At 32.8% G+C, this 70,950-nt stretch overlaps 7 protein-coding genes and 1 pseudogene across 9 annotated transcripts in view; 5 read left to right on the top strand and 3 right to left on the bottom strand.

The window, feature by feature from the left end:
- Positions 1-91, top strand: part of LOC7489424 (uncharacterized) — a 725-nt gene extending 634 nt beyond the window's left edge. The window contains exon 2 of the mRNA XM_002325081.1: positions 1-91. This exon is cut by the window's left edge and continues 440 nt beyond it. Coding sequence (XP_002325117.1) covers positions 1-91 — 91 coding nt within the window.
- A 2,158-nt stretch (positions 92-2,249) lies between these two features.
- On the bottom strand, positions 2,250-5,719 carry LOC7489423 (uncharacterized). 2 transcript variants are annotated; one of them, XM_002324483.4, is made up of 6 exons: positions 5,401-5,719; positions 4,888-5,172; positions 4,611-4,784; positions 4,408-4,514; positions 3,682-4,016; positions 2,250-3,192 (listed from the first exon to the last, which is right to left on the bottom strand). In XM_002324483.4, exons 1-6 carry the CDS (start codon positions 5,566-5,568, stop codon positions 2,576-2,578), a joined length of 1,686 nt encoding a protein of 561 aa, XP_002324519.4. In that variant the 5' UTR covers positions 5,569-5,719; the 3' UTR covers positions 2,250-2,575. The 2 variants fall into 2 exon arrangements, with proteins under 2 accessions (XP_002324519.4, XP_024446206.2); XM_024590438.2 differs by having other exon boundaries at positions 4,888-5,150; positions 5,401-5,548.
- A 5,694-nt stretch (positions 5,720-11,413) lies between these two features.
- Positions 11,414-14,846, bottom strand: LOC7493377 (50S ribosomal protein L35, chloroplastic). The gene is made up of 3 exons (XM_002324482.4): positions 14,472-14,846; positions 14,153-14,269; positions 11,414-11,734 (listed from the first exon to the last, which is right to left on the bottom strand). Exons 1-3 carry the CDS (start codon positions 14,727-14,729, stop codon positions 11,657-11,659), a joined length of 453 nt encoding a protein of 150 aa, XP_002324518.3. The 5' UTR covers positions 14,730-14,846; the 3' UTR covers positions 11,414-11,656.
- Positions 14,847-25,616: 10,770 nt separating this feature from the next.
- On the top strand, positions 25,617-42,608 carry LOC7489422 (protein REDUCED CHLOROPLAST COVERAGE 2). The gene is made up of 23 exons (XM_002325076.4): positions 25,617-26,318; positions 26,762-26,823; positions 27,224-27,316; positions 32,271-32,343; positions 32,481-32,801; positions 32,903-32,967; positions 33,062-33,193; positions 33,291-33,332; positions 33,424-33,948; positions 34,034-34,191; positions 34,472-34,994; positions 35,197-35,259; positions 35,349-35,450; positions 35,596-35,916; positions 36,008-36,100; positions 36,175-36,276; positions 36,369-36,473; positions 37,672-37,805; positions 38,402-38,585; positions 39,375-39,506; positions 39,595-39,707; positions 39,849-39,927; positions 40,029-42,608. Exons 1-23 carry the CDS (start codon positions 26,249-26,251, stop codon positions 42,156-42,158), a joined length of 5,622 nt encoding a protein of 1,873 aa, XP_002325112.4. The 5' UTR covers positions 25,617-26,248; the 3' UTR covers positions 42,159-42,608.
- A 2,137-nt stretch (positions 42,609-44,745) lies between these two features.
- On the bottom strand, positions 44,746-47,337 carry LOC7493372 (heptahelical transmembrane protein 2). The gene is made up of 4 exons (XM_024589630.2): positions 46,951-47,337; positions 46,748-46,846; positions 46,558-46,642; positions 44,746-45,553 (listed from the first exon to the last, which is right to left on the bottom strand). Exons 1-4 carry the CDS (start codon positions 47,196-47,198, stop codon positions 44,876-44,878), a joined length of 1,110 nt encoding a protein of 369 aa, XP_024445398.1. The 5' UTR covers positions 47,199-47,337; the 3' UTR covers positions 44,746-44,875.
- Positions 47,338-48,891: 1,554 nt separating this feature from the next.
- Positions 48,892-50,108, top strand: LOC127904722 (L10-interacting MYB domain-containing protein-like; annotated as a pseudogene).
- An 11,082-nt stretch (positions 50,109-61,190) lies between these two features.
- Positions 61,191-63,779, top strand: LOC7493371 (AP2-like ethylene-responsive transcription factor At1g16060). Its single transcript, XM_024589623.2, has 8 exons — positions 61,191-61,509; positions 61,637-61,719; positions 61,869-61,877; positions 62,012-62,100; positions 62,200-62,273; positions 62,395-62,445; positions 62,665-62,741; positions 63,125-63,779. The coding sequence occupies exons 1-8, from the start codon at positions 61,361-61,363 to the stop codon at positions 63,661-63,663; spliced, it is 1,071 nt and encodes a 356-aa protein (XP_024445391.2). The 5' UTR covers positions 61,191-61,360; the 3' UTR covers positions 63,664-63,779.
- A 4,486-nt stretch (positions 63,780-68,265) lies between these two features.
- Positions 68,266-70,950, top strand: part of LOC7489421 (histone-lysine N-methyltransferase ASHR3) — a 10,286-nt gene continuing 7,601 nt past the window's right edge. Inside the window, exons 1-3 of one of the 2 annotated variants that reach the window (XM_024589971.2) lie at positions 68,266-68,786; positions 70,365-70,511; positions 70,841-70,950. The exon at positions 70,841-70,950 is cut by the window's right edge and continues 55 nt beyond it. In XM_024589971.2, coding sequence (XP_024445739.1) covers positions 68,370-68,786; positions 70,365-70,511; positions 70,841-70,950 — 674 coding nt within the window. In that variant the 5' untranslated portion in view covers positions 68,266-68,369. The remainder of the gene's footprint in view (positions 68,787-70,364; positions 70,512-70,840) is intronic. The other variant, XM_002325074.4, reaches the window with a different exon arrangement.

Here is a 70,950-nt window from a genome sequence, read left to right as displayed (position 1 = left end):
CTATGGACTTGTGAGGCTTGAAGAGGACGGGTATAAAGCTGAAGGACACATTACTTTGTCAATGAAATTGATCAAGATAGATCAAAGTTAGCTAGGGAAAATTACGTGATGGAGGTTTCTATGATGAATTTTTTTTCAAGGATCTTTTTCATTATTACAAGACTAAATTTGATGAGTTGAATCAATTTTAGATCTAATTTCTAATATAGAATTATATAGTTTTGCAGCATGCATGGTATTAATTTGTTAATTTATTTATTGTTACTTAATGCATGTATTTTGTTTTTTTCTCTTGTCTAATCAAAGACAAATCTACATGTTTAAGATGAAAAATTTTATAGTAATCTAACTATTATTTTTTTGGCAACCCTCTCAATAACTCAGATATCCATTCGAAGAACATGGAGAATAGTTGAAGTAATGAGCCCCTCAATCTTAGGAGACTCTCTATATCAATTATTCAATAATATTGCATTCATAAAATTTTATATCTTATTAATGATCTATTCCTATAAATAAAATAAATAAAAACTTGATAAAGGAGTATACTTCCTTAATCAATTTTCAAAATTCTCAAGTAATAGAAAAATATAGAAATTCATAAATAAAATAATTGAGGTATTATGATTTTCGTGGGGATCAAGTTATCGTGTGTAGGGAGAAAAAACAAGAGGGCGTAAAAAATAACTGGTAATGGAGATCAAAGGGAAATATTCATCATCTCTTCAAGGAACCATGTGAAAGATACTAAATCACAGGAATTGCAACTAATTGCATTGAAGTTTGACTTAAAATAAATCTCTGCCAACCTGTGGTCAACTCAATTTTGTTATCAATAGATATTGTTTTTTAATTTTTTTTTAAATAATATTCTTAATCAGACAGCTAGCATGTTCTGCGTCGACGAAGCAACCAAAATAATAACTCCTCTCAGCATTGTTTCCCTCATTGTTGCAGCCATTTGTCTTCTTAATTGACTGTGCTGCTGGAATAATCCTAGCAATCTCTCTTTCCAACAGAAATTGTGCGAACGATGTAATGGCACTGCTCTTTACCAAAAATAAATAAGATTAGGCCTGATCATCTTCCCGTGCAGCCCTTCAGTTAGAGCATATTTGAAATTGTAGTAGTATTAACGGTTCAAAATGTTTTTATTTTTGTTTAGAAATGTATTAAAATATTTTTTTTTTATTTTTTAAAACATCAATACGGTTTGCACCACGTTCCAAATACACCCTTAATACAGTAATAATATTACATCTTTTAGGACTGTTCCCCCATTTTTTTTCAAGTCATCATGGTCTCGTGTAAGGAGTTTTTAACTGGGAGCAGGGCTGGTGATTCCCTTAACTAGCCTACTGATGTTTCCACTAATTGACACGGGCTGTGTATTCCTAGGAATTTGGATAAATACTATTGTTTGATTGGGAAGTAGTTTTTTTTAGGAAAAAAAATGGTGAAAAGTAATTTTATTTTGAAATGTAATTTTTTATGAAAAGTGAATTAATTTGTAATCCAATCACAGGTATATCTAATCCGAGAAGAGTTGTCAACGTTAGGGATGATAATAGTAACTTGTCGGTTGATTTTTTAATATTTATATTTTATTTATTATTTATTGAGTAAAAAATTTAGATATTCATAAATTATTGGTTGGGTTATATTATTATTTATTAATTAATAAAAAATAAAATAATTAATATATATTTGAAGTATCTAAATAAATGTATTAATAATTAGGTGAAGAAAAGGACATCCACGTTGTCTTCAAGAACACGTTCATCTCGTGCCAAACGGCGGCGCCATCGCCAAAGAAGTTTCTCTCTGGAACATCATATCAAGTGGGAATGGTCTGTCCGAAGGATTTCTTTTGGTTTTTTTCACTTGTTGTTTTGGAAACGTACTATGCTGAAAACATCAGTTATTTCCACACTTGTGACCTTGTAGATTATTCTTTTAGCCTTTAATGCAGACAATTCTCCAAATAGAATTAAGCGTCTAATAATGGGTCCATTATATACAGGCAAGATTCCTTGGAGGGGTGCATAGCAGTGATTTGGTGTAGTATTTTGTATGGAGAACTCTTGAGAAAAGATCTTTCTAGACCAGCACATGCAACAAAACAATAAACGGGTGTCAAAGCTCTAGTAGCAGACGCAATGGCATGAAAATCAGCTAGATTCCTACCCTAGAAATAAATTTACCAGATATAAGGGCTAACAGCTCTTGCAGTTCGAGGGGATGAAAAATAGGGGAGAAGATCAACGTTATAATAATGTGATTCAAGGGAAATGAATGGTTACAGATAACGATTATTATGTAATTCATGGGAAATGAATGGCGATCAATACAGCTACAACTACGTAAGATTTGTACATGGGCTTTTATCATGATTCTTCATCAAACCAGGTTCCGGAATCTCAGTTCTTTCCCAAGATTCAAACTAATGGTAGCATCTGCTTGGACGCATTAGATTAATATTAAACAACGCAACAAATCTCCATTCACAAGTTGAGACAGATCAACTATCTAGCTTGATTTTTACCATCTTCTGATTATTAAACAACACAATTCACTATCTATCTTGACTGTAACCATCTTCTTCAGAAATATTGAATAAGAACTTTGGAAGAGATGCTATTCGAGGGAGATGAAGTAGCAGGTCCCCGAACGAGTCTTTCCTTGACATTCCTGGTGCCGGCTTGCTGCCAGAAATATCCTTGCTACTGCTACCTTCAGAGCCTCTGATATCACCTCTAACTTTATTCTCATGAAATGATTCATTGGTGTGGTTTAGCAGAACGCCCTTCCCATTGTTAGGCTCTTCAAAGAAACTTTCCCCGTTACCCTGCAAGTTCTGGGTTGAAGCAGGGTCCTTCTGCAGAAGGCAACAGAGAGAGTTGACCCTTGCCATGATCCCTTTCTCATCAGAGGATGTTGTTTGTTGGGTGTCGCTAAGAAGGTACTGTGCGATGTCCTCTAGTATGTCCTGGCATTCTGACCCATCAGCAGAAAAGGGTTGATTTCCAGAGGTCATCTGTTCTGAAATACAGTTCCCAATGTGGTTCATAAGATCAGTCATCGACATAGAAGGGCGCAACCCTGGAACTTTAATCTGATCCCAGTTCCTTGGTGCTTTAGAATCAACAGCTTCACAAATCCCCCTCCCTTCAATTGCACGACTGTCCATCACTGGTACAAGATGATCAATCAGTGATAGTTTAGATTAGGGGGTAGATATGCACCCGTAATACTCGTAAGCTTTAGAAACAGATCCGAAAACATTCACAAGGCTTTGAACATCATTTTAAAGGAAAAGGAATAATGCTAGGATCCTAGCTGCTATAGAAAAGAAAAACAAAAATTGATAGAAACAACAATACACATAGGATCGAAGGTGATGTGACTGGAGACAAAACATCATGCACCAAGGTTTTTGACTCTTAAGAGGAGATAGTGCGAAAAACTCCAAACATATGAACTACATGACATCAAGCAAGAAGAGATTATGGAAAAAGTTCCAAACCTCTGAATCTTATGTGAAGTTCATTGCAGAATGCACTTTTGCAACACTAGCACTTGGATATGGCCAGAATTTTTAAAAGCACTACGTTTAAAAAACTACCATAAATGACATCTTTCTTAAAACATATTGAAAGCGATGTCAAGACTTCATCATACCTGAGCTGGGAGAAGGAGCTTCTCGGGACATAGGGTCTGATGTCGAAGCAGTGGGATCCCCCTTCTCAATCTCTAAGGAAGATGATTGAGCTGCAGATGGTGATGCTAGATCCTGGAAGCCAGAAACAACAGATACCTTAGCCGACTCCACTTGATTAAAATCTTGACTTTTTGAATCATCCAGATCCTCAAAAACAGATGGTCTCTGTTCAAAATATGGTGAATCCAAAATTATCTCTGGCTGTTGACTTAAGAAGTTCAAACGCATGTCACACTGGATCAACTTTTCAAAATGTTTATTTAACAGCCCTTCTGGACATTGCAGAAAATGTTGCCTACAAAACCACATCAACAAAAATTTGAGTATCAATGCCTCGTGGATAAGAAAATCTCAAAATAAGTGCATCCTCCATGATTATATTATTTAAGAGTGATGTATTCAGAAGATTTGTACTCAATGTATGACATGTTAGCCTCAGTTTTCTGTTTGAATAACTACAAAAATGAAATATGAGGTGAAGAATGAGAATAGATTAGTAACATTATTTTCTTCCAAATCAATTTACACAGTATGACTTTCTAAATGTGCAATGCAGAAGATTGGGCATTTTCAAAATACCTAAAACAAAAACTGGATAAAAATGGAACAAAGAAAATCCATCACATGCAGGACACACCTACCAGTCAAAGAGTGAAAAACAGAGTAATATGGTGCAACTATCTTACTTGTGTATGCTAGCCTGTCCATCAGTAAAATCTGCCGTTGCCTGCCACAAGGTATGTTTTCGGGGCTGTGGATTAGTTTCCCTGAAGAAGAGGGGCTGTCTGGCAAGCTGCATCATACAAAAAAAAAAAAGTCCAGATTAGTACAGCCCTAGCCATAAAAACACCCATCGTTAAAAAAACAAACGAAAAGGTCAATACATTACCACAACATTCAATGTCGCAGGTTCATTATCAGGACAGTTTGCCTTGAGAGCCATAATATCAGACCACTGGATTTCAATCTTACTCTTAAGACCACCTTCAAGAACTTCCCAAACCAGCTTATGCTTTGCAAAGTAACACTTGGCCACTAAATCACCTTCATATCTCGATTTATACTGCCAAATTCAAATAAAAAAAAAAAAATCCTCAGCAACCTCTATACAATTAATTCACCACCAAAACAACAACACATACCAACAACAGAAAACCATTCATTACCTCCCAGCTCCCAATCCTCAAAATGGAGGCAGGGAAATTTGAAGCCTTAAGCTTGTCCATGGAGCCAGAAGCAGGTGCACTCTTACTCTCCTTCTTAACACCTAGATTCTGCTTCTCCGTCTCTTGAGTTCCGAGCGCGGAAGCATTATTCCCTTGAGTAAGCCTCATTTGAATCAAATCCAACAATGATGGGCTCTTCCTCAACTGCAATCCAAGCGGACTAGGCTCGTCTAACGGATTATATTCCGCAGCAGAAACCGGTACTGCATTAGCACCCGCACCCCACTGATCATCAAATTACAAACTAAACGCAATTAATAGCAATACAATCTCTATAACCATGGAAAATTAACCCTAATTAAAACCCAAACAAAAAAAAAAACCCTCTAATTTCCTGAAGTCTTTATAAGTTGACCCCAAAAATTAAAAAATTCCATTTTCCCTTGTTTTCTTGATTTTCTCAGAAATCAAAAACGAAAAAATAACATGTTCAAAAAAAAATCTAAAAATTACCTGCTGAATGGTTTGTGAAGCTTTGGATCGCTTGTGAAGAGGTCCATATTTTTCCTCTAATGGATCCTCTACGATCTCTAGCTTCACAGCTGCTCTTTTGCCCCGCGACGACGACGACGACGAACTCGACGTCGTTTCACGTTGTCCCTTCAAGTCCCCTGAATTCATCAACCACAAATCTTCCCCGGAGATTTCAAAGAAAAATAAAAATGATTTATTTTCTTCTCTCTCTCTTTTTTTTTTTTTTGTTGAAGATTCACACGCAGGAAATATCGGAGAGATGATTTATAAGTGAAAACCCTAGGCCTAGAGGGAGACTTTAACGGTGTTTTTTTTTACGGCTAGCACCTGTGAGAACCCGTGTGTCACCTGCTTGTCTAGTGAAATTACGGGAGTAGGCTTGGGTTAGGAGAGCGAGAGGAGTTTGAAAGTGGAGGGTGGTTTGGGATTTTAATGTGGATTTAATACGCGCGTTGTAGCCGACACGTATGAGTAATTGGATAAATTGTGGGGCCTGGTGATTCCTTAAAATGACGGCGGTTGTTGGTTTGGTCGGAAACGTGTCAATTGATCTGTAGGTTGCTTCTGAAGAATGTGCTCCTGGAGTTTACACGTAGACTGGTGTGATGATGACAGGGGAGAAGTTAGGGTATGGAAGGCTGTACAAGGTAGCTAGCTACATCTGCTCTTTCTAATTATTGTTAAGAGTGTTTAAATTAGTTGATTAAGGCTTGGAGTGTCAAAATTAGTAACCCCAGGATAATGGGATTAAGTGTCAGAATCTATAGGAAGAGTTTGACAGCAAAGATTGAGTTTTAATGCTCTAATTTAATTAACAATATAAATATATTTAGTACCTTGCAAAGAATATTCTTTATTTATCAACCTAATACTTAATATAAATAATAATAAATCAGAGTGAAGTTATTCATCGTAGTTGGTTTAAGTGATTCAATGTTTATTTTTCTTAAGCAAAGTCTTAAATTTGAGTTTTGTGACTAGATTATATTATTACCAGAAGAGTTTTATTTTTTAATGGTTTGACCCGACTCGACCGGATTAATCGAAATTCAATGGTTTTCTAGATACTGATATTTAGATCAAAACAATAAAAGAATAAAGTGATGTTGTAAAGAACTTCAAGTCTCTCATATTGTTATTTAGAAAAAATTATTAATTCTTTTTAACACATTAAACCTATAAAAAGTAATAGATCTTGATTGATGTATAACCTAGTGGAAATTATGATGATTGAGGGCGATTAGGTTCGCAAAACTAATAATATTAAATTTGTAGTGCGGCATAACAATTATATGTTTAAAATAATGCAATAATCTCAAGTCAGGATCCCTAGAACACAGAAAGCAGGAGGGCTGGTTGGAGATGCTTTTCGGATACCCATGGAGAATTTGTTTTTCCTTAATTCTGTAAGTGGATAAGGTTCGAGTGTTCTGTTTGGAGAATGGAAAAGGTGGAGAAAAGCAGGCAAGTGAAGGATAATCGCTTGCATGCATGGGAATGGAAATGGGATGGCCGTGTCCAATTATACTACACAAGTGCGAGCGAGCGAGAGAGCATCACCAAGTCATTTGCCAGCCGAAAACGACTTAAAAGGTCATGAAATGGAATCCAAACCTCCTCAGTTGCCTATAAAGTACTCTCTCTCACTTGCACTTGTACTACCATTTGTAAGATTCAATCATATCTCTCATTCTTGCCTAGGCTCCACCACGACTCTTTGGGTTTTTGAGGTGTTGAATTGCCCAATTTCGATTTTTCTTTTTCAATATATATATAAAAAATCTTAAGGGAAAGGGAAAATTATTGTACATGGAAACTCGGAATTACTATTTTCATCATATTTGTGTAATTACTATTTTTCCCTTCCTAAAAAATCAATGTCATTAGTTTCAGGGATATTTTGATCTTTTTTATAAGGTTTATTAATCATTACTCGATATGTTTTTTTACTATTTTCAAGCATAGTGAATTACTCATTTTTCTTTTTCACTCTATCACCCTTAAAATAAAATAAAATAATCTTGCATACAAGGGTTTTTAGTTTTTTTGTTATTTATGAAGTTTATTATGGACAATTTAGTCTTTTAATGAATACAAATTAATATTTTAATAAAAAAGTTGTTGATGTGTGCAGCGCCTTCCACCATACAAAAACTCCCTCCTATCGGGTCGTTGAAATCTTCGCAGCATCCTCCTCCTATTGGGGAAGCGCATGGCAACGGAGGTGGCACGACTTGTTATCGGTGATGCTTTTTTTCTCTTTCATTGAAAATCATGTTGTCTATTCAAATTTTTAAAGTTGTCCTCTTAATTATTGGTATTTCAATTTTGATCCTCATTCTTTTAAATTTTTAATTTTTATTCTTGGCCTTTTTGTATAATTTTTATTTATTTTCAATTTCATCATTCAATTCTAATTTGTTATGTATTGTTGTTTCTAATTTGGTTCTTATTCTTTTGATTTTTAATTTTTTTTCTTGACCCTGTTTTGTAAATTTTATTTGTCTTCAATTTTATCCTTCAATTCAAATTTATGATATATTATTTTTTTCAATTTAGTTCTTATTCTTTTGATTTCTAATTTTTTTCTTTGTCTTTTGTAAAAAAATTATTTATTTTTAATTTTATCATTCAATCTCAATTTATAATCTGTTAATTTTTCAATTTGGTCTTTATTCTTTTGATTTTTTTATCCTTTTGTTAAATTGATTTTTCTTTTCAATTTCACCTTTTAATAAAAAAATTTATAGATATCCTCCAATTTATTTTTTATTTTAGTTTTGATTTTCATTCTTTTAATTACTATTTTTTTATTTTAAATCATTTTGTATAATTTTTTTATTTCATCTTTTAATATTTAATTGATTGGGGATTGGATTTCATGGTTTTCTCTAGATATGGTGCTTCCAGTCTAATAACCCAGGTCTTAAGGTTTGAAAAGTTGTTGCGAGCTGACATCTTTTTTTTTTTAAATGAGTTTTTTTTTCTGATTCATCATTAACATTGTTTTTTTTTTTTTAAAAAAAGGCTTTTGTGATTTCCTTTGTTTTCTTTTCCATCAAGTTATCTCAGTCTTATTACATGGGTCGCAGGTTTAGTAGGTTAAGCCAGGTTGGCTTGCCCTTTATTACGCAAGTTATCGGTTTGTTATGCTAATTCGGTTTGACTCGAGCTGGTTTTTTTGCCCAATTTCTTCTATTCATATTTAATTGGCTAATTCGCAATGTATTTCTACTTTTTTTGTCAGATTAATTTTTTCAAATTTGATTTTTAAAAAATGACTACGATCTCATAATCTAGGTTATGGGTGTAGCCAATTACTTGGGTTGGCCCAAGCCTCTTTATCATGTCACCATGTCAAAAAAAAAAAAGAGTTATTTTACATATTTATTTTTTCCTTTAATTTTTTTTTCAGTTTCATCCTTTAGATTTTTTAAAATGATTTTTTCATATAATTAGTTAAAAAAATAAATTAAAAATATAAACTCATTGGGTTCCATGACTCAAATCGCAGACTCGATAAATTAGGCTACAAAACTTGGGTTGATAAAATATATTGTCGTCTCAATTTTTCTTATAAAAAAAATATGATATTGAAATTTTTTTAAGTATTTGATTTATTTTGAATTGATCTTCATCATATATTTTGTTTTGGTTTTTATTAAATTATTTGGTTTTAATTTACTTTTATATAGTTTTTTATGATTTTGATTTTTTTAAAAATCCAAACCATATTATTATTGGTCTTCTAGCTTGTTAGGTTCAATAACACTACATAAAAACACTCTCCCAAACTTAATATTTTATTTATAATTTTAAAAAATAATTTACCTGCAGCAAAAAACGACTCAACAAGTAGTGATTCTTGAAAAGAGAACTTACCATGATTAAAAAAGTCTACAGCGAAAAAAATAGATTAAAAAAAGTCTTACCGTGTCAAATTTTATGTCAAAGGATTCATTTGTCGCGAAACTATTTGGGCCCCTAAAAGAAATTGTTTTCAATCGGGTCCCTTATCTATTGAGCATTACGCAATTATTCCTCACCTTACAGTTTTTTACCTTGAAATCATAAGAGATGTGGACTTGTGTTGCATTAAAGAGATGCCGTTAAAGCCGTTATTCGAATGACAAGGGCTATTTTGGACAGTGCGTGATAGGTGGGAAATTGGGAATCCAATTGGATTTTTTTTTCTCGGGGATAGAATTGAGAATGAAGTGATAGTCAGGGGACCAAAAATGCCATTTTTCCAATAATATATTTACAATAGAACAAGCTTCATCGGTCAAAAACTTTTTCCCAGGAGATGAATTTGGCGTTGCAATACAAGTGCCGAGAAGAATTCAATAGCTAGTTTTTCTCGAAAATAAAAATAAAAAATCATCAACTTGATGCTTTGTACGAAAATTCCATCCACAATAAAAGGCTGAATCCGGCAGCCCACGATGCAGTTGCAATTCCATTGATCAAGTCATAATTGGTGGTTTTTGATTGAGATCGAGACCTAGAAAAGTAAAAGTTCGAGCATCGAATCCTCCACCCTCGAATAAGAAAGGGAATCTTTTTATTTTTTTATTTATAAAATAGATTTGGAATTGTGATAATAGTTGTAGTTTAAAAAGTTTTTTATTTAAAAATAAATTATATATATATATATATATATTATTTTTTAAAATTATTTTTGACATTAATATATCAAAACAATCTAAAAATATAAAAAAAAATTATTTTTTTTAAAAAACACGGTATTAACAACATTATGAAGAATAAAAACCCTATTAATTTTACTAGTTTGTTTCCAATACATGCATTTATTTATTTGCTGATTTAGTCCCACCAGTAGATTGCATTGGTTTCCATTACATCATTATTTTTGCTATCAATCTGTTGCACACAATGAAAGATTCTTCTCGTAACACAAGGCTTCCAAGTTTACAGAGTTCAGAAATGGGAATTTATTTACATAGCTCATAATTCAATTCTTTCCAAATTAAAAAAAACAGTTATATCAAGAATCATGCTTGTTAAACTCGACCTGACCTATGAATTAACGAGAAAAATCCATGATCTTAAGTCTTATTTGAGTTTAATTTTATATTGAATTAAAAAAGATATTGACTTAGTAAAATCTAATTGACTTGACTAGGTTTTTATTGGTCTAATTAAGTTGGCCAAATTCTATCCAAACTTGATTGGTCAACTCTAAAGAATTTATTTAAAAAAAAATGACATTGTTTTATTGAAAATAATTTATATAAATTGACTCAATAACTCAATAAATTAGATTCTTTTTCAAAAAGCCAGGTAAGGCATGTTTTTTTTTCAAAACAAATGGAAAATCCCATAGGAAGTAGAAAAAAAAAAAAGCAAGAAAACCAATTATTAACGGAAAAACAAGAAAAATACACAAATACCCATACATACCAGTGTTTTTTTTGGATGATAGGGGTAATTTGGATAATTTACTATACAATTAAACTCAAAAAGATTAAAACACGAGTGAAAGATACATGCCACCTTGCTTTTAAGAGTAAAACAATGATTATATTGTGCAAAAACATATAGCCCCTAATTAATTCAGCAATGCTTGGTAAACTCTAAAAAAGATTAAAAAAAAAAACCCTGAAAACAACCCTCGTCAGCTTAATTAAGAAAGATAAAGAAGTCAAAACACTGTTTCAATCCAAAAATTTTTAAATCTATATTAAGTATCATTTTTTTTCTTTGCATTTCAACACGAACACTTTTAGGTTTGAAGGCTAAAGATGTATTATTTCATTTAGTGTGTAATTTCCGTGATTTCAAGGCTAATTAGATGCGTGCATTCAACTTCTCTGTTGACATTTTTGGTGGTGTCATAGGCTCATGGCCAGGGGTCAGGCCACCTATGCATGGCGAGAAAAAGGAAGCCCAAACGTTGGCTCCCATGGTTCTATAGTTCTACTGACGATCATTCTACCTGGCAAAAAGCTCAGGATCCTCAAGCTCCACCTGTGAACCGCTCCAATGTCTGGAGCCACTTTATCCTAAGCAAGAACAGTGTAATCTTCTGCATGATACAGAATTATGTTTAAAGAAATAGGCATGTAAAGCTAATTTCAATTACAATGCCTTAACTGAATTAACTGGATTGGGTGAACATGGGAATCAAGAGTACTTGTCTGCTGCATAAATGCAAGAAGGAAACCAAAACCGAACCGCTGGGGAATTTCCCATAGAACATGGAGATCATCACTTATGTTGCTTTTCTGTTTACTTTAAGATACGGCAAGGCGCCAATCACATTGTCATAGTCACTCCTACTAACAGGGTGCTGCACATAAATACACCAATGTGAGTGAAAGGATTTTATATTGAAGCCCAAACAGCAATCCAGAAACAAGTACACAAATAAACCTCGACTCATTGAACTATGATAATATGTTATATGTGCCAAAGCATCATAGACTCTGTGAAATTGAATCAATGTTCATGCTAGCAACTATAAGCAAGTCTTTTCTGTTTCCTAGAAACACCCAGCTGACTAAAATCCTGGCATGTCTTAGGTAAGCTTACTGTAAAATTCTGATAATGGCTATATTTTAGGCATTTTATTTAACTACTTTAGTAAATATAATGATGTCTCCATGAAAAACCAACTCACACATTCAAGAACTGCAGTAAGCAATTACACATAAAGCAGACATGCCCGCACTCAGAAACACACAAATCCCTCACTTATTGCTAGCAGTACTATACTATTATTGTTGAAAAGCTTTAGAAAAAGAAGGGGAGCAAAAGGGTCATGGCTTTTTGAGTCTTGACAAATTAAGAATCCAAGTATGAAAGTTCTCCCTTAATGGTAAGTATGATGCCCCAACTCCTCAAATACTATTTTGAAGGTTTCTTTTTAAGAGGATTAGAAGAGTAGAAACCACATGATTCAACAGTAATAAAATAGCATTAGTAAGGGAAATGCTACAACACTAGAGGGAAGGCATAAATGGGTCACTCAGGAGTATTAAGCTGCAAATTAGGATTTATATGCCCTTTGATTGAATTAATGCCTAAATAGAGGACCTTGCTCTCTAATTTCCAGGAGCATGCAAAGAAGGATGTTAACAAGGAATGAACTTCCTGAATCCCACAGAAGGACAGCTAAAAACCATAGAGAATTGGCAAGCAGCTCAGCAAAACCCCTTTTATATCTGCTCTCCATTCTCACATAGCCTCCTTGACTGATCCTTTTTAATCACTACCCATTTCAATTCTCTAGAATCTAACTACATGGAACTCTTTTAAAAACCATAAAAATGTATCTCTTGTAAAAACCAGATACATAAGGAGAATATCTTCAAGACCAAATACTTAAGACATACCAACTCTCAAAGTGGTCACCCATCTATCATTCACAGAAGTTATTGATGCTTTCTATGCAAAAAGAAAAGGTGGGGAACACCAATGAAATTCCATGCCAGAGGTAACAAGAGACTGGAAGTGAAAACTAGATTATGGTTAAATAGTTACAGTATTCTTCACAATACCCTATCTGGCAGCTAGACCAAGACGACAATTTCTATGTGGAGCCTGAATCCTCCTTACTTGAAACTCAAACCTTCAAGCTGGGCCACAAATAATGCCTTCTAAAACCACCATCTTGTCATAAGCTTTATACCCTCATAAGAACTTGAAAGGGGCTAAGGGAGAGTAGATTCAGAACATCAAAAGAATCAGGATAATATATTTCTCCAATTTCTTTAAGACCTGGACTTCCAGGAAAGAAGAGCCTAGTCCTAAGGTACATAATAAGACACCAAAACTTATTATCTAACAAGAAGCAAATAAAGAAGGAAGGACGTCCTCAAGATACCCTCAGATGTAGCATTCTAAATCATGGTTTCTTCCCCAGTACACTTCTGTAACCTAAAGAACTTAATAAATCCATATTCATTTTCTCCAGATTTGTTTCGTCTATGTAACGAGCCTTTAGCTCACATTTTCAGTCTCCCACCAATCATGTTTAAATTAACAAAAAAACCTGCAGTAGTTTACTCTCCAAAATTTTTTGGAAAGAAGAATCCCTAATAGCATTCTGAAATGAGATAATTCAAAGTTTTTTTGAAAGCTTGTTCTTTCTTCTTACAAGCCCCCTGCCTTCCCTCCAAGTTTCCTTCTTGACACACAAGTGATCCAATGTTATAACAAATTTGACACCATAACAACTTCTGATATAAACATATGCATTTAATCTTCATCTTCATAATGATGACTTTGACATGAAAGATCGTTTTTTTTATTAATGTATCCAGTTAACCAGCCAAAATTCTCTCATTTAACTGTATTTTGTAACAATAAGTCATTTTGATAGCTGAATGACTTTCTAACATAAAATTGAGCAGCATGTCCATAATTCCCATCACTTAACTAAAACAAGACAATTATGGATAAAATGTAAACACAGTAATAAAAAACCCAAATTGACATTTAGAAAGAAAACTAATTTCAGGTGGAACACGATCCTATACGAAGCCAATGACAAAAACCTATAGGCTAAAACAATTTGAAAGAAAGAGAAAGAAAACAAGAATTCTCTCTCTCACGCACACACACACACACACACAAAAAAAAAGTAAAAAATAAACACTAATGCATTGCAAGAACGAAAGCTAAATTGAACTAGATTAATTATATTTTATCTATTTACACTAGCTACCGAGGTAAAGCATGAAATAGAATGTTGAAAGAGACAAACCATTTTGGAGAGTCTTAATTTCCTCTTAGTATTCTTCTTTGCTAGTAAATGCTGCTTCCCAGCTCTCCTCCTTACTATTTTCCCTTTACCAGTCACTCTGAATCTCTTTGCCGATGCCTATGAACAACAAAAACCACACAAAGTTCAAGACTTTCAAATAAGAAAATCAATTTAGCTAATCATTGCTAGACTTGAAGCATTCCAATTCTTTTCTTTTGGGCCACAAAGTTCGAAAATTTGACTTAAAAAGCAACAGACTTTGAACAACAAAGAATTAAAACCACAATTCCAATCCACAGACAGATGAGGAGCGACTGACCTTGTGGGTTTTCATTTTATAGCCTTTAGCAGCGAAAACGGTGAGAGACTGGAACCTTTGAGTGAGTGAGGTGATAGAACATGGCTTTAGAGGAGAAAGTGAGCGAGACCCAGAAATGTTACGACACGAACTGAGTCTCAACGAGCTGTTAACCTTGTTGAGGGGAGCGAGTTGAGCGGACCCATAAGAGACTCGGGTTGAGAAAGAGTGTAAAGGGCATGACTTCAAATTGAAAGACAGCACCGTTAAAGAAGCCATTGTTGTTGTTGTTGTTTCTTTGTTTCTGCTAACGTTTTGAAGGAAGAATAAGAAGGAGGAAAGCGTGGCGTGATATTGTGTGGATAACAGAAGGACTGAATCGGAGTCCTCAATCTTTTGTTCTATTTACTGCTGAGGACAGTGCCTCAACATGGACTTTGATAGACTTGCATTTGCATACCCATTTTTCTTCACGATTTTTATTTTTATTTTCTTTAAAAAGGGCAGAAATAATATAGAAGGATTGATGGTGATTATGATTTACTTAGAGGGGAATTTATTTTAATAAATTAAAAGGTAAATTTTTTATTTGATTTGCAAATACTATTCAAAATGGTGAGAGCACACAAATATAACAATAAATAAAATAAATAATGAAAATCATTAACATATTATAATTTTTATGTTTGAAATAAAATAATTGAATTCAATTATACTATTTAAAATTAATATGGAAATTAATTGGATTAAAAATCCGGACTATTTCACCCTTAAATCATTTTTATTGTTACAAAAAACCTCTTTTTTTTTTGTTATAAGGACTTTTATATTTATCATATTTTAGCTATTATCCTTGTTGATGATGTTCTAAAATCAAAGATATGTAAATAAAAGATTATTTAGTATTTAAAATAGTGGTTAATCAATATATTCAAGTGCTTAGATTTTTCTTCTTAATTTAAAGAGGTTTAGACTTATGATATAAGTTTGAGTACTTACAAAAACAATCACAATCGGGGAACATAAAGACTCTCCAATGATAAATTTAGTATATTTATGGAAAAGATATTGAATGACTTATGACAATAAATGACTTAAAAGAGTCTTAAATTCAATGAACAAAAATGTTTGTTCTTGAGTTTTAAGTTGGTTAATGCTTTAAAATCTATATATATCTTTATCTTAAGAGATGAAAAGTTCCAACTTTTTACCTAAATGGTTCAAGGGGTATTTATACCTTTGAACCTTGTCGTTTTTAGAGAAAGGAAAGACTACAAAGTCCTCTGTATTCAGCGACATTAATGGAAGACAAATATTTTTATATGCTTTTGTTTATATCGATTTAGGCTTGATTATTTTTTGTGTGATTATCTTTAATTAGAAGCAACATCATCCATAGTTAGGCTAAAGGGAATATATTATCACTCTAAAACATCATATCCGAGGTAAGTTGTATTTTTTATTGTTGTCTTTTATTGCTAAAAGTTTGTTGTACCTATTGTCTATTTACCAAGTAACAACGGGTTAACTCTGACGGGTTAAACCTTGGGTTGAAAGTTGAACCTAGCAATTCTATGATCTGATATTTTTGCTATTTTTAGTTACCATCTTTGAATAATATTGGAGAATAGACAATTCTTTGATCACAACATATGATTATTTATCGATCAAGATATGTCAGTAAGTGACCAAAGTCACTCCTAATCATAACTTGTGACTTTTTATTGATCAAGTTATATTAGTAAATTGAATAATTTGATCACTCTTGTTTATAACCTATGGCTTATTATCGATCAAGTCATGTTAGTGAGTTGAATCATCAAACTAATAACGGGTTTATTAAAAAAAATTTAAAAAATAAAAGCATGTTTTTCTAACCAGTCGAGACAAGCATTAAACCCTTATAAATGATGAAAATGAGCTTTGGCTTAACAGAAATGATAAAAATAAACATTGGATCCACATAAATGTCAAAAATGGGTTTTGACCATTTTATTCAAAACTCTTGTTATTTTCAACACTATTTATTTAAAAGAAATGATTTTTGATTTTTTGGTATGTAGCCCCAAAGATCATTTTGTTTGGGTTAAGTTTTTAATGGGCCTAGTGAACTTGTTATCTAGCCCAAAAATACATGCAATAAAAATACATTTTTTTATAGAAATGCCAAAAACACAAATGATTTTTTTTTGCTAAATATAGTATTTAACAAAAAATTAAATTATTCAAAAGATATATTTTTTATGATTATTTTTTTTTTAAGAAAAGCTTAATTATGATGCAAATTTTCTAAGAAAACAAATTTTTAGGGTACTTTTTATTTGTTTTTTATATTATTTGTTCTAACACATGCTAAATTCCAACTCTCACACACATTACCTTCCACTAATTACTCACAAACTCTACAATCACATTGTCACATGTAATCATAACACATTAAGTCATCCAAGATTTGTAGGAGACCTTTCAAAAAAGGTTGGACAAGATTTGGATAGTAAGGAAAACTGCTAGAATACATTGGATGTGAGGGAACAGTAGTTGCTACTTTTGAAGGTTGGAATCTAGTAGATTTGAAACTCCTCTGTCTCCTTTTCAATTCTCCATTGATGGTACAGTAAATAGACACATGTGAAGGGAGCTCTGCTTTGTTGAAGTTTTAATATTTTTTCTGTTTTTCAGTTGAAGTCTGCTCTTTCTTTCACTGATAAGTGTTATTGCCGGTGGTGATGTGTAAACCTCCCACTAGGTCTGAAACTATTACATTCCATCTTTGATTCTCCACTGGTAGAGCAGTAAACAAACCCCTATAGAGGGAGTTTTGCTGCATTGAAGTTTGATGTTTGCATTTTTTTTTTCTTCATAGCTGGTTGCTATTGCCACTGCTTATAGGGGCTGTTTTGTTATGATTTAAGGGTTGTATTGTGGTGACTTAGAACTGGATTTTTCTGGTATAGAAAGTGGTTGTTTAGAAGGTGTTTTAGAAGGTGTTTGTTTACGCGGTAGCTTTAGCTTTTAAAGCCAATCGCGTAAACATCATGTTTGGTAACGAAAAAAAGCACTTGACTATTTAAATGAGACCCATGAATTTTGGGTTGAAACCGCCGGTTTCACACAGCAGCTGAGAGCTGCTTCTCGCGTCTGCCAGGTGAATAATTCACCTGGGCACTGTTCAAGAAGTGAACAGTGCGCAGGTGAATTAATTCATCTAGGCACTGTTCACGTGAACATTGCCATGATTCTAACTACATGGCAGTGTTCACGTGAACAGTGTCTCAACTATTCATTGGACCGCGTCCGACTAGGTAAAAAAAATTATTTTTTTAAAATTATATTTTACTCGAAAAACTAGTGTTTAATATTATTTGATAACACTACATAAATTAGAAGAACATCGCATGATGACATAACATTTGTGGAATTTGATCGCAATTCCAATTTTGTTTCTGATGATATTTTACCTGATTTTGTTGCACGCTCAAAAAATCATGAAAACTATAGTCCTTATCAGATGAATTTCATACGTGATGAAATTGTAGATAAGTTAGTGGAATAATACAAAATATTTGATATAAAGTATTATTTATTTAATGATGTAATAATGGTAGTTAAATCTACAATATTTAAATTAAAAATCATTAATATTAATATATATCTTTTTTAATTACTTTATAACCTCAATTTGAAAAATAAATTTAACCAAATACATTAAACTACTTTTTATTCAACCTCAATTTCAACCACAGTTTTAACCGAATATATATAAATATCAAACCAACCTTAACCAAAAGTACTTTTTATAAAACAACTTTTTTCAAACCACAACCACAAAAGCTACCACAGTACCAAACACATCATAGCTGAAGCGTTTCTGGTTTGGGGGGGCTGTTTTAGGTGTTGTGGTTGGAGTTTTCATGGTTGTTCGGAGGTGGTTTTGTGGGCTGTTTCTGTGCTGATTTCGGGGTTGTTACAAGTATGTTGTGAGGCTGTTTTGTGGAGGTTTGAGGGCTGTCGTGTGGTGGCTGTCACGGGTGGAAGATGGAGCTGCTGAAAATGGTGGAGGATCAAGGAGTTGCCGAGAGGAAGAAAAGGAGTTGAAGTGTTGAAAAAAAGGGGAAAGACCCTGCGTGAGGGAGCTGAGAGGAGCAGCCCTCTTTTTTCCTCTTTTCCCAGGGGTTAGTCAGAAACATATTTTATTGCCCCTCTTCTCTCGTGCTTTCCTTCCTTTTAAAATTGAATGGATCGGATGGCTGGTCAATTTTCTCCACAATTATTGCGCAAGTTCCCCACCATTGTTTTTCGTCTTCTCATTATTGCTCTCCTTCGTCCCCATTTCGCTTGGACTCTTAATTTTTCTTCTGCTTTTTTCACATCAATTTGTCCGTTCCTTCATAATCCTACACCTGCCCCCTATACTTTTTTCTTTTTGTCTTTAGCCAAGCACAACACTCAAAAATCTAAGTGGTAGGGTGTATTTGGCATGGCAAGCTCACTTTCAATTCCTGTTTTTTTTTCTTTGGATTTTTTTATCTACTTTTTAGGAAACTTTTTAAGTACAAAAACAAAAGGGCAAAAAGGTTAAAAATTATGAAATAACTGGAAATCGACAAAATCACTTTTATATTTTTTTCAACTTTTTATATTTTATAAAAAAAAAATATTTAGAAAAACAAAGGTATACGACATAACTCATCCAAATTATATAAGTTAGTTATACATGACTCAATGAACGTATTTCAATTAACGATAATCTTAAATAGCTCAACAAGTTATCTATGCATAAAATTTTAGTTTTATACATATAAATTGGATGTCAACAAATCATCTTCTTAACATATACTTAATATATTAATGAGAGATTTATTATTTTAATTAAATTTTATTTCATGGTATTAGTGATATATCATACATAACAATTATATATAAACATACACCCGTAGCATGTGAATTTTAATTGGATGATTATGGACATATATACACTAATTCTCTTGAGTCATTGAAGGGAATCGAGTGGTCAAAACATAGGAAGTCGCTGCAAATCTTCATAAGTTCTTTGCAAGTACCATGGTTGTAACCTTTTCGCATCGTTCACTATTTGTCTAGGATTACAAAATATATTTTCTTATCTAAATCTTTATATTCTTAAATTACATAACATTTATATAATTATATAAAAAAAACATTGAGATACATTTGAGAGGAGTTAGATAAGAAAAAAAAATTACAACCTAAAAAAAAAAAAAAAAGAGGACACGCAAACCTTATTTAATATTACAATCATTCAACCATTAAAAACATAATCACATGGATCTTTAAATATCCATAACCTTCAATCATGCATAATAACATATTAATATGCATAAATAAATATATTGCATGCTTCAATTCTAATTATTAGCTTTATGTTCAATTTTAAAATAATATTTATAACACTTATAAATATTAAATAAAATCCAATTTGATAATTTTCCAAACATAATAAATTTTATTTAATACAATTTTTTTTGAAATTTTTTTTTCAAGATTTAATAAAAAAAATTAATCATTAAAATTCTTATTAACATCCTCAACTATTTTATGATCAATTACATAAAATTTCTTAGCTTAAAAACTCCTTTTATTTTAGAAAAAAAATATTTTTCTAAATATTATTTAATTAAACATTTTAGTTAAATTCTAGTCCTGGAAAAAAACTCAAAAAGATTTAATTAAAAATTTTATTTCAATCCTAATCCTCCTAGAAAAACCAATTCCATAATTAATTTAATTTAAGGTTTTAATTTTAATATAAAATCAATATTTTATATGTCTAGGGATAAAATTGTAATTATGCCTAAAATACCCTATTGTAATAAGGTATAAATTACTAGGTAAATTTGTAATTTAAACCCTAAAAACCCAAAAATTAGATTAGGGACATAATCATAATTCTGCCTCTCTCCTTCTTTCTTCTCCATGCTGCCAGCAGTGGCTAGCAATTGTTAGCATAGGCTGCCCACGCCAGTGGCATCCTTCAACTGCGACACCAATGTTGTCGCTACACCACTTGCAACGCTGATGCATCTGCAGTATGAGGCAGCCGCTGCATAACACTGCCCATAGCGCCATGGCTGTTGGCGCAGCCATGGTAAGTTGTTACTGCTTGCCAACGTTGAGGTGACCACAACCAGGAAAACTAGCAGTGCTGGTGACGTCGTTTATTGAGTTGCAACCATTAAATAGATTATTTTTTTTTATTTCAAAGGTGGATTATGACTAGATCTGAAAAATCCAACCAAATTTAACCGGAACAGTAACTAGAGATACTTATTTAAAAGAAATCTTGAGAGAAATTTTAGGAAAATAACTTTGTGCATGAATTTAAATCGTAATTAACATCAATAATAACTAAAACATGCAATAAACAACTATAATTGTTTAACAATGACTTTAAAATCATTATTGGGTTTCTTAAAACACATACATGCAGCGGAAACAATAAATTAATTTTTTTTTAGAGTCTCAAGATCATGTTAGACTAATTTAGAGTTGTTTAAAGTTTATACGAAGATTACCTGAAAATCATATGTTTATTTTGGCTTTGAATAATTGTTTCAAGACTAGGTTGTCGCAAATCACAAGTCGTTCAAGTGTCTGAATAATGTGTTTTTTACCAACAGAATTACCGATGTATAGTTAAATATTTATTAGTTTTTGAAGATTGTTTGTAATTTTATCGATAATTAAAACTGAAATTTTTTTAGAACTCCTAAAATTTTCCAAAACTCCACTAAATCTATCTAACAAAATTTCATTTTATTAGTAATTTTATTTGTAATTATCAGTGGCAAGGAGCTATAACTTTTTTCCAACTCTCTAGAATATTTTGAGGGGCTTAGTCTATCAATAATTTAATCTGTAATTTTCAGTGGCAAAGTCCTATAATATTTTTCTAACTTTCTAAGTGACTTAGTTTGTTGATAATTCTATCTTTAATTTTCAGTGGAAAAGTCCTATAATTCTTTTTCAACTCTCTAAAAAAATTTTAGGGACTTAATCCATTGGTAATTCTATAGATATTTTATATTTTATCTGTATTTTCATTGGTATAAAACAATAACTTTTTCCCCAATATTTTTGTATTCAATATCTATAAAACTTGTAAATACAATAAAATCACAACACGGTAAAACCAATTATGTTCAATAACATAATAATAAAATCACAACAATAAACGTTCCAAATGTGTTAATAATAGTTCATTGTAAAGCAACAACATATGTAAAAATTACATTAAAGTCAATTTCACTACACATTAATATTTTACAAATAAAATTAGCTTGAAATACTTTTCACCAGAATTATCCTCTTCTTCTTTAATTTCATCATCATCATGTCTATTATAATCTTCTTCAATGAATTGAAGCTCGTCGATCTTATCATCTTCATCGACTTTTATATGTCTATTGGTTCTTAATATATCATTTAACTCCTTAGCATTAACATCAATAGAAATATCCTTAGCTACATGAAAAATAGATTTTCTTCTAAATCGGTAAATAGAACAGCTTAATATGGATCAACTAACTCATCTAGCTGAAAAACATCATCTCTCGCGGTTACTTCATCGTTACCATCTTGAACAACTTGGATACACCTCTAGGTTTGGTTTTCACAACGGATAACCAATCAACCTTAGAGCAATCCTTTCTGAAGGAAGAAGTGTATGTGTAATAAACTTGTTGGCATTGCTTGATAAAAACAAAGACATCATTGTGTTGTGAAGTCTAACCTTTGTATTAATTTCTACCAAACTATGGTGAAGATTTACTATGATTCCTCTATCAATGGTATCAAATCAATATCATTTGAATAAAAAGACTTATTATGCTTGTTATGATATTGCGATTCAATCACCTCTTTTAACTTTCCATAATAAACAACTTCAAACTCAATAAAAGTTGATCTCTTAACACAAATTTTATTATTATAGGTTTTTCTACCCTAACCACACTCTTCAATATAAAAGACATTCATTATGAAATACCTGTTATAGCACTTGATCTTTATTTCACGACCCAAACATGGTAAATTTAAACTATTACTAGCATTCCTTTCTATTTGATAAAATTGTTACAAGATTACAACCATCAACAGTTAAAGAGAAAGGTGTAAAGAGAAAGGTGTAATGAAATTGAGTATTATGAGAGTTAAGAATTATTAAGTACTGCTTACATGTGTTTTGAACCATGTGGAAAATTATTCATCTTGTAATTGGAAAATTTAAGATTCAGTCAGATGTGAATTTTGAGAAAGTAAAAATTAACAATGTTGCCTTGATGAATTATTCAATCTATTAGTTTATCAGCGTTTGAGAGAAGTTATTTAAAAATAACAACATGTTAATATTGTACTAACTGAATAAAAGGTCTTAATTCATTGCAATTAAATAGCACATAATTATAAGTATATCTAAATTTGATTTTTGTCAAGTGTCTTCTCGTCATTGCAATTTTTGATAAAGGTCATCCAAGATAGGAAAATATTGACAAATTCTCACTCGAATACACTTTCCTAACATTATCATGTCTTGAAATGCGGTTGATTCTTGTTCTCAAGTGAGGCCCAAAATGCTATTAGATAAATGTTGAGATCTCTTCAACAATATAAGTATCGCATATCGAAGCCTCAACATACACCTTGTTTTTAACTTTTTTCTTAAGGTTGAACAAGTATCTATCTGGAATTAAATAAATGTTTTAAATTAAATAAAAAAAGAGAAATTTAATTAGGATGCATGCGTAATCATTAACCTCTCAAATGGATACATTCATCTATATTGGATAAGGCCTCCAAATGTTTCCTTAAACGATAAATATATGGGTAGATACTTCATTGAGTTGAAGAATGATAGAGGGAATATCATCTTAAGTTTGCAGATTGTCTGTATGATATTGATTCTAAGCTTCTCTATGTGTTAAGTATGTAACTTATTATAGCATATATCTCTAAAAAAGTGATTGATCTCCATGAGTATCTCATATCCTTTTTGGTAATAAATCCTGGTAAGCAAGTGGAATGAGTATTTTTATAAACATGTGGCAGTCATGACTCTTCATTTCAGAAAATCTGTCATCCTTCAAATTCATCAATCTAGATATGTTTAAAGCATATCCATCAGGAAAACACAGACTCTTAAGTCATTGGTAGACTAGTAATTATGCATTCTTATCTAAGGCAAAGCAGATTTTAGGCTTTGTGACCCACATATCCCATCATAAATCAACTTCATATTCTTACGATGACAAAACAAAGGTATATCAATTCTAGCCTTCATGTTGTCCTTTGTCTTCCCCTTAATGTTTTTCACCCTATTAATTTTTTTTTTCAAACATGTTCTTTTCAATATGCATGACATTTAGATTATAGTGGAGAAAATTAATCTTTCAATAAAGAATCTCCTAAAAAATACTTTGTTTTACCTAATTTTGGATCACACTAAAACCAAGAAACTTCTGCTTATTGGATTGAAAACCAAACAAAATGCCCTTATATTGCGAAACCACATCATATAATTCTTCACCCAACAGCACCAACGATGCAACATTCTTTTTCAACTCTACTTACAAAGAAATCATTTCTATTCTTTCTATAAAAGTGATCGGTTGGCAAGAACCTACAGTGACAATCAAAAAAGGAAAGAACAATTGTTTTTTTCATAAAGAAAATAATATAATCTCAACAACTTTAATTAATAACCAATCTTAATAGAGTATTGACTATGAACATTTAGAAACAATGTTTTGATGCAATATAAATCTCATAATTATAACAACTCTATAATTTCTCTTGCAAAATATTTTTATCTTAAAGACTTTATATTTACTTTAGATTCATTAATCAAATATTTAATGAATATTAAAGATAAATAAAGCTTTTATTAAAATTAAATATGTTTACACGAATAAAGTCAATGTCACGTGTAACCAACCGATTAGTTACAGGATAATATCTATACTAACAACTCAAACATAAAAAATCAACCAAACCACTAAATTTAGCCATCACTAGGTAAATTTATTATTTACCTAGTGACTAAAGATATTTATGAACTTTGTTCATATCAAAGTTGTATGAAAATTGATTGTTAAAAATGGTTGATGTCTATCATTCGTTGTAATGTCTGGTATTATCATTGGTGAAGTGGTTAGAAATAACCAATAGTTGAGAAAGGAGGCTCAAATTATTGGCTAGGAATGTGGTGCCAACCCTAGATATAAGTGTACTGTGCTTGCAGAGAATCTGTCAATAAAACATTTAAAATTTTACGAGCATGGGCGGTGCACAACACCATGTTTTGACTTCTTAGAACTCAAAAACGTATCTAGGTGTGTGCTGCACGAGTTGGATAGCCCACTACAATGGTAAGAATATAGTTGTTTGTACCATGACCCATACAACAACGTACAAAGCAAAAGGTGTGTTATCGTTTGTTCAAAAACCGAAATTACCATAATTCTTTTTTTTTATAAAAGAACCATCAACTTATTAGTGAGATTTACATCGGAAAGTCTTGTTAAGTTTCTCTATGTAAGGATTTGTAAACGTATTAATTGATATTAATTCAAACCCAAGTTACTATATTAGAGATCTGTCATCATAAATAAATTTCTTTTTTTTCTGTTTTAACATCGTATACAAATAATTAATTATCACTTGTCATTTCCAGCTGTATGTGACAATACAGTCATCATATGACCAACACACACACAAAAAATTCATGGTAAAACATCTAATGCCTTTAATTTCACTAGCTAGAATATATACGTCCCCTTTCACCTTATCTCCTGCTTGGTCGTGGACAGCTTCAACATGTAGCATACAGTGGTTCTTAATTATACACATGAAATACGTACAGCCAATATCGTGCCAGCATGTGAAATCTAGTGCTTAGAATATGACGACAACCCTACAAATTGGTATTTTGTTTCAAACTTTACAGTGACAAACTTGCACATCTAGAAAGATGTAAGAAGGGTAGTGATGATAGAGGCAGTAAGGGATAGAGGGAAAGGGAAGCGATGAGGGGAGTAAAAAGGAAAGAGAAAAATGAGAGGCCTCAAATTATTTGCCTTGTGTTCTTATGTGCTTGTGTACAAGAAAGGGCTTGGCTTACCTTATCCTATCCGCCTCTCAAACACACTTCCACACCGTCTCTCTCTCTCTCTCTCTTTCAATATCCTCTTCCAAAAGCAGTCTCTCTCTTTCTCTCTTTCCCTCATATTCTCCTTAACTCTTGTCTCAAGTTTTCTTTCACTTACCACTATATATTATTATGCTCAACAACAATATCACTACACAAACTTCAATTCACGAATTCCCTCCCTTTTAGCCACTCTGTCCTCACCCTTTTCCTTGCCATGTAAAGGCTGTTTCTTTCTTGTACAGTTAACTGGTTACGCATACTACTCGTTATACGAGTCTTTTCTCTCTTTATCCCTCTATTAATTCCAAAAAAAAAAAACAAAAAACACTTCAAATGACCTAAAAGTATTTTCATTTTTATATCAAAGATTCTTGCACTGTTGCATTATTATTTTGTTTTCTTCGTGCTTCCTGTGTCTTTGCTCCGCATATATATTTGTTTCTTGCTTGGTTTTGTTTATAGCAATTCCACGAAAGATTCTGTAAACTTATTCTACATGCAGAGAAAATTAGTCGATAAATTCAATTTGGGATATAGTTTTTATCGTTAATTGAAGGACTAGTTCTTGCAAACCAATATTCGCAACAGAGTTCTTATCTTTTATTTATTCACAACAATGGCTCCCAGAACTGGAAAGGCCAAGCCTCATAAAGCAAAAGGAGAGAAGAAGAAGAAGGAAGAAAAAGGTCATTTAATTTCTCTCATATTCATTGCATCAATCATTATATTATTTTCTTCTCCTTTTCTATAGTTTCCTTTATATATATAATATTACATATTCTTTTTTTTTTATTCTTAAAAGTGAAAACACAACTATTGTTTGGTTGTCTTTATCTGATTATTGAGTTATTATTAGACCATACAAAAGATCGAAATGTACGGTTCAAAAAATTTCTCTTCCATTTTCTCACCACCCCTGCACCCAATTGGACCCTTCAGTTTGTTTAGGTACAACGTACGTACACATACTTTTTTGGGGGGAAAAAATTATACATACAGATGTAATAAGGGCGGGCCTCTGTCTATCTGTGTGTGTGTTCATATGATATGAATGCAAGTAGTGAATTGGTGTAATTTTTTTGCAAGAATGCTGAATTTGGGTCTTGTTGATTTTGTATGAAACGTATAGTGTTGCCTACAGTCATTGAAGCCACCGTTGAAACGCCAGACGACTCTCAAGTGACTCTCAAGGTAATGTAATAAGTTAGTGTTTAGCATTTGTGGTAATATATGTTGTTTGTATTTGAAAATGTATAAAAATAAAAAAAAAATCAAATTTATTTTTAATATCATTATATTTCAAACAAAAAAAAGTTTGTTTTTTTTATAAATATAATCACGCCGACAAACGGGATCTAATTTTCCTGAATAGCATAATTAGTAGTCCCTCCGTGTCAGTAACCATTCTTAACATAGGCATAAATTTAACGTTGTTGGTAGGTACTTATTTCTTTACTCCTGCGTTATATTTTCCTTTTCTTTTTTCTTCGGGCAAGGAAACTCTACTGTCAGATGATGAGCTGCATTTTTATTGGCTTATGTGTGGTGTGCTTGATTTATTTTTTTATTTTTTTGTTGCATGTATTTGTAGGGCATCTCTACGGACAGGATCTTAGATGTAAGAAAGCTTCTTGGGGTGCATGTCGAGACGTGCCATTTGACCAATTTCTCCTTATCTCACGAGGTAACTTAACTGGTCCTTTTTGAACTACTTTTTTAGGAGTTATCAATGGGTCTCTTTAATTTTCCGCACTGGGAGCAACACAGTGTGTGTTCTGGGCGTGGTCCATTGTACTCGGTTCAAGTTCATTTAAGAGCCTAACGCATGGGAGGTGGGGTTGATAGCTTGGGGGTATGGACCGGTTTGATTTTTAATTTTCGGAATTACAAATAAAATAACTTTTTTTCTGTAAGAAATCACTTTCAAAGTACGTCTAAGAAGATAAAGATATTAAAAACATTTTACTAGCTTTGTTTTTATAGTTTTGACAAAAAAAATCCTGAGAAAAAAAATACCAGAAAAAGAGAAGAAAATGTAAAGAAATTAAAGCCCCCCACCTTGGTATTTTTGAGTGAGGTGGGTCATGCATGTAATTGCGCTCTTTAATTACATGTTCAAAATTTAACGTTTGCATTCATTCAGAAATTGTTTCGTATCGTGAGGGTAAATCCAATTATATTGTGCATTTTCTGGACAAGAAAAAATCACTTATTGTCTTCTGATCTGTTGCTTTGCCAGGAACACAAATGAATTCATTTGTTTTTATATTTTAAAAGTATTTTTTATAAATATTTTTAAATAAAAATACTTTAAAAAATAATTATTATAGCATCTTAAATGCAACGACCTTAGCTTAGACGGCCGAATATTTGAGCACAAGCAGCAACATAAGAACTTCAGTCATCATTTATTCAACACAGTGTGCTAGTTTCATCATAAGATATTGCCAGATTGGTAGGCACTGCCTACCTGAAGTACTGTTTAACCTAACGCCCACCCAACTTGCAGCTTATCATAGTTAGAAACAAAGAGGGCGAAGAACAAAGAACAAAGTACTTCGAACTGTCCCATTTTTCCTTTCTCAATCTGATAGGATGGCAACTCTTCCTTTCCTTGTTGTTTTTTGTTTTTGTTTTTGATAGGGTATGATCATTCATTTCTTTCTTTATGAATTTTGCAAGGATACTTTCCGTGAGAAAGAATGGGAAAGTCATCAATTAATTAACCTTTTGTTTTGCTTATGAATTATACAATTAATTAATTAATTAATTAATTAGTTGTTGTTTCTATTAATATCACACCACCACAAATTCACTCATCTATACTTATAATTAGAATTATATATTGTTTTAGAGATAAAAGATATAGTTAATTAGAACAGTACTTGCATGACAACTAAATCTTAATTATTTTTAAATATATGGTCACTACTCACTAGTGCTTTATTTTTCTCATGCACGCCTTCACGACGAAGGCTGCACACCCGCATACATAGGCTGCTAGCTCGATGCACACTGATCTAGACTTCCTTTTACTAGCTAGTAACTAAATAAGTTGACACAACGTACAGTGATAGAATTCTTTTATTTTTTAAGTTTTACAGCTTTAAATTTATATATATATATATATATATATATATATATATATATATATATAAGTCTAAATTACAGTCTGAAACTATGAAAAAAATCTGAGTTCTTAGTCCTGAAAAAAACTTGTGAAACCAATATTATTATTTCTTAATCTTAATCTTTCTACTCAAAAAATAGTAATTATATAAAAACTTAAACTAACTCTTTCTAATCAACATATTTAAATAGAAAAAATCTAAACAGAATATACTTTGATTCCTAAAAAAATTAAAATTTTATAATTTAACTAGAAAATTCTAACTAGGAAAAAAATAAAATTGCAGACAGCTTCTACTTAATTATTTCTATCTTGATTATGGTCAATTCTGATCCAATAGTTATAATCGGTTATGATTAATGATCAAACTTATACATAACCAATTTTTTAAAAAAAATTCTTTGCATATGATCAATTTCATGATCAATTAATTTATAATTGAATCTGTTAAATGTTCACGTCATAGGTATTAACAAGATATATATTTAAAGGAAACTTTCTTAAATATTCTAAGTCATTACTTTAACTTAATATATATTCAAGTACAACCAACTAGATATAAAAAAAAATAACTAAAATGGATAGAAAGCAAATTCATCATAGCCATACATATATTTTTTTTTATTCATTACTATAGTGAAATGATGGTTTTACATTTCACCAAAAAAATCACGTCTTTGTTTTGGGGATATTTTAGTCTTTTTATATGGCTTATTGATCATTTAATAATTTAACGGGGTATTTATGTATTTTTCATAATTTTTAAATAGTTAAATTACTTAATTACTTTTAATTTTTTTAAAACAAAATGGTTGGCTAGGGGTATTTTTGCCCTTTTCTTTTTCTTTGTACAATTAAAAACAATCTTTGCCCTTGCACTCAAAGAGAGATGAACAATTGACCAAAGTGTACTTAATACTTTTCAAATAGGTTTTACGGTGAATCCTAGATCCAGGAGGTAATTTGGTTATTTTCTCTTGAAATGTTAATTTTTTTATTCAATAAGTTTATTGACACGTGATAAGTGTGTGTCGGTGTATGGCAAGTGTTGCGCCTTTTAGACGGTGTGTGCAGAGCCTCCCGATACTCGAATAAACCCTTTCTTTGTCTCATTTGATGCGGTGTTGCGTTCACTTTTACCATGTGCGGCGTGTGTGGTCATAAGTATGGTGGTTTATTGCTAGTTGACCTTTATTTTATTTTTTTCATTCTTTTCTCTCTCCTCCCAAAAAAAAATGCAAGTTTGCCCTCTTTTTGTTTGCTTTTTCAATTTCATTCCCTATTCTTTTGATTTTTAATTTTTCTTTTTAATCCTTTTATAGAAGTTTTATTTGTTTTCAATTTAGTTCTTCAATTTCAATTTGAAATATTTTATTTTTTCCCATTCGATCTTTATTATTTTGATTTATGATATTTTTTCTTGGCCCTTTTATGAAAAAAAAATTATTTTCAATTTAGTCCTCAATTCTAATTTGTCATAAATAATATTTTTCAATTTTTTTATTCTTCTTTTAATTTCTTTTTTTTTCCTTTGCTTTTTTGTCAAGATTTTAGTAGTTTTCAATTACATCCTTCAATCCAAGTTTTTTTTCCTATTTTGGTACTCATAGTTTTTTTTTTTTGGTTAAATTTTTCTTTATTTTCAATTTAACCCTTTGATCAAGGAATTGTTTATGGCTTCTAATTTAATTTTATTTTTTATTCTTACCCTCATTATTTTAATTGCTATATTTTATTTTAAATCCTTCCATTTAATTGGTTTTTTCTCCTGATTTCATCATTCAGCATTTGATTTGATAAGGGTATGACTTCTTGGTTTTCTGATGTACGGTGCTTCTGGTGTGATGACTTATGTCATAGGTTTTTAAATTTATCTATAACATAGCTTTCAAACTCAACCCGAAGGTCAACGTAGGGCAAAATACATGTCACATGTTAAGTGGGTTGACCCGAGTTAGGTTGTTTGACCCGGGTCAACTCCTTTTTTATAAGCATATAAAAATAACATCATTTAAAAAAAAAAAAGATCAAAGGGTTTTTAGTAGATTTGTCCAAGGCTAATTAGGTTGCAGGTCATCTCAATTTTTTTAACTAGATCAGATAAAGTCAATCCTCCTCTATTTTTGTTAGAACTGGTCCAGTCAAGACCCCGAATCACCTTAATCACAAGTCAAACTGTTGAGTCGGGTCAAGTTGGGTTTGAAATAGGTCATCTATCAGGTTATTTTAATCTCAATACCAGGGCTAAAGGTTTTGAAAGTTAACTCAAGTTTGCTCGGCTCTTATTACCTAACTTACATGTTTCTCACGCAGTTTCGGGATTGCTCGAGTCAGGTTTTTTTTTTTATCTAATTACATGCTTCCTGAAGTTTTTTTCTGAGGTTATTGTAGTCATTTTTTTATTAAAAAAACAAACTCATTTACCATCATTGTCAAATTTTTTTATCACTCATTAAAATAAAACCAACTTATTCAACCCGTTCAAGGCTATAATTTGGGGCTCATTATTTTTATTTCTTTTCCTTTTGTTATTTTTTTATTTTCAAGTTACCCTCCTATCAAAGAATTGTTTCCAACCTCTAATTTATTTTTTTATTTTGATTGTCACCCTCATTCTTTTAATTGCTTTTTAAAAAAACTTTCATGTTATTGGTTTTTTTTCTCCAACTTCATCCTTCAACATTTGATTTGTTGAAGAATAGACTTCTCTATTTTTTTCATGTATGATGCTTCTATTCTAATAACTCGTGTCACAAGTCTTAAAAGTTATCTATCACATACTTTTCAAGCCAAACCCAAGGATCAGCCCGTAACAAGTCCTAAGTCACGAGTTAGGTTGGTTGGCTTGGATTAACCCAGATCAACTCTTTTTTAATTTATAAAATGTAAGAATAACATTATTTTTTTTTATAAAAAATGAAAAAAAATTCATTTGGTTTTGGATAGATTTTCTCATGGCTAATTGGTTTGTTGAGACTATAATTTGGGTTATTAGATTTTTATTCTTTCTTTAAAACGTACTTGTGATGTCTAAACATCATACAAAAAAAATTAGTTTAGACTTATAACATAGCGCAAGCCCTTGTCTAGTTTCTAAAACTAGAAGACATTTTTCTTTCAACATATGATAAAATTCTATTATGTATTAGATAGTGAAATTGCTTTTGTTTTTAGATGATTTTTAAAAGTGCTTTTCTCTTTAAAAAAATATTAATTTAATATTTTTTTTAATATTTTTTAATTTTAATGTATTAATATTAAAAATATAAAAATTAATTATTTTAATATATTCTCAGATAAAAAATACTTTACCGAAATAGCTAAGACACTTTGCATGTATTAGATTCAGCCTTCATGATGTTCATCACCTACATGTAGCGATAGCATTTCTCTTTCGATCAGTTATAAAATATTACTGCCACTTTTCGAAACAGTAGAGAATAGTGTCATAAGCAATAATAGGAGTGCTAACAGCAGTTTTCCTAAACTTATCGACTCCTACTCACAGGTACGGGGACCCAGACTCAAGGATTCGGTGGACATCATCTCTCTCAAACCCTGCCACCTCACCATTATCGAAGGTAAGCCCTCAAATTAACGGTCAGAAATTCAGCATTCACTCTATCTCGCTATACACCACCAACAGAGAACCTCTACCCAAAAACCCCCCAATTTCTTATTTTGTTTTGCTTAACGAGAATTCAAATTTCTGTTGCAGAGGACTACACAGAAGATCTTTCCATAGCTCACATTCGCCGTCTCCTCGACATCGTCGCCTGCACCACCTCATTTGGGGCCTCCTCCACTTCTCCGACCAAACCAGCGGGTCGAATCGGAAATTCAAAGGAGTCCGGTTCAAAAGAGATCTCTTCCACCGAGACAAGAGGAGATAACAAGAAAAGCGTGAGCAAGAGCGGGAATGATGATTGTACGGACGCGATGGAGAAAGCCGATGCGGAGGTTTCCATGTGTCCGCCACCGCGGCTTGGCCAGTTTTATGACTTCTTTTCTTTCTCGCACCTCACGCCGCCGGTTCAATGTCAGCTTTCATTTTCATTATAATCAAAATAACTAACTATAATTATTCTGAAAAATTCCGAGTTTTTAATATCATTTTTTTAAAAAACTGTTTGCTTTCAGATATCAGGAGATCAAATCGGTCTTTCGTTGAAGATAAAACGGAAGATGATTACTTCCAGATAGACGTGAGAGTTTTTTTTTTTTTTTCATGAACAATTTTATTTTTAGTGGTTTTGGTTTCTTAATCAAGGAATATATTTGGAATTGGAAAAATTGCAGGTTAGGGTTTGCAGTGGGAAGCCAATGAAAATTGTGGCTTCGCGAAAAGGATTTTATCCAGCTGGAAAACGCCTTCTTCTTTGCCACTCTTTGGTTAGTTTGTTGCAGCAGATTAGCAGAGTTTTTGATGCTGTAAGTTTTGAATCTAAATTGACATGTCGGTTTTTTTTTTTTAACTATAAAAGTCAGTCTCTGGTGATGTTTGTAAAGCTATAATTTTTTGTTGTAGGCATACAAAGCTCTTATGAAAGCTTTCACTGAGCATAATAAAGTAAGCCTTAGCTTCTCTCTAGCCCTTGGCTGTTAGTCTACAAGAGTAGCATGATTGTTAATTGTATATTTTGTGTTCGTTACTGTTTCAGTTTGGTAATCTTCCTTATGGATTTCGAGAGAACACGTGGGTTGTTCCACCGGTTGTTGCTGATAATCCGTCTGGTTTTCCACCACTTCCTGTGGAGGATGAGAATTGGGGAGGTAATGGAGGAGGACATGGAAAAGATGGGAAACATGATTACAGGCCATGGGCGAAGCAGTTTGCGATTCTGGCAGCAATGCCTTGTAAAACATCAGAAGAGAGGCAAATCCGGGACAGGAAAGCCTTTCTACTTCATAGTTTATTTGTCGACATTTCTGTTTTCAAAGCTGTTGCAGCAATCAAGCATATCGTTGAAAGTAATCAGTGCTTTTTAAGTGATCTTGGGAAGTCGGTTTTGCACGAGGAAAGAGTTGGAGATTTAATTATTATTGTTATGAGAGATGCGTCTGATGCTAGCACCAAGTTGGATTGTAAAAATGATGGGTGTCTGGTTCTTGGAGTGTCACAGGAAGAGCTTGCTCAGAGAAATTTACTTAAGGGCATAACTGCCGATGAAAGTGCAACTGTTCATGTGAGTGAACTAATTGCTGCATTTGCTCATAATATTTGATTGAAGCAGGTGTATGAGTTGCTGAAGTGGACTTTTGATCTTGTAGGATACTCCCACTTTAGGTGTTGTGGTTGTTCAACATTGTGGCTTCACAGCTGTTGTTAAAGTTTCTTCTGAGGTGAACTGGGAGGGGAATCGTATTCCCCAGGACATTTCCATAGAGGATCAGACAGAAGGAGGCGCCAATGCCTTAAATGTTAATAGGTAAGTTCATTTTAAATGCTTTTTAGCTCATGAGCGAATATGTAGTTATCCATGAAATAGCACTAATGAACTGCTTATTTGTTGAAATCCTCTTAAATCAGATCACATATTCTCTTAACTCTTCTCCGGTTCTTAATAACACTCGCATTTCAGCATGCAATATGCTCAAACAGACACACTATTTAGAGAAATTATCGCATCGGTGGCTTATAATGTAATACGTTGCTTCATATGGGCATCCTCAGATGTTGATTGTCATTTTCTTTAAATTACTTTGCAGCTTGAGAATGCTATTGCATAATTCATCTACGCCTCAATCATCTAGTACCCCCCAACGACTACAGGGTGGAGATCATGAAAGTTTACGCTCTGCCAGGTCTTTGGTGCGGAAAATACTAGAGGATAGTTTGTTGAAGCTGCAGGAAGAATCCAGTAGATGCACGAAGTCTATCAGATGGGAGCTAGGAGCATGTTGGATTCAACACTTGCAAAATCAGGCTTCAGGGAAAGCTGAGGCTAAGAAAACTGAAGAAACTAAGCCTGAGCCTGCTGTCAAGGGGCTTGGAAAGCAAGGTGCATTACTACGGGAAATAAAGAAGAAAACAGATGTCAGAACCAGCAAAACTGAAGAGGGAAAAGATGTTTCTTCTGGTACCAACCTTGACACGAGCAAGAAATCTGATAGCACTAATCAGAAAGAATCGGAGAAAATGGATGAGAAAATGGAAGTCATGTGGAAAAAGCTGCTTCCCGAAGCAGCATATCTGCGACTTAAAGAATCAGAAACCGGTCTTCATCTGAAGGTTTGTTTGTTACTTTCAAAGAGTCTTGACCTCTCCACATTTTCTTGCTTATACTTGATGCTAAAGATTTCACATTCATTATCTATAATTAATTCCAGTGATAATTGTTTACTCTATGTTGTAGAGAAGGGAGCCCCAGTATTCTGAATTTATTATCTGTCATCTTCAGATTCATATTTGCTGTGGTTGTGTTTTTTTGCAGACACCTGATGAGTTGATTGAAATGGCACATAAATACTATGCTGACATTGCTCTTCCAAAACTGGTTAGTTTTTTTTATAATCGACATTTGTTTTTTAACCCTAAGACGTTTTGGTGTTAATACATATGGTTTGTGTGACTTCAATTTTTTAGGTGGCAGATTTTGGCTCCCTAGAACTTTCCCCAGTTGATGGAAGAACATTGACAGATTTTATGCATACTCGGGGTTTGCAGATGTGCTCTCTGGGGCGTGTGGTAATTTCTCTGTTGTGAAAGTTGTCTTTCTTGTTATTTTCCAATCCAAAAAAGAAATTTTTTTGTTAATGCTATCAGATTTAACTGGGATATATAGCTGGATTTGGAAGATTTATTTTTTTTTCCTTTCCTTCTATCACTGTAGGTTGAACTTGCAGACAAGCTCCCTCATGTCCAATCACTCTGTATACATGAAATGATTGTCCGAGCCTTCAAACACATATTACAAGCTGTTGTTGCATCAGTTAACAATGTTGCTGACTTGGCTGCTTGCATTGCATCATGTCTAAATATATTGTTAGGAACGCCTTCAACTGAAAATGAAGACTCGGATATTATAAATGATGAGAAACTAAAGTGGAAGTGGGTGGAAACCTTCCTTGCAAAGAGGTTTGGGTGGCGGTGGAAGCATGAGAACTGCCAGGATCTAAGAAAGTTTGCCATTCTTCGTGGGCTGTCCCACAAGGTCTGAAAATCTTACCCTTCTGCTACTGCTTGAGAAGCATCACCATGTGTATAATCCATCTAAGTTTACAAGTCAAGTCATCTTTTGTCAGGTTGGCCTTGAGCTTCTTCCTAGGGACTATGATATGGACAATGCATCTCCTTTCAAGAAGTCTGATATTATAAGCATGGTCCCTGTATACAAGGTAAAGATACTAGTTATTCAGTTTAGAAATTCCCAATTTTTTTTGTGATAGCTGACCATATACTTCTCCTACAGCATGTTGCATGTTCATCTGCGGATGGACGTACACTGCTAGAATCATCCAAAACTTCCTTAGATAAGGGTAAATTGGAGGATGCTGTTAACTATGGAACTAAGGTAAAATTTTACTTTTCTTGCAGAGATGACTTCTTACTTATCAATTTATAAAACCAGTAATGTTAACACATATGTCATATTGAATTTTGAAGGCACTGTTGAAACTCGTGTCAGTCTGTGGCCCTTTCCATCGAATGACTGCAGGAGCATATAGTCTTTTGGCTGTAGTGCTCTACCATACTGGGGATTTTAATCAGGTATGTGGTTTAATATGATCTAGCATTTCTATACATCTACTGCATATCGTGCAATAAGTATAGCATGTATCTAGTTGTTTGGACTTCGGAGAAACTCGAGCTAGTGGAATTTATAGTTAATTTCGTTTTTGTGTCTATTTTGAAATGATTCGAACAGCAATTTTCTCCTTTCTGAATCTTTTTGGGTTCTTTGTTTGTTGTTGTTGATATTACATGTTTAAGAATGAGCACTATTTTGCTCAAATTTGTTATATGTTGAAGATGATTATCTTGTCAGTCAGCTTTGCTGCAGGTAGCAAGGATATTTAATTTTATTTTCATAAACAAATGGATTAAGATGACAATAATAATAATAATAATAATAATAATAATAGGAGGATACCAATGAACTCCGAAAAAGAAGAATTTGTTGATAGTTAAGTTTGTTAAGAAACTAAATATATGTTTTGTTATCATAGATGCGTCACTTCGTGATGCCTGTCTTGACACAGTATTCTGAGTTCAGATTGAGAAAATGATCTGAGAGTTGCTGTGAGTCCCGAAGAGATTAGATATAAAACAGTTTGGAGTGTTTAAAGTACGTAAAAGAACTAGACTGCCATTCCATTCCTGAAGATTTGTTAGAATAATTTATGCTTTTTTGGGTTTGATGAGTTTCCTTTTTGTTATCATGAGGTTGGTTTATTTCGTTGTGCAATTACCAAAAACCAAGAACCTCTGAGTTCTGTCTCTCTGTCTTTTGGTCTGTAATTTTCTATCTATATTTATATACTGGTGTGGTTTGCCATGTTCTTTATTAGGTATTATTTGTTTTCTGTGAGAGTCGCAATTAGATTAAGGAAGAATTTATTCCCTTTCCTCTTTGCATTGATAATTCCAGCTTCTGTGGGGTGAATTCGAAACAGTAATATAAATACAGCAGACAATTTGCCTCACGTGAATAATATCCAAAAGGAGAAAACAATTCTTGTTCGAAATTCTTTTGTATCTTAAGTGCAATCTGAATCAGGTTAAGCAGCAGTTTCACATGTGAAGTAAAAGTTGTAAAGGGAGCAGTTCCATACCAAATAGAGCATGCTCTACTTATTTTGAAGGCTTACCTTCAATTTTGAGACGTACCATTATATGTATTCATGTATTTCTGCTTGATCTAATTTCTGTAGTGATTTTCAGTACTGACCTCCTCCACTTTATTTAGGCTACCATTTATCAACAAAAAGCGTTGGATATTAATGAGAGGGAGCTCGGACTTGATCATCCTGATACAATGAAAAGTTATGGGGATCTAGCTGTCTTCTACTACCGTCTTCAACACACAGAATTAGCCTTGAAGTACGTTTTCATATTTTCCTAACTAAATAATTTTCCTACATCATTCCGACCCCACAGTGGCTTCCTCTAGTTTTTTCATAGCTTTATATGGTGCTATGGACTACTTACTATATAGTGTTGTGCAATGAGTATTAACTTTTATGAGGTTCTTAGCTTGTCTAATTCAGGCGTTTCTCACTTTATTCGCTTAGAGGGCAATAGATAAAATACAAGTTAAAAGGCAAGAGCAACTTTTATCTATTTAAATCATGGAATGAAATAATTTTCGTCAATTCCTCGATTTTGTTATTTCGGGCTTCCATAGTTCCAGACTAGTTGAAATTAACCTTCTGATTGGAGGTTTCTGAAATGCTCTCATGAAAAGCTAAAACACCAACATTGAGAGTTGAGACAAAAAGCTTAAATTTTCCTGTCCCAAAGGGCGTCTTAGAAGGGAATCTTAGGAAATTTTCACAAACTGATGTGGAAAACAAAGAATCTGAAGCCACCCTTATGATAAGAAAATTACGTTGCTGGAGTGGGGCAGGCAGTTAGTCTATAAGAATCAAATACAGCTCATTCTTTCAGGAGTCATAACCAGCATTTTACTGTTCTAGGTATGTCAATCGTGCGCTGTATCTTTTGCATCTAACATGCGGGCCATCTCATCCAAATACTGCTGCCACATATATCAATGTTGCAATGATGGAAGAAGGATTAGGGAACGTGCATGTTGCTCTTAGATATCTTCATGAGGCTCTCAAGTGTAACCAGAGACTCCTTGGAGCGGATCATATACAGGTAAGTTATTTCCTTCCCCCTTCTCTCTATAAGATAACTTTCACAGTTAGGCTATTCCTACAACCTTCAATCAGAAGTACAAAATAGAAAATAGCAATTATAAACTACTAACTTAGAAATGCATAACCATCCTCTCCATTTTGATGGAGGATGTACTTTACGCACTAGTTTTTGTTGGCAAGTCAGCTAGTATTTATATTAGTTACTTCCTCATATTTGGCTGAATCCGAGTTTCATGGTTTGGTCAAGAAAATATTTGTTTTCTTTATACATCCGTAGATGCACAAGTTACTTCGCTCTTTCTTCGCAGATTCAGAGACAGCCTTCGCAATTTGAAATAATTAAAACCTAGAGAATGAGACAATGTTAAACTGATTCGGTAGTTGTGCTCAAAATGTTTTAAGGCTTTATTAGAGTTAACAATTCCAATGAAAGCTATTACCATAATTGAACTCATTATTCTCTCAGCTTTGATCTCCTTGGTTGATTTAGATATAGCTTTAGATGCAACCAAACTAAACAATAAAAAATTATAAGGTGGGACTACTGGAAGTGCTGATATTGGAGAGGCAGTAGTGGATCTATGACCAAAACTGGTGTGCTTGTTTGAAAAACCAATAAATTTCAAAAGGTAGGATTAATTTAGGCATTGAATGTACAAATTCAGAAATCCTGCTTCTTGAAGCTAACCACTCGACCTATGTGTGTCTGCATGTATGCACATGCCCACTTTTTATTGAAGGCAATAGCTTTTATCGTCATGTCCTAACACATTTATGGCTTCTCCAGACTGCTGCCAGCTACCATGCCATAGCAATCGCTCTATCATTGATGGAAGCTTACTCCTTAAGTGTTCAGCATGAGCAGACCACACTGCAAATACTGCAGGCCAAACTTGGATCTGAGGATCTACGGACACAGGTACCATGAAGTTTAATATTTCAACAGTGAAATCTCATATATTCCAGTGATTTTTGTTCCTTGGATCTGTAAACTTTGGCTTTTACAGGATGCAGCTGCGTGGCTTGAATATTTTGAGTCAAAGGCTCTGGAACAGCAAGAAGCTGCACGCAACGGTACTCCAAAGCCAGATGCCTCAATTTCCAGTAAAGGTCATTTAAGGTAACAATCAGCAGGCAGGCATTATGTGGTTTACATTGATCCATGTTAGCAAGTTTTTCTTTACCTTGACTTTGTACCTTGAATTCATTGATATCATGAGTTAACAACAACTAAATGAAATATTTTCTTGTATTGGGTCAGTGTATCAGACCTTTTGGATTATATAACACCGGATGCAGATATGAAAGCAAGAGAAGCTCAGAAGAAAGCTCGTGCAAAGGTCATAAACTCTTGTGCCTGAACGTTTTCACTTATGCTTCTGGTATTATTTTTTTTTCTCTTTGCTGAAATAATGGCTAAATTTTTCTTTTCATCATGCAGGTTAAAGGCAAACCAGGCCAGAATGAGGACACAGTCTCAGATGAATACCAAAAGGATGAAATTTTGTCACCCACTTATCCTGTTGCAGAGAACTCAAGTGATAAAGAAAACAAATCTGAAACACAATTCGTAGAGCCTAGGAATGATAAATCTGATTTAGGTCTTCCAGATGAATCATTATTGAAGAATGATGATATGACACTAGAGGACAACTCAGAAGAGGGATGGCAAGAAGCTGTTCCTAAAGGCCGTTCACCTACAAGTCGCAAATCTTCTGGTTCAAGGAGGCCAAGCCTAGCAAAATTAAATACTAACTTTATGAATGTACCTCAGTCATCAAGATTCCGAGGAAAACCTAGCAATTTTGCATCCCCTAAAACATCGCCAAATGATCCTGCTGCTTCCAATGCAATGACAGTTCCAGTTCGTAAAAAGTTTGTTAAGAGTGCCAGCTTCGGTCCAAAAGTAAATAACTCTGGCGCCTCAACTGGTGGAGCAGAGAAATCAAGTAATGCTAAATCAGCCCCAGCTACCCCTGCCTCAACTGAGCAAGCTGCCAAAGCAGCTCCAATGGCAAGTCCAATCAGTGTTCAGGCAGCTGGAAAAATGTTTTCCTATAAAGAAGTTGCTTTGGCTCCTCCTGGGACAATTGTGAAGGCAGTAGCAGAACAGTTGCCAAAAGGAAACCCTACAAAGGAACCAAGTCCTCAGGGAAGCCATGAGACAGCTGCAACTGATGTCAAATCAGAAGGGGTGACAGCATTAAAAGCTGTGGAGGTAGGAAAACTTCAGAAACCTGAAGGAGAGAGACAGCTTCCAGCTTCAGAGGGAATGAAAAGTCCTGTTGATCAAGAGAGAGAAACAGGAGGGGTTCTGGTGGCGACAGAGAAACTTGAAGAAATAAAATTTGCTGATGAGGATCACATAGATACAGAAGATGGAGGTGCTGAAATTAAAGTAGTTACTGTTAAAGATACTACCGCAGAAGCTGAAACTATTTCAGACTTGGGTCATGAGAATTTGGATACTTCCAAGGATTCAAATACCATGTCTTCCCCAACTGAAGTGCCTGATACAAGAGCATCAGATGGTTTCCCTTCAGCTTGCCCTGATCTGAAACCTCAATCTACTTCAATTGAAAAGGCTGGTTTGTTGGAAAAAGATTCTTCCAGCACAAATGAAAAGGTAGAAGATGAGAATACTCCAGATCTTTCTAATGACAATACAAATGCTAAGCTATTGTCAACTGGAGGAGTAAAGCAAGATGATGCGGAAACTGGTAAGGAGGCGACCAAGAAACTTTCTGCAGCTGCACCACCATTTAATCCATCCACAATTCCAGTTTTCAGCTCAGTTACTGTCCCAGGATTCAAAGATCACGGACTTCTTCCTCCACCTGTGAACATTCCTCCAATGCTTACTGTCAATCCTGTTCGTAGATCACCTCATCAATCAGCTACAGCTCGGGTTCCATATGGTCCGAGGTTGTCTGGTGGCTATAACAAATCTGGAAATCGGGTTCCACGTAACAAGCCGAGCTTCCACAACGGTGAGCATACAGGGGATGGGAATCATTTCAGCCCTCCTAGAATCATGAACCCACATGCAGCTGAATTTGTGCCTTGCCAACCTTGGGTTCCCAATGGCTATCCATTGCAACACAATGGCTATATGGCTACCACAAATGGTATGCCAGTATCTCCAAATGGCTATCCCATTTCCCCAACCAGCATTCCTGTGTCACCAAATGGATATCCAGCATCGTTGAATGGTATTGAAGTGACTCAAAATGGGTTTCCAGCCTCTCTAGTCGGTTCAGAAGAAACACCCACGTCAGTTTCTGTTGATGTTGGTGGTGAAAACAAGAGTGAGGCTGCAGCAGAAAATGGCACTGAAAATTCTGAGATTGAAGTAGGAGTTGAAAACCATTCAAGTGATTATGAAAATCAAAAATATCAAGAAGAAAACGTAAATCCTGAAATAGGAGAGAAGCCTGCAGAGGTCGCGGTGACTAGTGATACTGTTGTAGCAAAAGAAACTTGTGATAGCTTGCCAACTGAGGAGAAACCAAGCAAGTGTTGGGCAGATTACAGCGACAACGAAGCCGAGATCGTTGAGGTTGCAAGTTGAAAAAAGTTGTGAACTTTTCAGAGTTGGAAAGTGATCTGCTTGCAAAGAGGCTGTAGCAATGAAAGAGAGAAGAGAAGCAATAAGCAAGCAACAACTGAATGCCCCTGTAATGAGTGGGAAAGAGCATTGTTGCTGAGTCTGACATAGTCATCTATCTCGGGAATGTGTATATTTTCTGATACCGTTTGGTTTTATTGCAACGAGGGAGGAGAATCGGTGAACCAGCATGCAAAAGACATGCGATGATCATTGAAGGAACCCAGTTATATTTAGAGGCGAGCTCGTGTCATTTATTTTATTTTTTTTGGCTAATTTCCCCGTTATATCTTTTTGGTTGTTGTGAAATTCAAACACCATAACCTTGGAGGATTTATACTTTCCAGGTTGTATCTTAGGGATGGTACACTATCAAAGGTACGCAGAAATAAAGTCAAAAGTAACTTGCATGCATTACAATATCTTATGATTGATCTTACGGTTTGTTATGGCATTCAATGATCACAGTAGGATTCCTCAGAAGTGCATTGGATGAACAACTTGAATATTCAAATGTAATTGTTACCTTGCATTTGTACTGTGTAATGTTCCTATCCTGCCTGGTTAGGAATTGTTCTTAATGCAATGTATGTCTGAAATCTTGCAAATCTAGGCAACATTAACACCAAGTTAGTTTATGAATAAGATATTGAATCATTTGCCAAACATGTAAAGCTTATATATGTAGTTATGTATTCACGAAGTTACATGGAATCACCATCTTTGGTAAGTGAACAGGGCAGATTAAACTTAAAGAAACAGTCCCATTATAATTACAAGAAACTCTAAAATGTTATAACACTGTAGATTTTTGCACATATATAGGACCAAGAAACAATTCAATGTGTACTCATGTGAGAGTTTTTTTCATTTTGGTCATCATATTTTATTGTAGGCGATTTCATATTTTTGTGGCCCGAATAAAGTCCAGTTAATTTAAATTTATTGATGAAGTGCAAAGATGGAAAGAAAAAGAATAGAGTGGTAAAGGGGGGAGAGAGAGAGAGAGAGAGAGAATGGATGGTAATTTTAAAATTGGATCAAAAATCTTACTTCGTTATCTTACTTTATAAATTATAAACTTTTGGTTCATTAATATTTTAAAATTTTAATTTTAATATAAGATTTTGTTTTTATTTATTTTCAATTCTTGAGAAACGAGAGAAAAATTTAATGGATTTCAGTGATAAAAAGAAAAACTCTTAGTTGACATTAATTTAAGCCATGAAAAAAGTTAATTATGATGTCAAATGATTTTATTTGATAAGAAAAATTTATCCTAGATGTTTTTTTTTTTCTTACTTGAGATGGTAGATTTAAATTCGAGAAGTTTTTTGGGTTTAGGTTAATTTTGATTTTTTTCAATGAATTTTTGGATTTTTTTATGTCATATATGGGTTTATCAAGGTGTTTAAAATACTTTTCAGATATTTTAAATTAAAAATATATTAAAAATTAAGATTTTTAATAAAAAAAATATAGAGCTTACGACCCTTTGTAACTAAAAACTAAGCCAATGTACACTGCATCATCAATATTATTTTGTATAAAAGATTAAAGGGTTGTTCACCCTTTAATATTTTTTTTATAAAAAAGGGAAACCAGAAACATGTCACGGAGAAAAAAGGCTTGGCTCAAAAGCTAGGCCTCTTTCATGCCCTACCACTAGGTTTTTTATGGGCTAAACATGTGGATAAATCCAAGTGTATTTTAATTTTTTTTTAATTTATTATATTTTTAACCCTTTAAAATTAATATATATAAAATACTGTTTGTTTGTTTTTAAAAGGTTTTTTTTACTTGACTTAAAAAAAACACTTCTTGTTATCAAATTTTAACAAAATTAATCGTAGATTTGACAAGTTAATCTTAGTTAACTCGAGTTTTTTTTTTAATTGAATATTTTTATTTTCAATTTCATCCTTTAACATTAAGTTGATTAGGAATTGAATGTTGTAATTAATTTTTTTCAATTTACTTTTTATAGAGTTATCACAGTTTCATAATCCAGGTTTACTCAAATCGATATAATATGTTGTCATCTCAATACATTTATAAACAAATTTCATCCAATATATGTTAGATTTTAAATTCATGATTATTATTAATATTTTCTCTCACAAAACACTTTAACAAACACTTTAACGATACATGGATGTATTTTGTGTTAAAAAAAATTAATCTAACCAACTCTTTTGTATTTTTTTTTTATTATCATTCTATTAAAAAATAAGTTAATTCCAATAAACAAAGTTATCCAAGACAACCAGATTCATATATCTTAAAAGACATTTATCTTTTAATTTTTTAATTTAATTCAATGATTTTTTTTATATATTTATTATGATATATAATTCTTAATTTATATAATTAAATACATGCAGATATTTTTTGGTTTGCGATTATAATTTTTTCCTAGACTCCAAAAAATATGTTGTAAATGATTGCATACTTTTTCTCTTTTTTTTCATTGAAAATAAATTCTGCATGAAGGAAAACACAAGCCACATAGCTAATTACGTGCTAAAATCCATCATGATTGCGAAGAATATGAAGGAACTATTCTCTATTTTGAGTAGAACTAAAGATACTTCATAATAATACAATGACACGAGAGAGAATTCATGAAAACATGCTTTCACTGCTGTCAATAAGTAGTGAGCTAAGTGCAAAATGCCTAATTAACATGCACACGCTGGAGATCTCCGGCGAAAATCCATCATAACTAGTGTGGCAGCACAGTGAGAAAGTGCTGCTAGAACAACAAACACGTGAAAAATCTGATGGCTGTGCCCAGCAATGTCAAATGCACCAGGCTTCAAACGTTCTGGTATTCTAGTGATGTAAAAACCAACTCCTGCAGTGTAGAAAATTGCCATAACAAGCTCATATCCGAGGGATACAAATATATGTGGATGCCCCCAGTGGAGGACAACTGCGTGTGCTGCAGGAATCACCCCTGAAAAACCCATGATGAGGAAGAGGGTGGCCCTGAAAGGTCTGAAACGAGGAGTGGAAAAAACAGGCGCAAGGAGGGTGATGATTGCAAGTACACCAAGCACAGTTATGGAGGTTAGATAAAAGAACCGTGGATAGGGGTTGCAATAGAAGGCATAATAGATGGGAGCAAAGAATGAACAAACTATCATAAGGGAGATGCCAGCATAATCTAGGCGCCAGAAGAACAAATTGAAGCGTTTGGAATGGCAAGCAAGGAGGTGGGAGAGGGAGCTGCAGACCAAGCACATCATCGCCCCAGATAGGAAAACAAACCATGGCCATCTAGGAATAACCTTATCAGAACCATCCTGCTTATGGAAGACTGATTGCTGTGAAATGTGCCTCATTAAGACCGAATCCTGCGCAGAAGCAAATGATTTTTTTCTTATGTATGAAATCTCCTGATATATAATACATACCTATACAAGATTTATGTTACTAGTGCAAAGATTTTTCACCCCCCTTGCATCTATAACCCATATCCTTCTTAATTTTTACAGATAAAAATTTCGATGTGCTTTACCAACTTAACAAGTATATCATCTGAACTTTAGAACAATTCAAGACGTGGGATTGAGATTTTTCTCAGTTTTCGTTGATTATTCTTGAGTGTAATAACATAACACAAAGCAAATCCCTCTCTAAGACATGCATCTCAAGTCTCAGCAACAATAAAAGCAAAAATAATGGCTGGTCAAACATTTGTGATCATACATGCAAAGATTTGAGAAAAGAGGAGATATGCCAGGTGCTGAGCTGCTTCCCTATTCGTGGTAATGGCGGTCAAGAAATCACGGAAGGAATCTTTCATTTCCTTGTGGAAACTTTTACACGACAAGAATCACCCATATCGACACCGCCCCCCCGTGCTCCCACTTCTTTATCGTAAAGATATGACAAAATAATTTTCTTTTGGCCCATTTGAATTCCATATCCCTAGACGCACAGGGATTTCACATGTGATGTCCACATCATCCAATACACGGGGCGTACAATATTTTAATATATTTTTTAAAAAAATAATTTTAAAAAACATATTATTTTTAAAATATTTTTATATCAAAATAATAATTTTTTTATTTTATTTTTAATATAAGTAAATCAAAACAGTCATTCCTTATGATCATCATCTTCAAAGAGGATATCATTCAAAAGGGTTTCCTTTTCTAAAAAAGAAAAGGAGAGAAATTTAAATTACACCATCAGTGCATCACATGGTGTGGCCAAGAGTTATTAATGGAATAAAAAAAATCACAAGATGCTGTCCCTACCTATCACAGTCATTCCTTATGATCATCATCTTCGAAGAACAATATTAGAAAGCTGAAAATACCCCGAGAGAAAATAAAAAAAAAAAACTTACAGGAAAGATATGATTATCTGAGACGTTCAAGTCTTGATTCTTCTTCATCATCATCAGTGTCATCAGCGGTCCAGAAACTTTTGCTCTGTGAGTCCCGCACCAAAACAAAACAATCAACTCAAAAAACCATCCCCCGTCGAACCAAAAATGAAAAAAAAAAAAAAAAGGAAAATTCCAAAGCAGAAGAAACCTGGAGAAACTGGTGATTAAACCTTCAATATTCTCCGTGCTCTCCTCCATGAAACTCAAAACCAGCAATCCCAGAAATATTAAGAAACCCCCTAAATGGCTGCAGGCACAAGTAAATTTTCAAGTTTCATTTCACAGTAATTTATATAAAAAAACGCAAGTATTCATGTTATTTGATCTGTAAATTAATAATTAAATACTTACGTCCAGACATTGAGAGTTTCGTTGTGCCAAGAAAATACGCTAAAAAATGCATCCTTTAAAGGCCATTCGCATCGATAGTAATCCAATATATACTCATTATCTTGCAAATAATCTGGCAACTCTTTGTATGTCAATAATCTCGACCTCTTCTTCATTCTCTGCTTTGAATTTTTCACTTTCTCTGTTTTCTCATCCATTGAGTGATCCATCTTCACTTGCTGGTTCACCTTCTTCGCGTTTTTCCTCATTCTATCTCAAACCACGAAATCTCGCCGGAAAATACCTTTTCCGGCGAGGGATTTCCCGGATATATTTTGGGTTTGTTTCGGGCGGGGATAATTTTACGACAGGACAGCTCTCTCGGGAGTTAGGATTCACCATGCTTTGATGGTGTAATATTTATAGACATGACTAATTAGCTGTAATGATTAGAAGCGCGTGAGCTGTTCTGGAAAGGAAATAATTAGCTGTAATGATCTTAGCTTAGGTTTTACACGTTTCATTGAGTTATTGGTTGGATTTTCTGTTTTCTCATTCTTATTTGACATATTATCTTTTGAATCTTGAAATTAAAGATATCAAAGTGTAAACTTTGGTGAGCTAATCTAAAAAGTATATCTATGATACTTGATCCGGTACCGGTTAAAAAAATTATTAGGTTATTGGATTGGTAGATTAATAGTGAGTAATTTTTTATTAAAATTATAATATTTTAAATATTTAGAGGCCGTTTGGCTACGTGGTAGCGTCCACGTTTCCTGCGGTTGCATTTTACAAGCTGTTTGGTTAACAGCTGCCCACGGTTTTAAGAACATGGGGCCCACACAAAATTGTATTGCAAACGCTGGATTAGCAAAAGCAACTCTACCTTGCTTTTGTCGTGGCTGCTGTTCAGAAAAACAGCAACATAACTTTCCTTTACCAAAAAAAATTAATTAGCCCTATCTGTCCTCCTCAACTGTCGTCTATCCTCCTCCACATTCGCCTCCCAAGCAGCTGAGCTCTCCTCCACCACAGCTTCCCTTGTCTCAAAATTCATCATCCTCCTCGCAGCTTCGCCGTGTCAAACACACCTACACACACTCTCCATGCTCTCACAGAGACCGAACCCAGTCACCAGTGTTTGTAGCCGAGTGTAGATCAAGCCCATCTGCCACCGATCTGCTGCCCCGATGAACTCCTTTCGTGGTTGAAGAAGACACGCACTCACCAAGGTAATTATCTTGTAATTGTACCCAAACAACTGTATATATCATGCCTTATCTGTTGCCACAAACATACAAAATGGCTTTCTCTAACTATAATTTCCTCTTCACACTGTTTTCTTTGCCAAAACCAAAAAGGGCATAGAAATCAGTCTCCTGGAAAGCTCAAGAACAAGCATCTTACCAATCTCTGTGGCGGTGCACAAGTAAATTCAAGGTAAGTTTCTCTGTTTTGGTTGCACAAGTACTTAATCTTTACTTTTCAGTTGTTGTGTGTTTTCTAAGAATTAACATGTCTGTAATTGTTACATTTGATTATGTCTGTTTCGGTTGAACATTTTTGTGTTTAATTGAACATTTTCTGAGAATTTCCAGGTTTTACATTTGTGTAATTGTTAGATTTTTAAGCTCTGTTTCGGTTCAACAATTACATTTTCAGTTGCTGTGCTTTACATATGTTTAATTGTTAGTTTTATTGTCTCAGTTGAATGGGTATAAACATAAAACCTGTGTGAATATCAAGCTGCTGAAAATGGGACTGAAGCCAGTTATCTGCTCTATACAACGTCTGATTATGTCATTAAACACATGAGAAAATTATATCTAAGAAATCTCAGCATCTAATATAATATTACATAATTGACAGATTATGCGTAGGAAATGAAAACATTGGCTTGTAGAAACATAAATGTAAATAAACCTGCCAATTAAAGTGTTAAGCTGATTATGTAAGTCTATGTTCTTAAATTGCATGTTTTATTTAAGTTGGCGATTTAATTAAAATAGATTGTGCATTCCATGTCCTTTACAATGCCTCTAGGAAATTAACGCTTTAATTGTATATTAGACAAAACATTTTAACCGAGAACATGGACGATTCTCAATCACAAGATAAGGCTTGTTGGACTAGAGAGATGTTGCACGCTTTTTGTGACATATGTATTAAAGCAATTGAGCAAGGTATGCGACCCAACACACATTTCGACAAAGCTGGGTGGAAATATGTTATGAATGGCTTTAAGGATCAAACTAGCCATGCATTAACGAAAGCACAATTAAAGAATAAGTGGGACGAAATTAAAAAAGATTGGAGAATATGGAAAAGGTTGATTTCTGAAACAGGAGTAGGCTGGAGTGCTGAACTTGGAACAATTTCGGCACCTGATGAATGGTGGAAAGCTAAAAGCCAGGTCTGTTTTTTTTCAGTTTGTTTAAAGCTGTAAAAAACTGTTTAATTGAGTGCTGGTACATTATTTTTTGATGCATTTTTTTTCTTGATTATCCCTTCTTGTAGGAGATACGCGGAGCAAGAAAGTTTAGGCATGCTGGAATCGATCCCACGTTGTGTTGTAAATATGATATCATGTTTACAAACACTGTTGCTACTGGTCAGTATGCTTAGGCTCCATCACAGGGTCTGAATGCTGATGAAGATGGTGTCAATGAAAGGCAAACTAACGCAGTTAATGAGGACCCTCATATTGAGAAAGGTAGTGGAGATTCTGAGGAGGATAGTCTACCAAATTTTGTTGCCGATGTCAATAATATGGTTGCTGGTGTCACTTTTGCCAACAGCACAAGCAATCCCACTGGTAGTAGTGGGAAGAGAAAAGGTGTGCAACAAAGTTCCCAACAAAATGAGAAAAAAAAAAGAGGTGCCGGAAGGGGATCGCAATTGTTTTCGCGTTTAGATAAGTTGGTTGATAGTGTGTCTAGCAAGAGTGAATGCACGTCAAGTGTTTTTGATAAAAAAAAGGATGTAGCATAGAAGAGGTGATGACGGAGTTTCACTCCATTGAGGAAGTGGTGTTCGGCAGTGAGCTGTATTGTTTTGCAACTGAGTTTTTTATGGTTAGAAGTAGGAGGGAAATGTGGGCAGCAATTGGTGATTTGGACCGAAAAATTCAGTGGCTGAAATTAATGTTCGAGCGAAGGGCAAGCTACAAACCTTGATGTAAGTGTACATTTGATATAGGGAACACTTAGAGTTATGTATATTATTGTGTGTTATATGTAGCAGCAAGTAAATTTTGTTGTGTGTTATATGTTTTGGTAAGTATTGCATGCACTTCATATTTGAAGTGTTGTTTCAATGTTTAACACACTTACCATGTTTGGTTTTTATGTCAATGAGTCGTTAACATATTGCATGGTTATGTGTTTTTCGCAGTTAAAAGATTACAATACCAATCCTTATGGTGATATGCAATACATGAGGTGTTGCTGCGGCTGTGTTGTTGCCAAATGGTTGATGCAAACGGTTCTGCCGTTGCTGATTTTTCCCAGGTTTCTAATTTGTAACGTATGATATGTTGAGCACTTCCTTGTATTTGTAGCTGTAGGCTAATTGGTTATGTTTGAGATGTCTGTAACAGCTGTTGTTGTACCTGTTACAAGCTGTACTTTTAGGTTTCATGTTGACTTCTATAGACTTGTTTGAAAGGCTGAAAAACTTTGTGTTGAGTTTGCTTTTTCAGCTTTGAATTGGATATTGTAATTTAACGGCTTTGATGGTTGATTTCTGAGTTGAATGGATGCTAATTTGTTGAATGTTAGTTATTGCTGTGTATGATTCTTGTTGACTTGAATTGCTGAAACTGCTGTGAATTATTGTTGCTCACTTGAATGGCTGATACTGTTGTGAATTATTGTTGCTGACTTGAATGGCTAATAATGGTTTGAATGGGAGTTGCTGGGTTGAATGGTTGTTCATGGTACACATTCGGGTTGCTAATGGGTATGCCAGTCAAGAGTTGTGGTTTGTGTTGTGTGTGTGGTTTCTATTTAAGCTGCATTGTCATTCCAAAACATTTTAATTGGCTGCCCACAAATATTGCAAGCATTCCCACGTGTATTGTAAGCTGTTTTGAGAAGGTTTTGTTGATGTTTTACACTGCCAAGTCAAGTGCATTGAATTTAGAAGGTTAGTTATTCATTTGAGGGCTGCTGTTTAGTTAATAAAGCTTCATCTTTATGTTTTGTAAACAAATTCAGAGGGTAAAGCTGATAGGGCTGCTGTTTATAGTCAATAAAGCAAGTTCATTTATGTGTTTTTCAATTTATAAGCTGAATGATAAGTTTTTATATTTTTCCGGCTGCCAACAAATATTTCAAGCATTCCCATGTGTATGAATAATGTTTTGAGAATTGAAATAATGGTTGTGCTGGAAAATATTAAATAAGTTTCATATAAGTAAAATATGTTCGATTATTAGGGATTGCTCAAACGTAAATGTTTTGTGTTAAGGCCGCCATTAACGTCAAAAATATTCAACACATATTATTCCATGAACATTTTTTTTTATCGCTACTATGCAGGTTCAAAATTGATATTCAGTTGTGTTTGTAGATATGGATGCGAATTGGTTTAATGCGCTTTTTGATGACCATTATGAAAATGTTATGAATAATGTTGGTCGGTATGTGTCTGATGGGTTTGCTGGTACAAGTTCTGGAAGTGGTTTTGGAGGTAGTTTCGATGCTGGTTATAGGAACAATAACAACGAGTTGCAGGACGACGACCAAAATCAACAGGATGATAATGACAGTGGCGATTTATTTTGGCATAGAGAGTGTGATCACACTAAATTAGTCATATGCACTGCTGGAGCACTGGCTTTGTATCACAATGCGTATGTTTATAAAGAACCATGTATGGTTTCATACAACACTGGAATGCGATGGTTGATTGAAATTTTAAATGGGCATTGGGTGCGTTGTGTGAACATGTTTCGGATGGATGCAGACACATTTAAGAGTTTGTCTCTTGAGTTGGAAACAATGTACGGGTTGAAACCGTCTAGACAGATGAGTGTTATTGAGAAGGTAGGCATGTTTCTCTACACTTTAGCTCTAGGCGCTTCGAACAGGGAAGTTCAGGAGAGGTTTCAACATTCAGGTGAAACCGTGTCCAGAAATTTCAACGAAGTTCTTCGTTTTGTGTCCGTGCTAGCTGATGATTTAATCAGACCAGTAGATCCAGAATTCACAGCAACACCACTGGAAATTGCAATGAATCCGAGATACATGCCCCATTTCAAGGTAAAAAAAAATACTTTTTACAAGTTGTTATTATATTTCAAAAGGTTACAATCAAAGATTTAAGTAGAATTAAAAATATTCGGCAACAAATTTTTTGTTTTTGTAGAATTGCATTGGAGCGATTGATGGAACACATGTACGTGCATGTGTATCATAAGAAAATCAAATCCCATTTATTGGTAGAAAAGGTGTACTGACGCAAAATATAATGGCAGCATGTAGCTTTGACATGCAATTTACATTTGTTTGGGCTGGGTGGGAAGGTAGTGCACATGATACAAGAATATTTTATGAGGCGATCGGAAATACAAACATACAATTTCCGAGGCCACCGGAAGGTATTCATCCGCCAAACATAGGGTTGTTGAGTAGTTGGTCTAATTTTCTTTTATATGAAATAAGAAGTAAGCATTAAACAATAATTAATTTTATGCAGGGAAGTATTATCTCGTTGATTCGGGATATCCGAATGAGTACGGTTACTTGGGTCCATATAGAGGGGAGAGATATCATCTTCTAGAATTTTGTCGACGAGGACAACCGCGAAGTCGGGAGGAACTATTCAACCGAGTCCATTCATCCTTACGATGTGTAATCGAACGTACATTTGGAGTTTGGAAGAAAAGATGGTGAATCTTGCAAAACATGCCTGAGTTTCCTTATGAATCACAAGTTAAAATTGTTGTCGCATCAATGGCGCTGCATAACTACATTCGGCGGAAGTCGAGCCAAGATGTTGCATTCAACAAGTTTGATAGTCATCCAGATTTTGTTCCTCCTGATACTTTTCCCGATGTCGTTACACAATCACAACCACGAGGGCACCAAAGGGCGTCGCGTATGGATTATATTCGTGATGGCATTGCAAATAGTTTGATGGGACAATGATGTTTATTTTGTAAAAACAAATAACAATTTATTTTTTTGCCGGTATGTATTTGGACAAAATGTTGTATTTCCTCTTAACACAAAGAATTATTTCATTTATGTCCTTTTTAGTCATTTTAGGTACTATATCAACCGCAACCACAGTTTTAACCAAACATATTTTTACCACAATAAAGTCACACCACACTTTTAACCAAACACACAAAATATATACACAGAAAAAGTACTTTTTTTAAAATCACTTTTTTCCAACCGCAACCACAACAACTACAGCAAAAACAAACACTCTCTTAGTGTTATATCGGTACAAGATTCACGAAATTAATTAAATCATTCAAGATTCGATGGAGTTAATTAGGTTTTTGTTAGGTTAATTTCTTGTTCATTTTAATTAGAAATTCAGTATATTATATTTTTTGAATAGTATTTTTTTAAAAAAATATATATATAAATAATTAATTTTTTATTATAAAATCAATACCAAAATCATTAGAAAACATTAATAAAATAATGTAATGTTTTTTCATAATAAACACACAAAAACATAATTTTAAACAACCTCTAAATTAACTTGCTAACAATTATCGAAATGACTCATACGGAAGTTTTTATTTTTAAAAAAGTAATAAGTTTTGCAAACTAGAAGATTGTTTGGATTATGGCAGTGATTACTTTTTAAATAAAATATATTAAAATAATATTTTTTTATTTTTAAAAATTATTTTTAATATTGAAATATTTAAATAATTTGAATAAGAATCACGGAGACGTCAGTGGATAAGAATGGAGTTGAGTGCGGGGGATTATTGCTTTTAGGGTACACTGCCACGTGTGAGGGTAAAATGTTGTTTTCTCTTATTTAATGTTGAGTGTGTGAGAAATCAAATGGGAGGAAGGTGAGAAATGTAATTTAGGTGAGCTGAACCAGGAATTCATCAATTTGTTGTGGCTACTCCCTGAGTTAGATTGGAATTAGGCTTTCTATGCTTTGAATCTTTGGTGCTTCAAATTTGTGATGTGTTCCATTGACGGCGTGTGTAGTATTACAGTAAAGTATGTTTTTTAAAAACATTTTTTTTGTTGAAAATATATATGTAAAATCGATTAGATCATCCCATGTTAATAATATCTAAATATTTTATTTTTCATGTTTAATAAAAAAAAATTATTAAAATAGATATCCGGACCAGCTTGCGCGCACCTTGACTAATCTCATGGACCCTGAAGTTAATGATCATGTAAGTTTCTAATAGTCTTGAAATTCGTAAGACTTGAATTGATGATTTTTAGAAAATAAACTTAGGGTCTGATCAGTTAAGTTATACTTTTTAAAAAAAATTTAATAAAAACTTGATTGGACTTGTAATATAGCGTGAAAAAGTATCTTATAATATAGTGTGTGTATTTCACTCAATCGAAGCTATGAGAAAGTTCCAAGGGAGGGTTAGCTTATACGTCTACTTTAGGTAACCAACTTGATTTATATACAAGAATCGAAAAATGAATTACGTGTAGAAAACAGTGATAGGAGAAATATATGATTGATGGACGAAAATCCTCTAAGCATTAAACAAGGTTTGGCTGCTAGATCCACTCTGTCTATTTTTAGCCGGGTTTTTTAAAAAAAAAAATATTAAGTGGAAGTTGACCTAGATAAATTAATATACTCGGTCAAAATTATAATTTAATTTTTTTAAAATGATATATTACTTTAATATTTTATATATAAAAAAATAAAATAATATTGTTTTGATTAATTTAAGTTTACCCACATAGCAATGTAAATTTAATTACCATATAATCATTTAGTATGTGATTCAATGATAAAAACTTAGAATAAGGGGTTTGCTCCTTTTTTTATTTCAAGTTCGAGTCATCTGGTTGTTAATATGATGGTTACTTGAGGCTTACATGGTCGCTAACTTCAGGGCCCGTGAGATTAGTCGAGGTGCACACAAGCTGGCCCGAACACCCATGTTAATTAAAAAAAAACATTTATTACTATGGTTAATAAACTTGTTTTTAAATGGAATCATGATTGAATAAATTATATTTCCCCCCTTATCAATTGCATAAATGTGTGTATAGGCAAGTTTTGCTTTGACAACTTCATTGTGCATGATTGGAATTTAGTTTTTGTGGGTAAAACTAACCTAACATGGAAAAAGTGTTACCGATGAAAAACATTTTTCATGAGAGATTGATTAAAAATTAAAATGATATATATACTAAATTATTATTCTACGATGAGCGTGATTGCTAAGATTCCCTTAATTAATCCAGTCTCCTAAACAATTCTATCATTGACTATATCTTAATCAACCCTTAGTTCAGATTAGAAATTAAAATGATATACTAAATTGCTTTGACATTTGCCTTTGTGTAAATTATTAATCATGCTGGGGCAAGGACCGATTCTCTTGATAGACTCAACGGGAATGCTTAAAAAAACAAGAAAAAGCAAAAAGTAAGCCAAGGCGGTGCTAAAGATTTGTGAGTACGGGTTAGAATATTTTTTGTATCAAAAAAAGGAGGAAAAAAAGGTGTCCAAGCAACGCACGAATGTTTTAAAGAACGTCAATAAAGGTATGGACCCGTCCCAAAAAAACAAAATGTTCGATATATAGACTAATCTAAAACGAACATGGAAATCTTAAAAAAAAATGTTCAAAAAATCATATAAAAGACAAATAAAAAAAAACTAAATATGTTAAATAATAAAATTAAAAAATATCAATTAAAAAAAACAAGAAAACTTAGGCAGACCTTCTACGCCCGACAAAGATCTCAACTCACAAACCATTAAATCCTAGACCCCAACTGAAACAACAAAAATAACAACCGGTGTCAAACTAACAAGAATTTTGGAACAGTCACCACCTCATCATATAGGGGGCGTTGTAGCAATTCCAACGTCATTGGTGAAGACGGCTTTCGATGGCTATATAACTCCCAACGCACCATTAGAAAGGCATAAAGGCCGCCCACTTATTGACACATGCCACGCACGGACGATCAAATTTTTTTAATAATTAAAATATAAATATACCCCTTAACTAACTTGATATTATAAAAGGGCAATAAATTATTTACATTATCATGAAAAAAAAAAGTTCATAACATTCATGATTGAAAGATAATCTAATTTTTTTAGGGCTAAATTAGTATTTTTATTATGTTAAAAAACAAAATAATTATTCTAACCCTATACAATTTGTAAAGAATAATTATATCATTGTGTAAAGATCACTTTGGTTTAAATACTTAGTTCAAAGATTTTATCATTCAAGAATAATATTATCATTATATTTTTATAAAAAATAGTGATTTGTTTCTACAACTATTACAATAAAACCCTTCGCCTTTATATTTTTGTTAATTAAACAGCAACAGGTAAAGTTTCTTTCTCTTTTTATTATTTTATGCACATAGTACTAAAGTTGACACTCCATGCCAAAATGAACCTTATATTTACTTCAACACGTACTAACATGTTTAAATAAAACACCTTAGCAGTTCATAATAGTCAAAGGTTTTTTTTTCATGTTCATCTTAATTTTTTTTCAACTTTAGTTTTTACGCCCAAAATAATGAGCAATTTAATAAAAAAAATTTAAGGAAACAAAAAATTTAACAATAAAGGACTAAAATATAAAACAAGAAATCCAACGGAGAATCTCTAATTCACTAGAAAACTTTCTATACGGTCCACTTACTTTTTATTTCCTACTCTGCAGTCTTCTTAATTTTTTTAATTTTAATTTTGATTCAAAATTTTTTAAAATTTTATTTAATCTAATGAAGGTTTTTTCTTACATTTGTTTTAGTTGCATGATAGTTCAAAAATATTAGTTTGATTTGTTGTATAAAATAAAATAAAAGGACAATTAGTATAAAATATTTGTATATGTATCTATTTTTAATTTTTATTATAAAGATTAGTTTCTTATTTTAATATTTAATTAGTATTCCATACGTGCGTCCTGCTTCAAATAATTGAATCACAGTCACAGGTATGGATATAGCATCTGCATTCCTCAGCCACTCGACCCCTACCTTTATGATAAATACGCAAGAATAAATGCCACGAATTTCTTTTTTTGAACAGTTGCTATAGCAGATGGGCAAACGCCACGAACAGTTGCTATAGCAAATGCTTTGAACAGTTGTTAAAAGAAAAGGAAGAAAAGGAACAACAAGGCAAAAAATAAAAAAGATAAACTCAATTTCTAATAAATTTAACATTGAATAATATTATTATTATTAAATAATATAATTTTTATTTTTATTATTACTTTTACTCGCTAGAAGTGCACAGATTTGCGAGTTGTTTTTTAGAGTCTGGCTTGACAACAGCCGGAAAGCATAATCAAAATTCACACAGCAGGATATGATTTTGCTTCTCATGTTATATGTCAGGTTTGAATTCAAAGGAAGATGGTGATATTTTTTCTTTCTTTCTTATATGTGAATAAATTGAATCAATATGGATATTATTGTATGAAAATTGAAAAAAAAAGTAAATTGAATCAATATTAAAATGAAATTAATCCCACAGTCCCTCAAACGTTCTGGCATCTCGGCGCAGGGTGTCTCCACTCTCCAGCTTCGCACATCTGAGACGGTTGTTGCATCCTTGGGATTCGTCTGCTCATCATAGAAGATGTGGCTTGGCTGGCTTGATTTGGGTTTTGGTTCGGCTTCATTTGGTTTATTGACACAGGTTTCTAGTTGTATGCGAAATCTATTTTTTTTTATGTTTTAAAAGTTTTTTAAAAAATTATTTTTTTAATTTTTAATTAATTTTTTATTATTTTGATGTGTTAATGTTAAAAATATTTTTTAAAAATTAAAAAAAAATTATTTTAATATATTTTAAAATAAAAATATATTGAAAAACAATTATGGTTTACTAAAATTTTTTTTTGTTAAAAGTAATATACAGAGAGCGTTTGGAAATACGGGTCAACTCGTGTTTCTAAAAAATTTAATTTTTTGTTTAAAGTTAATTTTTTTATATATTTTGGATTGTTTTGATGTACTAATGTTAAAAATAATTTTTTAAAATAAAAAAATATTATTTTAATATATTTTAATATAAAAAATATTTTAAAAAATAATTATAACCGCAATCCGGTAATATCAGTATAAAACTAGCCAGCCGCAGTCCAGCGATGAATGAAGAGTTGGCTTTACCAACTGTAAACGTCAATTCAATACGCTGGAAAAAAGTCTGCTTGAATTATGACAGCCCAATATTTCCTTCTGAAAGTTACGTGAAGTTTTGTCTCTTTTAATACCATCCAATCACATTGAAGATGAGAGTTCCTTTTCGGAAATTCTATATAGACACACACACACCATTAATTGAGACGAATCACTTTTATTTATATTTAATTACTGGATATAATAATGCATTACCATAAACAAATCTAATTTCAATTAAAATGTAAATATGTTTTTATTTGATTTTTTTTTCGAGAAGGCAGATTGGATTCTGAATCGACTTTGGGTGTCTCATCACACTATAAAAAAAAAAAACATATTTTCCATCTTTTTAAAAAAGACAGGTAAACTTGATCTATCATGACACAGATCAATTCAAGACTTGGTTAATTTAGAGTTGAAACCAGACCAAATTAAAGAGAAAAAAAAACTTAGTGTGGCCCGGCTAACCCGGTCAATAACTTAATTATAACTTGTTGACTTTTGTTTTTTTTATTAAAATAATATTATTTTAATTATTTTTAAAAAATTAACTTAACCGACTTAGTAACCCGATCAAGATTCAGGATTCGGATCTTAAACCAGACCGGATCAGGTTTGAAAACCATGACAGAGAGAACGGTGGTACATTGAAATTTTCGTCTTCAACACTCTAGCTATTCTAATAAGTCCATATGTGTCAACATCTCCAAGCGTGGAATTGATTTGTTACATTTTTTATATGTAAAAAAAATTGATTGGTTACCATGACTTCTAAGTAAACCAAGATTAATTCCCCTATTCGATCTATTTAAGAAGGCACACCCTCCATGTTAATTTGATACATTTAAAAGAATTTAATAAAAAAATTAAATATTAATTAACAAAAGGCTGAAACTGCTTGGTATTTACACTTTGGATTGTGAATAGTTTTTCTGTAGATTAATATGGCCATAACGATTTTTCTATATGTTTCATGCTCAATAAAATGATTTAATTATTATTGAAAGCAAAAAAAATATTCAATTGGTGTCGGGAGGCTATTTCATCATTTCTCCTTCTTTACAAAGCAAAATGACTTAAGTGCTTTTAAAATCAAAATTTATTAAGTTAGCTTTATTTTATTTTTGTACTTGCATCATGGTTTTATTTATTTATTTATTATAATTAGGGTAGTTGAAAGATAGTTTGATATTTTAATAAATATATATTATTATTATTAAAAAATAAAAGGTAATTGACACACGCCATGTGAGTTATCTCTACTGCCTTCAAGAGGCGTGTGAGTCGGTATTCGATAGTCAAATAGTAGCTTCTAAGGTGGTGCATGTTAGGATCGTATTGGTGTTCCTTTATCACGATGTGGTGCACATGACCAACTAATCTTTGGTTTGATATCGATGACTTTTTATTTTTCCCTCTTTTCTTATTGATTTTCGTGCCTGACACTCCAAATTTTATAAGAAGCACTTCAATTTGTTTTTCCTTCATATTTAATTATGTTCTTTTGATTACTATTTGTTTTAATTAAAATGAATTATCAAATTGATTTTTTTTCAATTTCATCCCCTTGGATTTCTTTATATGTGAGATTTGGTTCCCATTTTTTTTTATTAATATTTGTTTTATTTGAGATGATTTTTAAAAGTGATTTTTTTCCTAATTTCATCTTCTTTAAGTTTTTTTTATCACCAGATTTGATCCTTATTATTTTAATTGCTATTTTGTTTTTCATCTTGATAAATTTTTTATATTGATGTTTTCTTCTGATTTCATACTTCAACATTAAATTAATTGAAAAATGAGCTTCTCGATTGAACCCGAGTCTAAAATTTAACAGGTTGTAAGTTTAAGAGATTCATCCAGGTTTACTTGTTTTCTTTCCTTTTTTAAAACTCATATTTTTTCAGTTTCATCCCTTAATATTTATTTAATCGGAGATTGGGCTCCATAATTTTTTTTTATTTGCTTTCTATAGGGATTTTTATTGATTTTAAGAATGACTCGTGTTATCTCGTATCTTTTTGTTTATCGTTATTCTTTAAATTTATTTTAGTTTTATAGATATTTTGTTTTGAAGTAAATTAGTTTAAATTATTAAATATAAGTATGATATGATATTAACAACTTATTTTTTATGGTTAATTATTACCATTTTTTTTCTTTTTATTTACTATCAATGTCTTTTATTTAAAATTATTTTATTTAATTAATCAGACTCATTGAACCCATTCAAGTCAATAATTCAAGATTTAGATATTTTTTTTTGCTTCTTTAAAAACACTAGCATTGCATAAACATTATTTTTTTATATTTTAAAAAATTTAACTTAATCCGACCCGTAGATTAGCGCGTACCTATCTAATGTAATGTAATAAAAAATCAAGAGAGAAACAAATATCTTTAATCGCCACTCAGCCTTTCAAGATTAAAATTGACATCTTTAATCACCTTAAACTAACCATAGTTAAACTGAACTTAAATTAAAATGAAAACAATCGTCATGAATACAAAACACACACATGATCAGTACTGGAACAATATTTAAAGTAACACTGAATTATGACATTAAGCCTTCGCTTCATCAAACATAACATGATAATTAATGTTGCATCAAAGTGTTAATATATTATGAATAAAAAAAAAAAATAATTCTTTTTTTTTTTTATACAAAACAAAACCCTCGAAATTAAGATATTTTAGTAGGAGCAGGACATGGACGCTAGTTGACCTATACACAACCTCGTTGGCGAGGGGATAAAACAATAGATGAAAAGTGAAATTAACTGAGCTTCGATATCATTACCATTTACCAGTATCATTGAAACAGCACATAAAAATATATAGGTAAAGACAAGAGAGAAGAAACCACAAGGGCCGGTTATTCCAGACGGCCTCCAAAACAGCTCACTCACTCGCCGGCCATTTCTTATTATTTGACAGCACACGCTTTTCTAACCCTATTCTTCCCTATCATTCCTTTAAAAACCTCCTCATTGGAGAGCTCAGTCATATCTCTCAAATTTTATCCCATTTTAATCTAGCTGTTGGACGCGTGCGACTAAGTTTTCATGGCGAAATTATCACAGAAGAACACAAAAAACACAGCAAGTAACAATAATAACACGACTAATGGCGTGACCAAGGTGAAACGAACAAGGAGAAGTGTTCCAAGAGACTCTCCTCCTCAACGCAGCTCCATTTATCGTGGCGTTACTAGGTTATAAATCATTTGCATGGCTTCGTTGTTATTATAAGTTCTTCTGCTTGATCAAATTATTAATTTTATTCTTTTTTTTCTCTTTCCTTTCCTAAAAATGATACCATTGTATTAATTATTGTTTCAGGCACCGGTGGACCGGCCGATATGAAGCTCATTTGTGGGATAAGAATTGCTGGAATGAATCACAGAACAAGAAAGGACGACAAGGTTATTCATTTTCACCACCTACATTATCATTTTTTTTAAACATGCAGTAGAGATTATTATGGAGCAATGTATTAATTGATGTGCATTTTTTTTTCTTTCTGTGGCAATGGCCGATGGTTTTTAATCTGCTGCGATACTTGATAATGCAGTTTACCTTGGTACGTATCATAATTAATTACATGCTTTTAATTTCTTAGTAAAGCCAATGAAAAAAAAAGTGCTATAAAATTTGGAAAATAAAGTTTGAGATTGAGCTGTAGTTCTTATGGCATATGTGATGACTACTTTTCAGGTGCCTATGATGATGAAGAAGCGGCAGCGCATGCTTATGACTTAGCAGCACTGAAGTACTGGGGTCCTGAGACAATTCTTAATTTTCCGGTAATCTTATGTCTATAATATATATGAAAAAAAAAGAAAAAAAAGGTTAAGATATATTCAGATGATTAACGCAGGAATCTGCTGTATTATTGGTTATAGTTGTCGACATACCAAAATGAACTGAAAGAAATGGAGGGTCAGTCGAGAGAAGAGTGCATTGGATCATTGAGAAGGTATAAGCTTCTTGCATCTATGGTTGTGGAAATGAATCTTTGCATACGAAATTGCTAAATTAATAGATGAACTAATTTTTACAGCAAATTGATTCTTATTTATATATGTTCAAATCTGTAGGAAAAGCAGTGGCTTTTCTCGTGGAGTTTCAAAATACCGAGGAGTTGCTAGGTACTTTATTTACTCTAGCCTTGTTCTTTAATTACAGATAGTGTATACAATTCTGAAGCCTCAGGATTTTCAATCATAAAATTAAGCCAATAAAAAGAAGAAGAAGAAGAAGAAGAAGAATCCAGCCAATTCTCATAATTAATTAAGCTGGATCTCACTCAACATATCCCATAACTTGAGACTTTAATTAGTGTTATTGAAATTAATTTTAATGTCCAGGCATCATCACAACGGGAGGTGGGAAGCTCGGATTGGTAGAGTATTCGGCAACAAATACCTATATCTCGGGACATATGGTAAATTCCTCCTCGATGTTTCACTTTTCACCTATAACTTGGGATTCTCTTTCCGATCTTGGGACAAATACCTCTCGAATTAATGCTATTATGCACATTCCAGAGAAATGTACGTGTTCATTAACGACATTACATCGCATGCACAGAAATTCTCAAGCTCCCACCATCCTTTTACATGCAAAATGAATCCTAACATTGATCAACCGATTTTTTTCTTGCGAAGCCATCCAATAATTAACCCTTGTATATTAGTAGTCTGCGCGAAGAAAAGTTTTCAAACTGCCGATTCTGCACGCAAACGGATTGATCCTAACTTCAATCAATTTATCTTTAATTTAATGGAAGGAAAACCAGCACTGATTATGTCTCATTGATTTTTGCAGCTACTCAAGAAGAAGCTGCCACCGCTTACGATATGGCGGCTATAGAGTACCGTGGCCTGAATGCTGTTACCAACTTCGATCTTAGCCGGTACATCAAATGGCTAAAACCCAATCAAAATAACACTGATAACAATAATGGTCTGGATCTCCCTAACCCTATCATAGGCACTGATAATTCAACTCATCCTAACCCTAACCAAGAGCTTGGAACAACCTTCCTTCAAATTAACCAGCAAACCTACCAACCTAGTGAAACTACATTAACTCAACCACGGCCAGCAACGAATCCTTCATCTGCCCTAGGGCTCTTACTTCAATCATCGAAGTTCAAGGAGATGATGGAAATGACAGCAGTGACAGATTGCCCACCAACCCCACCGTCGGGCTTAGACCCGACACCATGTAGCTTCCTTGAAGACGTGCAGACATATTTTGACTGTCTCGATTCAAGTAACTACGGGGATCAAGGTGACGACATGATTTTTGGCGACCTCAACTCGTTTGTGCCACCCATGTTCCAGTGCGATTTCGAGACATAAAGATTAATTAAGGTGATTTTGTCACTACACATTAATTTATATAATTAAATTAGATTGAAGGTTCTTTGTGAATATGAGACCTGTAATATGGTCTATGGCTTTCCCTCATCAATTGGTGAAGGGTTAAAGTAGTTCTTTAGGGCTGCGATTTATTTGGAGAAGAAATGGAGAAACGAGGCGGAGAAGAGATTTCAGACAGCTAGTTGGCTATTTATTATTCGGTTCATTTGTTTGTAGAGCGACAAGGGCAAATAAACATTGGTATTTTATCATCATTTTTTGTACGAATAAGATGTATAATTTTTTCTATCAATAAAATGTCTATGAAATTGATGTAATTTTCATTTTTCAGCAATAAAATGTCTACATGTGTGCAAAAAAGGAAAGATTCTCTAAGAGGCACTAATTTTGGTGTCACCTCCGGTGAATATTTGACCTAAAGCGATATATTATCTCTTCATCTGCACAAATTCTTTTTCAAAAAATAATGCATAAAAAAAGTTATAATTAAGCATATAAAAAAATAAAGAATTAGTAATTTGATGTTTTTTTTTACAGAATATAAACATCGCCATCACTAGTTTTTTACCCTTTTTTCAACAAATAAAAAAATGCCAAAACAACAAAAGTTTCCCTTTGTATAACTAACTAAACTTGGGATGTTGAGATTTATATTGTCAAATATAGAAATATATCACCGTGAATTTTCATAATATATTCTGGCGTTTTTTTTTTTCATTTTAAATGCATAATAAAACAACTAAATTACTTTTAGAAGTAAAAAAATTAGAACTTGTACAAGGGAAAATTTAGTATTTTCACAATAATTTTTTTATTATTCAATTTCACTCATGGACAGTTTGGTATTTAATCAAATATAAAAAAACAAAAAATACAATGAAACGATCAAATTATCTTTAAAAAATAAAACTAATGTCTTAGGGCATTTTCATCTTTTTGCAATGAATTTCTTTTTTCTTATTATTAGATCATTTTAGATGTAGTTTGATATTTCATCAAATATAAAAATAATAATAAAAAATATTGGGGCATGTGTGGTGCACTATTCAACGTCCTTTTCTTGAAGTTGCTGTCCGTGTAAGCGATAGTGGTTTGGTTTGTTGCTGGTGAATTTGTTTTTCTTCTTTTATATCTCCTTTATTAAAAACTACATCTTAATACTCTTTGTTGTTGATATTTCAATTTTCGTTCTTATTTTTTTTTTAATTTTTGTTTGGCTTTTTGTAAAAGTTTATGTTTGTTTTCAATTTTATATTTCAATCTCAATTTACCAAATATTATTGTTTTCAATTTGGTCCTTGTTATTTTGATTATTGTTTTGGGCTTTTTGTTAAATTGATTTGTTTTTAAATTTTATCTTTTAATAAAAAAATTTGTTTTTATTTTTTATTTCAATTTTGATTTTTCTTTGTTCTTTTTGTTCAATTAATTTTTCCTTTTCATTTCAGTACCCTTCAATAAAAAATAAAACTTATTTTGTATTTTAATTTTGATCCTCATTATTTTAATTGTCATTTTTTTATATCCTTTTATATAATTAACATTCTTTTTCCAAGTTAATTCTTCAACATTTGATTAGTTGAGAATTGGGCTTTATGATTTTTTCGTATAAGGTACTTTCAATTCAATGTCTAAGGTCACAAGTTTGAAAAATTAACACGTGTTGATATTGTTTTTTTTTTACTTAATTTATTTTCAGCTTTATGGTTTTTTATGTTTTCTTTTTTACTAAGTTATCTCCATCTTATGACCTGGATCGTGGGTTTGGTGGGTAAACCCGAGTTAGCTTGCCTTTTGCTCCCTGAGTTACAGGTTTGTCATTCTAACTTTCAATTTCATCATTTTGTGTTTAATAAGTTGAAAATTGAGTTACATTGTTTGTCTCATTTTACAAAAATATTTTTTCTTAGTTTATCGGTATCACTTTTGTTGTTTTTAAATTTGATCTATTTGTTGTAATTGCTTATTTTTTTTTATTATCAAATTAAAATAAAACTAAATTATTTCATCCAATCTAATTTATGATCATCGTCACTTTTTATTATTATTATTATTTAAAACGTGTTTGTGCTGCATAAACATCCTTTTTAAGCATAAAAACAAATATGTTCTAATACCGCTGCTCTCAATTCCTCACTCAAACTGCTCATAATACTCCTCCACATTGTCCTCTCATGCAACTTATCAAATTCTTTCATTGCATCAATGAATTTTATATTCCCAATTCGTGGACACAAAGTCTTAACAAACCTATCTCGAGTTAGATCATCCCGGCAAGCCAACAAATCCCAGAATCACACCTTCACCTTACCATTCAGAAAACATAGTAACATGTTCAAGTTATTTGACCATCTTGAAATATGATCCAACCCCTCATCTTTTTTCTTCGAAGAAAGACAATTAAGTTCATGCCATGCAATTTGAAAGATAGTATTAAATTGTAAGTGCTCACCTACTTTACTCTTCAATTCTCGTGACTCGAAAGTTGCAAGACCATCATGATCTAATTTTAATAAATTTTGTAATTAGATTTAATTTAGAAATTATTTATCTAAATTCTGCTTGAGAAGTTTTATTTACTCATCAATTTCTTCAAAATCTAACATTATGTATTTGAATTGTTTCTCAATGACTAACGTTTGATTATTTTTCATCACTTTTCATATTAGCCTGAACCATTATTTTGATACCAAAATTGTAACATATCATGGAAAAGATAGAAATAAAAAGAAGATTTATGATAGAAAAATAAAAATAATAGTTGTAATTGCTTAAAAAAGCCTATTCGGAACTTCGAGTCAATGAATAATTAGTCCCTAAACTATTTGTGTTATAGTTTGGGGCATTAGCATGTTTTTTGGTTAGTAATGTTATTATTCTCTTAAGGTTTTTGTCCACTTCAATGGCATATGTGATTACATGGCCAATTAAGAAACTGAGATATGTTTGCTAATATGATAATTACTGAAAACTTATATGATTGTTAATTTCAGGGCCCGTAGGATTAGTCGAGGTGCGCGTAAGTTGACCCAGACATCCACGTTAATAAAAACAAAAAGAAACTGACATATGTTCTGTAAAACTCGTGATGAGGTCTTTACTATAACCTAAAATAACTTAATAATTAAGTTCCTTTATAAATTAAATTGATTTTTAAAAAAACTCTAATTAGCCTAGAAAAGGAAAAAAAAAAAAAAATCTTCTTCCATCACATGATCAAATGCCACCGCCATCAAAATTAACCTCGACCGATGTCTATATACCCTTCCAACAAATAAAACTAATTAAAAAAAAACAATCTTAATTATTATTAAACCATCACCAGGTGTATATTTATTTTTGCTGCTGTGTTTGTTTTTAATGGTGAGAATCGTAGTTAAAAGCAAAAAACACAATAATAAAAATAAAAATTTATTATTTCTACTCTATTATTTTTTATCATAGAGAATTATATCACATAACAAACAAAAAATTCACATAACAAACAAAAAAATAAAAGAAAAACAAAAGCAAACACATCCTAGGATCGAACACCACTACTATATTGCTTCTCTCTCGTGGTGACATAACCATTATATTTTCTCTCCTTCAACGTGATCTTTTCATAATAAGCTCAAAATATTTGGTGACATAATCATATGACTCTCTCTCTCTCTCTCTCCCCTAAAAAATCACGTGCTCAAGAGTATCTCTTCTAGCTTACGTGACTGTATAAACGGTCAAACTTACCTCATAAATGAAAATCTAGATGAAAAGACGATATTATTAAACAAGAATAAGCTAAGGATTCAAATCAGAGTAAAAATAGATCAAGGACTAGTTTATAGTTGGCCGAAAGTTAATGATATTTTTTAACCAATTGAAAATCCAAATGGTAAAATTCAACAACGTCAAATGCCACAGTAATTAACAAGGAAGACAAGTCACAGTAGTTTTTAATTTTCACAGACACGCTCCTCCACCTTTGCTGCTTGTGTTTGTGTTCAGGTAATTCTTAGTTGAAGTTTTGTTTGTTTTTATATTTTAAAAATATTTTAAAAATTTTTAATTTTTAATTTATTTTAAATTAATATATTTTTAGTATTTTTAAATCATTTTGATGTGCTAATATTAAAAATAATTTTTAAAAATTAAAAAAATATTATTTTAATATATTTTAACACAAAAAATTATTTGAAAAATAATTGTAACCACATTAAAAAAATATTATTTTAATATATTTTTAAATAAAAAATATTTTAAAAAGTATTATTTATTAAACTCTTAAACATTTTAAATGTTTATGTGTGTTTTAAAATTATGTTAAAAATATAAAATTAATATTTTTTTAAATGTTTTCTTGTATTGAAATAAAATATTTTTTAAAAAGTATTTTAATATATCTTTAAATAAAATATACTTTTAAAAATCACACTTACCGAAATTGACCCCCACAGTCACGGGGCACATAAGCACGAATGCACACTATCATTTCACTTGGGCAATCCCGTAAAATCCCGACAACATCAACCCCCGTAGAGCCATTTCACAGCTCCCAACGCCACAACCTCAAAACTACAAGCGTCACCTTTTCCCGCCCAAAATACTCATATCAAAAACAAAAAAAAAAACTCCAAATTACTGCTAGGAAGGATTTATACAAAAAAATTCTCTCCGATAGTAGAGTTACTAGAGAGAGAATTAAAATGCCAGATCTAGGACTAGGAGGTAACCTCTCTCTCTCCTCTTCTCTTACTCTCACGCGCTGCCCTGCTCTCAAACCCAACTCTCCTCTCCCTCCTCCTCCCGATGCCATTGATCAATCAGATTCAATTACCTCAACGACGGCGACAATAACTTCTGTTACAGTCAAAACCCTGGTTAAATGGGACCAAAGTGTTCCAGAAGGAGCGGCAGATTTGTGCAATGGGAGTTCAATTAGGGTTTTGAAGCGGACCAGTGCTAGCCGATTGGGTTGCAAGAAGGGGTTTAATAATAATATTAGTAGTAATAATGGTAAATGCTTGGATGATTACGTTAGGGTTTGGGTTCAGAAGAAGATGGATGCGGGTGTCTCACAATCTCGCTGCCTTCTTCCTTTTCTTGTTGGTGCAAAGAAAATGGTAGATTTTTTTGAAACTTTTTTTTTTCTTTGAAGTTAGAATTTGGGGTGGAAATTTTGAATTTTTGGTTAAATGGTGTAATTAATTGAGGCAATTTTTTTTAATATGAAAACGCTGCTTCTTAGCTTCTATTTTTTTTTGGGCTTCTTAAAAGCAAAACTTTGTTGCTAGGATTTTCAGTTTTGGTTACTTGGGGTAGTAAATCGATGGTTTGCGTGAATATTGGAGGCTACTCTAGTGTTTCAATTTTATCTTCTTTTTTTATGGTAATATCAAGACAGAATTTGTTGCCTTTCTTACTTACTTTTTAGAATCTTATTGGACTGTATTCTGCTTTTGTGTTAGTTAATAAGTTTGCCGAGGGAGATTGTGATTTCTTGTATATTTGTGCTACTCAATGATTTGGGATGTAAGTGTTGTGATATTATTTACATGTTGGCTCTAGTATAGATTATGGGTGATCTTTGGAAAGCTATTTGTGTAGGATCTGATGATTTCCCCCCTTTTAATTGCTTCTAAAGATAGGTTTTACAAACTGATCTATTCGGAGATAGACAGAGTTAAAGGTTTTTAATTTAGATTGCAAGAAAGAAAATTATGAATTGATTATAGATGGAATCTTGGTTAAAGTTCTGGAATGGGTCCTTATGGTGAACATTGTCTGGTGCTTGTTGGGCGAATTATAGCTTGCTTTCATTCCAGGGGACAATTGTAGAGATTATATAATTCAAAGCACATTATGGATAAATACTAAGTGGATAACAGCTAATCAATTTATTAAATGCTAAATGGATTCTGGGTTGTTCAATCATCTTGAGCTCCATCTTTTAGCAGGTCATAGACTTTCAACTCCTGTGTTTTCTTTGTACGAAATGATTTCTGTAGTGCCAAGCCTGCATACTGTGTTTTTGGTTTTGGTATGAAGGATGGAAATAAGGTCAATAGGGATGTGAGGGAGCCTGGTGCATTTTCTCTTTAAAGCTAAATATGTCCTTTTACTAATTGTTGAGGTTTGTGGGGATCTATGTAGAGCTTTGGCAGTAGAAGTTTGTATTCTTTTCATATACTCAATAAGAACCAGAACTCAGAAGCCTATGGAAGAAGTTCATGTCTAGTACAGTTTCTTGTTTGATTCATGACTGACTGTGAAGATTTCCAGATTTCGCTTACCTTTTTACCAAGGAATAGAGTGTAAAAGTTATCCATGCAAAGAATTTGAAATTTTGAATATTATAGGGAATGTGGTATGTACAAGCATTCCAGTTTTTGAATTTAGAAATCAGTGTATGCATGTGTGGAGCTAACAGTTTCTTGTTTGATTCATGGCTGACTTTGAAGATTTTCAGATTTTGCTTATTTTATCACCAAGGAATGGAGTGTAAACACTGGCCATGCAAAAAAGTTTGAAATTTGAAATACTATACTGATTGTACTATGAATATGGGTTCCAGTTTTTGAATTGAGAAATTAGAGCATGCTTGTTCCACACCTTTTTTGCAGATTTGTAATTGTGAAGCACATTGTGTGCAATTATGGTTTCCTGCAACTGACATCAAAGCCTTCTTGTACCCATTCCAGGTGGAATGTCTCTTTTGCTGTAGATCTATCTACCCCGGGGAGGGAATGCAATGCTCTGTTCGTAACTGTCAGGGAGTTTATCACTTGACATGTGTTGTGGAAGGGCTTGGAGTCTCAAATCTGAGAAAATTCAAGTGCCCTCAGCATGTAAGATCTAGTTGGTCATGATATCATTCTTTGATACACAATATTTTTCACATTTATATTTGATGCTATTTTCTGTCCATGTAACAATGTTGTACCTTTTTTACTAAAAGGAGGAAAAACGTGAAATAGATGAATAGGAGTTCCCAGGATGAAAGGTCAATCGTGACCGATGTCCTGTCAACTGTGCTCTACAATTGCTTTTATATATATATATATATATATATATATATATATATGCATCCTGATTCTTCTTGTCACAAATATTGCTGACTATTAGCAGTAAGCATTTGTGGTTCTATTGCACATGTGTGACATGTCACTACAAACAGGAATGTTTCACTTGCAAAGGGAAATTTCATTGGCGGTGTGTTCGATGCACAGTAGCTTCACATAATCAGTGTGCACCATGGTCTGATGAAGTAGTTTATCTGAAAAACCA

Source organism: Populus trichocarpa, chromosome 18, assembly GCF_000002775.5.
Source record: "Populus trichocarpa isolate Nisqually-1 chromosome 18, P.trichocarpa_v4.1, whole genome shotgun sequence".
In the NCBI taxonomy this organism is placed as follows: domain Eukaryota; kingdom Viridiplantae; phylum Streptophyta; class Magnoliopsida; order Malpighiales; family Salicaceae; genus Populus; species Populus trichocarpa.
The sequence above is the reverse complement of the archived record's forward strand: the minus strand, read 5'-3'. Positions and strand labels throughout refer to the sequence as shown.

Bases quoted from the DNA above. Each gene is read 5' to 3' on its own strand.
- LOC7489422 (XM_002325076.4), top strand. From the start codon at position 26,249: ATGGCTCCCAGAACTGGAAAGGCCAAGCCTCATAAAGCAAAAGGAGAG. The intron at 26,824-27,223 runs GTAATGTAATAA...ATGTATTTGTAG, and splicing joins ACTCTCAAGTGACTCTCAAG to GGCATCTCTACGGACAGGAT. The intron at 35,451-35,595 runs GTAATTTCTCTG...CTATCACTGTAG, and splicing joins TGTGCTCTCTGGGGCGTGTG to GTTGAACTTGCAGACAAGCT.
- LOC7493371 (XM_024589623.2), top strand. From the start codon at position 61,361: ATGGCGAAATTATCACAGAAGAACACAAAAAACACAGCAAGTAACAAT. The intron at 62,274-62,394 runs GTATAAGCTTCT...TCAAATCTGTAG, and splicing joins TGCATTGGATCATTGAGAAG to GAAAAGCAGTGGCTTTTCTC. The intron at 62,446-62,664 runs GTACTTTATTTA...TTTAATGTCCAG, and splicing joins AAATACCGAGGAGTTGCTAG to GCATCATCACAACGGGAGGT.
- LOC7489423 (XM_002324483.4), bottom strand. From the start codon at position 5,568: ATGAATTCAGGGGACTTGAAGGGACAACGTGAAACGACGTCGAGTTCG. The intron at 4,785-4,887 runs GTAATGAATGGT...TGAATTTGGCAG, and splicing joins TGAGGATTGGGAGCTGGGAG to TATAAATCGAGATATGAAGG. The intron at 3,193-3,681 runs GTATGATGAAGT...ATCTTGTACCAG, and splicing joins AGCTCCTTCTCCCAGCTCAG to TGATGGACAGTCGTGCAATT.
- LOC7493372 (XM_024589630.2), bottom strand. From the start codon at position 47,198: ATGAGGAAAAACGCGAAGAAGGTGAACCAGCAAGTGAAGATGGATCAC. The intron at 46,847-46,950 runs GTAAGTATTTAA...TTGTGCCTGCAG, and splicing joins GAAACTCTCAATGTCTGGAC to CCATTTAGGGGGTTTCTTAA. The intron at 45,554-46,557 runs GTAAGTTTTTTT...GCTTCTGCGCAG, and splicing joins CAGATAATCATATCTTTCCT to GATTCGGTCTTAATGAGGCA.
- LOC7493377 (XM_002324482.4), bottom strand. From the start codon at position 14,729: ATGGCTTCTTTAACGGTGCTGTCTTTCAATTTGAAGTCATGCCCTTTA. The intron at 14,270-14,471 runs GTCAGTCGCTCC...TGTTGTTCATAG, and splicing joins ATAAAATGAAAACCCACAAG to GCATCGGCAAAGAGATTCAG. The intron at 11,735-14,152 runs GTTTGTCTCTTT...ATTTATGTGCAG, and splicing joins AATTAAGACTCTCCAAAATG to CACCCTGTTAGTAGGAGTGA.